Source organism: Pleurodeles waltl, chromosome 4_1 (assembly GCF_031143425.1).
Source record: "Pleurodeles waltl isolate 20211129_DDA chromosome 4_1, aPleWal1.hap1.20221129, whole genome shotgun sequence".
NCBI classification, from domain to species: domain Eukaryota; kingdom Metazoa; phylum Chordata; class Amphibia; order Caudata; family Salamandridae; genus Pleurodeles; species Pleurodeles waltl.
The window spans coordinates 876,375,759-876,447,847 of record NC_090442.1 but is presented as its reverse complement, the minus strand read 5'-3'; positions in this window follow the sequence as shown (position 1 = coordinate 876,447,847).

Sequence of the window (72,089 nt, the reverse complement as noted above, 5' to 3'; positions counted from 1 at the left end):
CACCCCCCCACCCCCTCCCCTAACGGACGATCAACTTACCTTGTGCGTTGGTCCTCCGGGAGGTGACGGGATCCATGGGGACATCACCGCCACCAGAACACCGCCACCAGAACACCGCCACACCGAATCATGGGATGTGATTCTGTGGGCGATGTTGTGTTGGCGTGGCGGTGGAGGTTGATAGCCTCCACTTTACCGCCGACCGCCAGTATGGCTGCTGGCAGATTTCCATATGGAAAACAGTGGAAGGCTGCCAGCGGTCATAATACGCGGTGCGGACGAACGTCTTCACCGCGGCGGTAACTTGACGGTCTTGCGAAAAGACCTCCAATGCTGTAATGACCCCCTATATGTTATTCCAACATTTAGCGTGCACGGCAATGTGGGCGAGGGTTGGTCACAAGGCTGGCCTGCAGCCAGGCCTTGCAGCCAAGCCCTTATAACCACGGGGCCTATCTCTGTCAGTGGATCTGTGAGTGGGTATGTGAGTATCTGATTGGGTCTGAAAGTGGGTTTGTGAGTCTATGAGTGGGTCTGAGTGGGTGCATGAGTGTCTGAATGGGTGTGTGAGTGGGCGCCTTAGTCTCTAATTGCATGTATGAGAGAATGAAATAGTGTGTGAATGTCTGCATTTTTTCATAATTTCTTTTTCATGTTTGCGAATATTTTGTAAATAACTCGCAAAAATTAGTAAATTATCATAAATATTGCACATAGTGATGAAACATTATTTTAAACCTATAATTTGTACCTAAATCTCACTCCTGGGATCAGGGTACCTTCGCTCTGGCCCCTTATACCACGTTCAATTTGGATTTTCACCCCCTGGGACCGTGTCCATGAAATAAAATGGTGGCTGCATTGTCTTCGTCAGGTTGCGGTGACCCAAATACAGCACTTCTTTTCACACCCGTTTTCTGGAAAAATTGCGAATTTCTCAAAATAGTCATGAAATAATCACAAAGTTGCAGCAGCCAGAGATATACAAATTTGGATTTCCATAAATTTCTCAAGAAATATTGAACAGATTTACACAAAGTAACCGAAAGCGTGGTCTGCATGCCAACAGCTAGATTTATTCGAAATTTGGTGTAATTCCGTCCAGTCGTTCAGATTGTAGCATTGTTCGAAGGTCCTAAGGGAATAATCATGGGTAACACAACTTTTTTCACCCCAAACCTTTACTTGTGCAACAAGAATCACCAGGACACTTTTGTTAGAAAATTTAGGGCCTTATTTATACTTTTTGGTGCAAAACTGCACTAATGCAGTTTTACACCAAAAAGTTTTGCACCGGCTTGCACCATTTTTTAGCACCAGCTGGGCACCATATTTATGGAATGGTGCAAGCCGGTGCAATGACGTTAATACGGCGAAAAAAAAAGAATAAATCAGGGCCTTGGTGCGAGACGGGTCTAGCACCAAAGTATAAATATGGAGTTAGTTTTGCACCGAATTAGGCCCATATTTATACTTTTTGACGCAAAACTGCGCCAGAGCAGTTTTGCGTCAAAAATCTTACCGCCGGCTAATGCCATTTCTGTGCGCCTTGCGGGCGTCAAATTTATGCTTTGATGCCCGCACGGCGCAAACCACACGTGTAAGGCATTTTTTTTTACACACACTGCAGCGTCAAGTCGAAAAGCAAAATTACGTTAACGCAGCGGAAATGACTGTGGGTCGATTTACGACACCGCACACCGGATATGCAGCATTTTTTTATGCAATAGCGTCAAACTTCCCCGCAAACACAGCCATTTCAGCAGAGGAGAGCCAAAATGGATCCCAGATGCCTGTACGGACCCCAGGAAGATGACAACAGACCAGGAACTAGCCAGGAGGAGCCACACAAGACCTGGGACAGTTTTAAGAAGAAAAGAAAGTGTCGCTTCAGTGCAGAGGAACAAGAAATTCTGGTTAAAGAGGTGACGGAACACCAGCACCAACTGTTTGTCACCTCAAAGTTGCCAATCAGTAGGAGAGAGGCAATAAGGCAACAAATTGTTGACAAGATTAACAGTGTCGCAGAAGTACGCAGAACAGTCATTGAGTGCAAGAAACGCTGGCATGACTGCAAGTGCAGGACCAAGGAAAAGATGGCCAGGAACAGGAAGGCAGCACTGCAGACTGGAGGTGGGAGTCCAGCACACCCGGAGGCCCTGGACCACATGGAGGAGATGGTCGCAGCCGTCATCCCTGAGGAGATCGTCACAGGGATTCAAGGACAGGACAGCGCAGACTACCAGGAGACAACGCACATGCAGGGTAAGTCGCATGGGGAATTAAAATGCACTAATGTCAAGTGTAAGCAGAGGGGGGATACTGACCACAAAATGCATGGAAGTCATCATATACATGGAGTAGCATGGGTAAAGGGGTTTGGCATGGAGACATGGCCTGCACAGGGAGAAGCTGGGGCACACCATTACAGTACACCAACAACAGTCCCATGGGGGCATGCGGCCATGCCAACGATGGAGCAAAGGTAAAGCCACGCCAGGAGGGAAGGGCACAACGTCAAACTGACATCCCGTCACACCAGCCACTATACCCCCTACATTAACTAGGGCCCAATTAACAACCTCTAGCCATACCGACAACTGGAATATAACAGTGACAACAGTTGCCACTACCACCGCCGGTGTGTGTGCTGGTCAAGTAGCCAATGGCAGTAACATTTCCATGGATCATACACACCTAACTTACTGGGTTGAGGATGACAACTTCAACAATCCCCTGAAACAAGTCAAAGGCTCCAGTCCTGTCAAATGTGAGTGCCCATAGTTGCAGCAAACATCAGCCAATGTCATCAACAGTAGAAGCTACACAGTACTAAGGACACACCCATGCTGCATATGCCAGGGTCCATCCTGTGCCTAGGTCACAGTGCAACATCCCAAATGTCATGCTGCTCAGACAACAGCATTGAGGGGGAGGACACATATAACTGGTCACTGACATGCACCTGCACAGTCAGAGGAGGAAATAGGACACTGCTACGACTATCAGGGCAATCCAATCACCACATATTCCCCAACATCAGCTGTACACATTACCAATGCTAACATCCATATTGTGCCATAACAATGCTATGCATAGGATACGCTACATGTCAACTACATAGAAGTGGATGTGAAAGATCAGAGACTGGGGCAGGTCCAGATTGTTAAGTGTGCTGCTAGTGCCATCAGAACACTCACAGCCAGTGAAAGGCCTCACCATGAGAATGGAGGTAGACGGAGTCTTGAGTAGGACAAGAAGGTGGCAATTCACTATTTGGCCTAAAACAACACTAGAGGAGATGATGCCGACAAGTCTAACAACTTAATACAATACATGTGACATGCAGGTGGGCCATAGGCCTGGGACAATGCCCATCTGAAAGACTGGAGCAATGAACAGGAAACAAGATCACAATGTGAATTCATCACAAGGCAGACATGTCACATCACCAATGCCACAACACAGACACACTAATTGTACCCTATTTCATTGCAGAGGATGATGGATCTCCTGCGGATATGCCTGTCCAGGAATACCCTGATGACATGGATGACGAGCTGACAAACATCACCCAGCAGACGATCCAAGATGTCCTTTGAACCCTCCAGACCCCACCTTCAGTCACAAGGAGGAGCTCAGAACAAGCAGCCATCACAGAGGACCCACCCACAACACCAATTGTAAGACCTGCCAGCTCCAATACAGCTGAGTACTCAGACGACACAGGCACCAGCTTTGAGAGAACTGTAGTCGTAGTACAGCGGGAGCTGGCCAAGGAGGTACGGGTGGGGATGCAAACTATGGCAGCCAGCCTAGAGGGGTGCTTTCGTGCATGATGTCAACTGAAGAACAGGCAGCAGCTATGCAAGGGCGAACAACTATCTTGCAGGAAGTAGAAAAAAGGCTGAAGGAAATCAGCACAGCTGTAATACAGTTGACCCAACACCTACTACAGCAATCCTGTCAACGTGTGCACGAATGCAACATTGAACCCCTCAGGGCCGACCTGGCTGTCTACCATCGTGATGTGGCTGCTATTCTTAAGAATCAGCAGATCCTCCTTGCAGCAGTACTGCCCTTAAGACCTTCACAGGTAGCAGCGACCAGGATGTCTGACTCCACGTCTTCTAACACTGAGGTGTGTGTTGCCCCTTCACAACCACCACCACAAAGAACAGAGGAGGCAACACACACATCAGAAGAAGAAGGCATGGAACAGATCACCTTCACACGGAAAAGTACCCGGAAGCACTAGTCCTTGCCACATGTCCAACTATTATCAAGGTCCAGCGCTTTGTAACATGCCAGTCTTACAACAACTGTACTTAATGACTGATCTGCAAACCACTGTCATCCTGCCCAGTGATTATCTCTCACTTACTCATTGGCAAATCCTGTCACTCTGCACTGTCTGACCCATCACCCCAGCATGTCAATTGCATTTTCCTTTAGCACTTGTGTAGGATCACAATGGAAGATGTCACTATAATGGACTCACAATCATGGACAATATACATATAGCACTACAGCACTTTTCAATAAATAGCACTTACACAACAAAATTGTCTCTGTGTAAAGTGACACATCAACTGTGCAGTAGATAACTGAAATGTGCCTCCTGTCAAATTACGTAGCTTGTCAATACATCTGTCCGGAAATTATGTAGTCAGATAACTTCGCACAGTGGCCTGGATTGCATCATACACTGCCCTTCCTGAGGGTAATATCTGATGAAAAGAGAAAACATACACCATCATGCTGTGTTGGACAGAATAATGCTTCCTCAAGGGATATCTAAGCCACCAAATAGTGGCAGCAAAATGTTGTCACCTTGCAATACTAACACATATTACAGTGCCCACAAATCTAAGCAAACACTCCAAAAAATGCATGAATGAAGGTGTCTGAGTTTCCATCCAAATAAGTAATCATGCTGAACAGTGTCACAAATGATGTCTGTGAATCATGAGGACGATACTACAAGAGTGCTTACGACCACTCACCTTATAAGGGTTTCTTTGAACATCACACTGCAGTCAGACCTAAAACAGTTCCCCCAATACCAAATCTGGAAGCACTGTTTGTGACTTTGAAAACATACTTATTGAAAAAAAACATGTTGGGATCCATATTAACTGTGATTGGTGGTTGCAATGAATTGTGGAATCTTTGCAAGGTAGCTCTGGGGTAGCTGCCAATCTTACAGCTCAGTTGGGATTTGTTCGTAGCATAGGACACAAATGTAATAGAACCAAATTCATGTACATGCATGCCAAGGCCCTGATCAACAAGCATTTAACACATACTGTAAAGGGTTCACTATATATATATCTTAAATGGTAATAAAAGAAGAGGAAACTCTGGGAAAAGTCTTACCTACCCTAATCTACCCTAACTACTCATTACCCACAACTGTCCCTAACTAACCTAAGCTAAACTCACTTATCACATGTAACGAAATGTTCTAAACATCAATCTCCCACCCCCCTTATGAGACGGGACACATGGAGGACAACAGATCCTAACCCAAGCACATACTATCCTATACTACACAAATATATATTTTTTTATATTTTTTTATATATATATATATTTATTTTTGTAAACACACAAGAACCCCAAAATAGCCCAGCACCCACCCACCCACACACTCAAAAAGAAAAATAGAAATAATCAGGATCTCCACCCCCACCCACTAACACTAACTAAACTAACAGCCTATACTAACTGAACACTAAGCCCCCTAAGCCCACTAAGTGTAAGAACAAGGAAAGAGGAGGGAGGGGAGAGAATCATGTCCATTTAAAAAGTCTAGAGGTTTGCCCCCCGGAGGGTCTGATTTATGAACCGCACACGCGTGTACAAATGGCGAACATCCCGGCTCAGGTGACTAATTTTACGTAGAAGGTGTCTGAGTTTCCATCCAAATAAGTAATCATGCTGAATAGTGTCACAAATGATGTCTGTGAATCATGAGGATGATACTACAAGAGTGCTTACGACCACTCACCTTATAACGTTTTCTTTGAACATCACACTGCAGTCAGACCTAAAACAGTTCCCCCAATACCAAATCTGGAAGCACTGTTTGTGACTTTGAAAACATACTTATTGAAAAAAACATGTTGGGATCCATATTAACTGTGATTGGTGGTTGCAATGAATGGTGGAATCTTTGCAAGGTAGCTCTGGGGTAGCTGCCAATCTTACAGCTCAGTTGGGATTTGTTCGTAGCATAGGACACAAATGTAATAGAACCAAATTCATGTACATGCATGCCAAGGCCCTGATCAACAAGCATTTAACACATACTGTAAAGGGTTCACTATATATATATCTTAAATGGTAATAAAAGAAGAGGAAACTCTGGGAAAAGTCTTACCTACCCTAATCTACCCTAACTACTCATTACCCACAACTGTCCCTAACTAAACTAAGCTAAACTTACTTATCACATGTAACGAAATGTTCTAAACATCAATCTCCCACCCCCCTTATGAGACGGGACACATGGAGGACAACAGATCCTAACCTAAGCACATACTATCCTATACTACACAAATATATATTTTTTTATATATATATATATTTATTTTTGTAAACACACAAGAACCCCAAAATAGCCCAGCACCCACCCACCCACACACTCAAAAAGAAAAATAGAAATAATCAGGATCCCCACCCCCACCCACTAACACTAACTAAACTAACAGCCTATACTAACTGAACACTAAGCCCCCTAAGCCCACTAAGTGTAAGAACAAGGAAAGAGGAGGGAGGGGAGAGAATCATGTCCATTTAAAAAGTCTAGAGGTTTGCCCCCCGGAGGGTCTGATTTATGAACCGCACACGCCTGTACAAATGGCGAACATCCCGGCTCAGGTGACTAATTTTACGTAGAACACGGTCCATTTTTCATTGCATTTCCTGAAAAGCTGCAGGGTCAACTGTAGCAGCTGGGGCGGTCTGGGTACCAGCTGAGGACGTGTGTGGGCGTGTAGAGTCTATGCCTGTGTGCTGCCCTGAAGGTGTTCCACTGCTACGGCCTGGAGCAACTGCAGACGTTGGGACAACAGTCCCAGCTGTGGGTGGTGCCACCTAGGTGGAATTGGTGGTTGTGCTGGTGGTGGCTGTGATGGGCAAAGTAGGGCCACCCTATGCGAAAGCCCTCCATGCTCCGGAGGCCCGTTCATTCCTGTATCTTCGGGCCATCCGTCTGAACCCCGACTATACCAGCAGGATATGCTGGTAACGCATTGCCCGCCTTTGGAACTCATGGACCTGGATGGGTGTCATGTTCGCAGCTGTGAAGACAAAGGCAAAAAAATTACATTAGGAACTGTATTGTGTGAAATGGCACAAGGAGAACATCGAACAGTACATCTACTGTACTTGTAACAGCTCATATCATCATACAGATCATTGAATGTCCCTGAGGAAGTACATGGTAGGCCAGCCTAGAAAGGGCGTATCACACATAGCACATCCAAACCCTACAAGATGGGTAACAACGGGCATTAATTTGGCATCAGAGTTCTGCCAGTTGTCAGCTAACAATCATGCAGCACATCCTGCGCCAATGCCAGGACTACAAATGTCAGTGTACGTGATGGAAATCTAGGGCCACATGATCTGCAAGTTGTAAATGGACTTGCTAGTATAGTACTCATGTGCAATACCTGAGGGTGTATACTAGGTTCCGACCAAACATTCACTGATTTACATGTCTGTGTAACATACTGGTATCATCAGTCCTAGGTACACTATTCACAAACCCATGCCTGTGTTTGAGGGTGGGGGGGTGGAGAAACAACTAACAATTTCAAACAACATGGACACCCAGGAAGCTGTAGAAAGCTGGACATGTGTTTGGCTCTACGCACACACCACAGGTAAGGTCTATCAACAAATAGGGGACAGCAAACCCTTGACCAATCCCAATCCCACACATGTCTGGAAATGCAGACCTTTGTCCACATCATATACTTCCAGTAAGGCATGACTTACAACAGACACAGAGTTGCAAGAACACCCATGGTCATGATTTGCATGTACATCTAGGCCATTGCACTAAAGTGCCACATACTTGTAGCGCTACATGTGGAGCTACATGCTGCTAGGAAGTTCAACCTACAGTTTAATAAGTACTTTGGTGAATAGGGAAGCAGAAGTCTGTGGGTAAGCATTTTGCAGCCCCATTCTTGGAGAATATGGGTCTGACAGGCAGACTAAATCTGAAATTAGTTCCAATGCGACTCTTGTTGATACAAGTGTTATCCACATGACTCACTCCAGTTCACATTGCGGGCCCTACAGGAATGACCTAGAATCCCTAGATAAGACAATAGGATAAGCATTGGCAAACTCCAAAATGCTTAGAAATTAAATCCCACTCATGGAACAAGACAAATGATGGGCCAGCGCATCATTCCTTGCTATGGGTACAACACACAGGAGTCCATCACACATCACCAGCCAACGCAACACATAACAGACATATCAACACTTACTGGAGTTGTCGGGCCCTCAAATGAAGCCACCTCGCCCACAGTGTAGGGTGCCAGTCCACCTGTAAGGCATGGAAGGAAGAAATGTGCTCAAAATCTGTGCACTGTCCAACAATTCCAAAGACATAAACCATGTGTAAGATGACATAAGTAATTAAAGCCACTCAGACATGATGATTCTACATTTGATATAGCACGGCTAACATGTACATAGCATGGGTCTCCTGTGACAATTACATATCTGCACACATGCAGTGGCCCTAACTATCATGTGGTGGCAAACATGCTCTGTCATATGTGAGCAGACATAATAATGGCGTGTATTCGTCTCATCATGTGCATCCAAGAGAGACATCCAAAGCCTGGTTACTTGAGCACTCCATTACCAGTCAAACAGCCTATGTGGCCCTAACACATTTATGACACATAGGTACAATCTGTAGAGGGGCAGGGACTTTTGTAAGCCCTCATGTTGTTACAGTTTCTTCATTTGAGGTGGCCCTGCTATGGTGATTTGCACCAACCATAGAGATATGAACCCATTTGCATACCTTTGGCCTGCCATCCCTAAACGAAAGGTGGAGCACCAAACACCAAATACCAGTGTAAGATGTTAGCTTAGGGCACCTTACACCTTTTCCTTATGTTTTCAAATCCAGATCTGACATGTATCCAAAATTATGAAAGACCACAATAATCCCTAACATTCATAGAACTTCCAAAAATGCTTTCCTTACACACTCACCAGACACACATGAGACATATGTCAGGGCCACATTACTATCATCAATTGACGTGAAGCCAGCACTCATTTTCTGCATCATGTAGTGTTTAGAAAGTCAGTCTAGCTATTGCGTCAACAAAGGTTGCCAATATTTTTTTTAATCTATACTTCACTGGCAAATGTGACCTATATAGACATGATTGGCTCCTAATTTGTGTTGCTGTCTGACACAAAGGTGGCACCAAATTACATTAAGCAAAAGTATTCTGTAAGTTTGCAGAGCACGTGCTTCCTGACAGCTAGCAATTGTGGTCTTTCACATAGTCCATCAATGACCCTGTATGTTTCCCAAGCATTCCGCACAGTCATCAACTTAGCCGGCAGATATTGTACAAATCATCTGATGTCACTACAGAGCTTTTAATTGTGCACATTTACATGATTTGTACTCACCAACAGGGCCACCAATCACTATTCCCAGGTGGTCCAGCAGATCTTGCTCCCTGGTGATGAGGTCAGCCCAGCGATGCTTCAGCTGGTGGTCATTCCTCTGGCTCCCATACACACGCTGCAAGTGATGCAGGACCTTTCCCCACCAGATTCGTTGTGCCTCGGTGTGATACCCCTGTATCACCCTGCCCCCTGCCTCGATCATATGTGGGAGGAAAAGGCACACCAGCCATATAAACTCCCTAAACTCCTCCTCACCCATCCTGCCAAGACGTGGCCTACCCAACATCTTAGCACCTAAAAGGGGAATAGGGGATAAAGAAGAACAAAGGAGAAAAGGGGGAAAGTAGAAGTACAAAAAAAGTAAACTTAACAACTAAAAGAGCCCCACTATCCCCAAACTAGCACTACCCACAACAGACTCCCACAAACAACAAATACAATACAATACTGGACAATTGTACACAAAACACACTCAGACAGTATACAACAACAATATTTATTTCACAAACTAACAAGTAATGGAGCACACAGGAGACAACAGCACAATTTCACTGGACAACACTCAGAACACAGCCACACAGTCTAGAAGAATCACAGACTGCAAAGTGAAAGTGAAAGTACACCAACTGTTCATAATCTGTAAACAGGATATCCTATTACATCACTTCCTGCATAAAATGGCAGCCGTTTTTATCATTATGCGTCATATTTTTTCACGCATACAGTATGTGCGTCATTTTTTTCAATGCACAGGAGTAAAAATTAGGCTGCATCCATATATTTGTAAATAGTCTTAACACTTAACCAATTTTCAGGGCATTATGCGTCATTTTTCGGGCATACGCTTCCTTTTTTTCACGCTTGTGCGTCATTTTTTGATGCATATGCGTCAAAATTTCAGGGCATGAACTGGTTTTGGGTATTTTTTCCATTTTAATGTAATGTTACATTTGTGACACAACTGAGATAGGCTGATTGTACCCACTTTGGTGTTGATGGTGTATGTTCACATGTGAGACATCATACTGCAGCAGACCAAGACCCGCTACTTCCTTAACAGGATTTTGACGCTTGGCTGACGCACTAGATGGCCATATGTGTGGCCTACATATATGTATTGCACAATTTGGGCATGTTTGGCATCAGGGGAGGATAGCAAGGTGACGCACATAAGTACAATACATTAATGCCTATGGCTCAATGTGTGTGCCTTGGCTACTGATGTAGTTGTCGACCCAGTGTGTGTGCATCACAAGATGCATTATTGCAAATATGCTTGTATGAATGTGAAGTCAATGTGTACAAACCTTAGATGCAAGTCATTGTGGAAATGAGAGAGGACATGTGCTAGTCATACATGTAGCAACATCTGTTGTGTGCACTTCCAAGATTTTTGGTAACGTAGACACCACAAATGACAAAGCATGCACCGGATAGATGGCAGACGCTTGTTCATGTCAATGGTCCACAAGTTGGCCATCCGATGTTCTAGAATTTTGGTAACTGCTTCCTAGGCACTTGTTGGTGAACCCACAGTGAGTCAGGCACATGCATAGACGAAGTGGTTACCATGTCATTGGCCCAGACAGTCAAAGGTGAACCACAAATGTAATATGACGCCACAGTTGTGGTCATATGACTGAGCCACAACTCTCCAGTGGCAGTGGTGGACTAGCAGACGAGGCAGCACGTGTCCACATATTTCCAGTCATCAATTGCACAGAGGTGTCTTGTTCATGTGTGCGGTCCAATGTTGATCCTGTATATTTTTAGGGGTGCATGTTGTCAAAGTTACGTCCAGGTCTCATCATGAGTCAGTGGCAGCTATTCCTGTATCTACTGAGTAACCTTCGGAGATCAATGTGAGTAAAGTGGATGAGAACATGTGAACCTACATGGGGATGGTCCCACCCTGTCACTGAAGACGTGTAATGAGACTGTCAACAGGGCAACCTTGGTGTGCTGAGTGAGATAATGTCTCAGGTGTCATTTTACGGCAGGTGTCATTACAAAATTTGTACACAGGTTGGCCTGTGAAGTTCCCACTGCATCTGGGAACATCATAGCCTCTGTGTTGATTAATGTAGCAGCTATTCAGCATGCACAGGCCATCAATATGTTGTGAGCAATGTGATTCAGCATGTAAACTGTCAGGACCCTAACATGTGTGGACTTTTCCTGGACATTATTAGAGGTAGCTGGTTCTGCTGGAGGCACCATACCCAATCCCTGCATACGGCCCTGGTACACTGTCACCCTTTGTCGTTATTGCATACATGAGACCCAGACAAGGGATGGGCCATGATTTTGGTATTAAAAGACAATTTTGCTAAAATGGTACAATTAAAAAGCAGATGATGCTATACAATGTATTTGGGTATGCATTGATGAAGCACATGACAAGATACCCTCTGAGGAATGAGAGGTTTGCTAACGCAAGTGTGGTACATATGTAGCCACAAGGAACCTTTAGGGTAACGCAGAGACAGGTGCCAGTCAGGCTGACAGGATGCAGGGTAAATCTGGATCCAGCAATTTCACAAGGTACATAATCAGTGGTCTAACTAAGACTGGTCGGAGGAAGAACAAGACTGTTGACATGGAAAACTTTGTATGTCCTGTGTTTTTGAAGGTGACACATAAACCCAAGGGCTGTGTTACAAGGCTTAATTAGTAGCAATGCATAACGATGTATTTGACAAAATGGAAACTTCTATGCTGTTCCAGGCATCAGCAGGGGCAGTACATGTTCAAATGGGTGGTGTGCATGGAGGTGCTCACAGGTGTGTGCTGCATCAGTTTCTCACAAGTCCTGTATGTGAGATTTGAATTTAAATGGCCAACAGTACCTTTCACACAGGAAGCAATCTACAGGTGTTAACAGGGCTTAGAAACTACAAGCCAGTGTATTAATTGACCTGACGTCCATGCAGTCAGATGTACTGTGACAATGGCATAACATAGGAAAGGGTGTTGCACACAGGATTAGTATTGTTTGTCTGTGTGTGTAGAGGAGGGAATATCAGGATACACTTATTACCATTCCAGGGACCTCTTCAGACAGGTGGGTTGTGACCAGGAGCATGGGTGTGTCAGGAGTTAGGAAATGGGCTGACAAGTACATGGAATGTCATGTGCGCAATGCTTGTCATAGGTGTGGCACTTGTGCTGTCTATGTTCTGCTTATATGGAAATCTAGTCACAGATAGTCCTTGCAAAGATTGGATGCAGTTGGACTTACTGCTGTCAAGGGTCTGGTCATACATTTCCTGTTACCAATGCAATAGCACATCAACTGCCTCATGTACGTGGCTTGTTTTCCCCTTATTGAGTGATGGTGTCTTAGTTGTGTGCCATGTGCTGTGATGAACCATGTTGCCAACATGTATGTGTGAAATAGGTGTGGTCCTCTGCTATTTGCCTTCAAAGGTGAAATGTACAGGATATATGTCATTTACAGTGTGTGTGTATGTGACTGTTGTATGATACGCATCACAATTGCTCTCGGATTTTCTGTGTCCTGATCGGTATATCAGCAATGTTCCATGAGGCTACACTCTTATTCTGATAGTTAGAGATAAAGGTTAGCAAAAATGATTAGCCAGACCATGATATGGTGATTATTGTCGGTGTTTATTTACATTAGTTAATACATTGGTGATGGTGATTAGTTTTAAAAGAAATTGTTCACAATATGTTGACGCCTTCGCAATCCAGCAGCCATGTTTTGTTGTTCCCCCTCATGTTGCAGGCCACCATCCTCCTCTTCCTCCTCTTCAGGCATGTGTGGCTCTGGTTCCAAGAGGGGAATGTTCCTTCGTATGCAAATGTTGTGCAGGATGGCACATGTTAGAATGATCTTACAGACCATTTCAGGGGAATATAGGAGGCTACCACCAGAGATGTCGAGGCACCAGAATCTCGACGTGAGGATGCCGAAGGTCCTCTCGACTATGCTGTGTGTCCTCCTATGTGCGTCATTGTAGACACGCTCTGCGGCAGTGCTTGGGTTGCCAAATGGTGTCATTATCCATGGCTGGATCCCATACCCCTGATCAGCTGAAAAAGAAAATGAATGGGATCATGTTTTTGTAGCTTGCCCCATTGAAATCACCTTGCATGGCAGTAGTTGTCTTGTGTTGTTTGTGACTCTTTTGTATTATAGTGTTCCTTCTTAGGCTTGTAGAATGTAACATCTGCATTGTGTTGTTTCCTTGGCTGAACAAGTGTTTGGCTGCTGACCGGTTATCAGCAGTATGTTTTGGGATTTGCAGTACAGTGTGCACTCCCTAGGATTGTGACTTGTGATACAGGTATCCCTGTGTCTTCACTGGGGGTGAGAAGATAGTTCCATACACAGATTAATTTTGCCATTGTTGTTAACACATTCACATCAATGTACCCTGGACATCCCATACCTTTAGACTTATGCAATGGATTAATTTAAACATCATTGAGACGCTTACATTTTGCAAGGTGACAACTAGGCAAACCACTCCAAACGTTGTGATCATTGACGTCTTAACATTAGAATGTACACTAATTTCAGATGTGTGACAGGTTAAATGCAGACCTATGAAACATGGCTAGTGATGTCATGACCTCAGTGTGTTCCTGTCGACATGTTGCTGTTGTGGTGTATGTGTTGTGTGTCCTAGAGGGTTGCTGTGCAGTGTGTATGTAAGTAGGTTTCTGTACTTACCAACAAGTAGTCCATTGCCATACCGTCCATTCTGGAAGTGCTGATTGATGGTGCTGTGACCGAAGATGAATGAGTCATGGACACTCCCAGGATATTTTGCCACGATATTGGTGATCAATCCTTGGTGATCAACAATGGCCTGCACATGATGGAATGTGTGTGCTTCCTGTTGCGGTAGAGGTGTTGAGTTGCAGCAGGTGGCACAAAGCATACATGTGTGCAGTCGATGGTACCAAGGATGTGTAGGAAGCCACTAATGAGGTAAAACCCCTGTTTTGTCTCCTGCTGCTTCTGCAGTGTGTTTGGGAAGCGGATTTGGCGGGGTGTGAGTCCAATGATGGCATCCAGTACTTTGGGCAAAAAGGCAGAAAATGATGGCTGTGATATTCCGGCAACCATGGCACCAGTTGTTTGAAAAGAGCCACTTGCCAGCAAGTGAAGTACAACTAGCAGCTTGGTTTCTGTTGGGATGGTGCTGGGTGTCAGCAAGGTGGGTGCCAACTGTGGCTCTATGTTTCGCAGCAGGTGCTGAATGGCCTGCAGTTCAAACTGTACCTCTGGATGATGTCATGTTCCCTGAGGCCATGAAGGGTTGTTCTGGTGGGGAATATTTTCTCCTGCCTCCTGTGCTGCCTTTGGGGTCCCTGCTGGTGTTGTGGTAGCTGCTGTTGTTGTTGCTGGGCTCTGTGTCTGCGTGCACGATGGATGAGAATCACCTCCATGTCTCCCTTTTGCTGCTCTGCTGTTGCTTCTGTGTGTTCTGATGAAATATAGGTGTGTTTGCCCCATTTTAATGCCTGCCCTGACCCAGGCGTTAATTTTTTATGCAAATCAGGCTGTGCATCATTTACCGGCTCCGTCTCCCGGCCGTGCAGCATTTTTGCCCGGAAGCATAACTACGACGCACAGATGTGTAAGTCATTTTTTGGACAGGAACACCTACCTTGCATATGATTAACGCAAGGTGGGTTGCCTCATCCAAAAAAGTATGCACACGGCGGGATTTTGACGTCCACGGGCATCAAAGTTTAAATATGTGGCAAGGTTTGCGCTGAATGTGCGTAAAAACTTTTGATGCACATTCGGCGCAGACAGAGTATAAATATGCCCCGTAGAGTAAAAAAAATGATGCTAATTCGGTGCAAACAGAGTATAAATATGCTGCAGAGTATAAATATGCCCCTAAATATGGCGCTAAGGCCATAGAGTCATTTTTTGCATTGGAACGCCTACCTTGCATTTCCTTAAGGCAAGATAGGTCTCCACTTCCAAAAAAATACTTTAACTCCTTAAATGTGGCGCTAGACGGGACTAGCACCAAAGTATAAATATGGAGTTAGTTTTGAACTGAATTAGAGTTAAAAAAAATGACGCTAATTAGGTGCAAACAGAGTATAAATATGCCCCTTAGTGAAGATTCGTCGAATGGTGCCAAAGATATAGGCAAGTCAAAACAAAAAATTCTATGGAAACATGGTCCTAACTATAACAATCTAGAGGTGCCCGCCAATAGAATATATATGCATATGCAAACTGCTGGTGGCCATCAGCATGTAGTTATACTTAGGACCTGTTTCCATAGAAAAAGCTTCTTCTTTTTTTTGTCAATAACTTTGGCGCCCTTTGCAGAATCTTCAGGAAATCGTGACTCCTAGTAAACCACTCTTTTCGGCTGCTGTCTTAAAAACTTTGGGGTGATTTGTCAGGCGGGGCCAAGAAAAAGGGGGGTGCCCAAAAGGCATTTTCCCCATGCAATTTCCCATAGGGTTTTAAGACATGGATACAGCCTGAACTACTGGATGGAATTACACCAAGTTTGGCAGAAAGCTAGCTGTTAGTCCAGAAAAAGTCATTTTTGCATTTTGGTTTAATTCTGTATGGTAGTTTTAGAGCTATTAAAGGGAAAAGAAATTTGTATATCTAGAAACTGGGATCCTTCATAGATCCAACAGTTTTCATGGTGAGATCTGATTGGGGTCAACCGAGAAGTGCTTGAAGCCATCTTGGGACTTGGACTCAGTTGATTATCATGTGAAAAGTAAAAAAAAAAACTCTGATCCCACATGCAGTAAAATCACAATAGATCAGTGAATCCACAGCAAATGTTTTTTAAAACAGGCCCATCTCTCCTAGTGCTGTTGCTTCTATCTTCTTCTTGCTTTTCCACTGTTTTCTTGAATGCCTTCTTCTTGCTTTTCCCTCATTCGGACTGCTTTCTCCTTTCTTTTTCCTCTGTTTTTTGTGCGCCCACTTTTTCCTTTTCTCTCATTTTCACCACTTTCACCTTGCTTTTTCCTCCTGTTTTTTTGTGTGCCCACTCCTTGCTTTTCCATCATTTTCACTGCTTTCTCTTTGTTTTTTCCACAGTACTTTTGTGCCTTATCCTTGCTGTGCCCTCATTTTCACTGCTTTCATCTTGGTTTTCACCCCTTTTTTGAGTGCCTTCACCTTGCTGTGCCCTCATTTTCCCTGCTTTCTCCTTGGTTTCCCCCCAGTTTCTTGAGAGCCTTCTCCTTCCTTTTCCTACATTTTCACTGTTTTCGCCTTCCTTTCCCCCCCTTATTTTGTGTCCCTTCCCCTTGATCTTCCCTTGCATTTATTGCTTTCACTTGCCTTGGTTTTCCCTTTCCATGTCCAGCAAGCGTCTCTCTGGTGCACTAAAAAAAAAACATAGAATTTCACTGAAAAAAACAAAGGTTACAGGGATGTTCTAGTTCAGAATTGACATGCATAAAACCATAGAAATTCAGCTGTTATAATTAAAGTTATTTCATGTAACTATCATTTGTGCCTTAAGGTGACTATAGCTCGCTCCCTTGCCATGCACTGCTAATTACCTCACATATTACATCAGTAATTACATCCTCTGAGACATCATTGATCATATCATTACAACATTTGCAGTAAAATTATTGATCTGAAATCGGTGCATGGCGGGGCCTAGAATTATAGTTACCTTAGGACACGAGATATAGTTACTTGAAATAACTCTAGCAATTGGAAGTGAATTTCTAAGGCTTTCCACGTGTGATTTCTGATCCTAACTATTACATCACTACTGTAACCTTTGTTTTTTTCAGTGAATCATATGTTAATATATTTAGGATGGTGGCTATTGTAGAGTAAAAGACTATTCCTATCTGTGGGTTTATGGTACACAGAGGAATGCAGGTACCTATCTCTAAAGATTCCTAAAGCATTGCCAGATAACCTTCTGTTCGGGCAGTTCCTCAGGATACGACGGAACTGTTCAGATACAAATGTATGGGCTAGGTGGTGCTGTGCGCGTGGGGGAGCGAGCTCTAGACCAAAAAAAGGTCAGAGGTCACTCCCTGCGACGCGCAGCAACCGCCATTAAGAAGGGGAGGTGGGAGGGAGGAGCAGCTGGAAGGCAGGAGGGGAAAGCGAATGGGGGCGCGAGGGGGGCGGGCCACAGGGATGCAGCAGCATGAAGCAGAACGGCTTGGGGGAGCCAAAAACACAGCACAAGGCACAAAAGCGGCACAACAAGGGAATTTAGGCACAATAAGAATAAACAGAGCATAATACAGAAAAATAAGGCACAACTGGAATGCTTACCACTAGACACCAGGGATGAGGTGGTGAAGGGCCTTGAACACGCGAGGCAGCATGGGCGGGGGTCAGGGACACGGGCACAGCTAGGTGGTGCTGTGTGCGTGGGGGAGCGAGCTCTAGGCCAAAAAAAGGTCAGCAGTCACTCCCTGCGACCCGCAGCAACCGCCATTAAGAAGGGGAGGTGGGAGGGAGGAGCAGCTGGAAGGCAGGAGGGGAAAGCGAATGGGGGCGCAAGGGAGGCGGGCCACAGGGATGCAGTGGCATGAAGCAGAACAGCTCGGGGGAGTCCAAAACACAGCGCATCGGGCAAAAGCGGCACAACAAGGGAATTTAGGCACAATAAGAATAAACAGAGCAAAATACAGAAAAACAAGGCACAACTGGAACGCTTAACACTAACCACCAGGGATGAGGTGGTAAAGGGCCTCGAACACGCGAAGCAGCGTGGGCGGGGGTCAGGGACATGGGCAAAGCTAGGTGGTGCTTGGTGTGTGGGGGAGCGAGCTCTAGACCAAAAACAGGTCAGTGGTCACTCCCTGCGACGCGCAGCGATCGCCATTAAGAAGGGGAGGTGGGAGGGAGGAGCAGCTGGGAGGGGGGAGGGGAAATCGAATGGGGGCGCGAGGGGGGCGGGCCACAGGGATGCAGCGGCACGAAGCAGAATGGCTTGGGGGAGCCAAAAACACCGCACAAGGGGCAAAAGCGGCACAACAAGGGAATTTAGGCACAATAAGAATAAACAGAGCAAAATACAGAAAAACAAGGCACAACTGGAATGCTTACCACTAGACACCAGGGATGAGGTGGTGAAGGGCCTCAAACACACGAAGCAGCGTGGGCGGGGGTCAGGGACACGGGCACAGCTAGGTGGTGCTGCGTGCTTGGAGGAGCGAGCTCTAGATCAAAAACAGGTTAGAAGTCAGCAATGTCTGTTGCTGATTGCAACACATATTTAAAGATGCATGAATAGGCTTACAACAATGTAAGTCATATGTAGCACTACTACAATGCCACCCCTGAGGCGGTGTAGCAACCTGATACATTCCGACATTAGCAAGTTTGGGAATGTGTCAGGTCCTTATGCCACCTGGCATGTGTTATAAGAGTGATGCAAGGAGGGAACTGTCCACATGCATCCTCCTTGTCACCTCTTGTTATGTGTGCTTTATCCTGACCCACCCATAGTAAGATGCAACCAACTCTTGTGTATGTGTTCATACAGGGAGGTGTCCCTTCATGCACAACAACACTCAGTCCTGCAACGTAGGCACCCTGCACCCCTGCTGCAAGGAGGCCTGTGGCGCAGGAAAGAGCACCTTCATGCACAAACACAAGGGGTTGCATCTTACTATGGCTGGTGGACAATACAGCACAAATAACAAAAGGTGACAAGGAGGAGGAGTGTGACAGGTACTTGACCATAAGGGATAAACATAGTCACACATGTAACTAACTACTGCTTGCAAAGGCATGTGCCTAACATGACCTGTGCACACATGTTACCACCTAGACAGTAAATCATGATGAAGGACATACAGTAAGAAAAAACGAAATTTAATGAAACTTCAAAGCTCAGCCCAAAAAGCCCTTAAAATAACGAACCCACCTATAAAAATCTAACCTACACCTACACCTAACCTACACTATCTTATCCTTTCCTATCTTAACTTAACCTTTCCTAACTTATTCCTACAACTAACATATCTTATCTTAACTTACTCTACACATCTAATGTAACATGATAAACATTGATCCCCCGTCCCAGTTAAAAGACATCCTTAGACAAGGACAACAGTAACTACAGTTAACATTGACTAACTAAACATATAGCCTAAACAATCCTATATTTTTCAGTATTTTTTCATTTTTTTCTTTTTTTTTTTTTTGCTGTACATATACCCAAAACATCACACCCAAAGACACCAAAGTAGAGTTACCCAAAAAGCCACCCCTTGGGAAAAAACTATGTCCTGCAATTAATCTATACTACACTAACGTATCTAACCCTAACTATCTAAATACCCCAACTATGTAGGAAAATATATAAAAGGTGAAGGGAAGTAGTATCCATCCGGACCATTGACCTCCTCAGTGCCTTGTCACTGCAGCTCTGATCTCTCTGAGCATCTGAATCATCTGATCAGTCCTGTGTTCAAGTCTGGCAATCCTGTATTTCTGATCTACAAGTTCTGTGCAAAATTCCTGCACATAGGGTTGCTCAACAAATGTAGGTACAGCCTGTGAACCAGTAGGGGCACTCGTTCTTGCAGCTGGTGTTGGTGGTTCTGCCCTTGTAGAGGCTGCCCTGTCTGTGTCTTGAGGGAATGCCTTCCATGAGCCTGATGCTCGCTCGCTCTCTCTCATAGAGCCACCCATCCTAGGGTAGCCCTTCAGAAGTATCAGAAGTATGCGGTGGTAGTGTTCTGCACGCTTCTCCAATTGAGGCTTCTGGGATAGGGTCATGTTTAAAGCTGCAACATAAATGGGACATGTCAATCAAATGTACATTAGGCAAATGAACAACAGGCATGCACTGAAAACAACATCTGCAGTTGTCACACATTGGCCAGCACAAATCACAATGCCATACTCAAGGGCAAGGGAAATATACATCTTCACACCAACCATCATCTGAAAATTGCTTATGTTCATGCTATCAAGGCTAGCTATTGTTGCACAATAACATTGAACCATCTTGGAAAATCTTCAAAGAACCATGTCACCACTGACTAAGATTATCATACACTTCAGCCATATGACCATGGTAGGTCACACTGATCATGTTGGATTGCTCTTCAATGTCCCTCATGCTTGCGCAAGTGACCTTAGATCCATTGGCATGTACCAAACTCATCTGAGCAAGGACTGCAATTTAAATGTGGTCACACAACAGTTTGTGCCTCATATGGAAAAAAGATGTCTAGACAGATTGGGCATGTAAAATGGATGTGACAGGTACCATATGTAAAAATGGAGGGTGAATGAGTCACCCATGTCACACAGAGGAATATGATACTACTCTAATAGCTACACAGGTCAATAGCAGGAGAGCTGTCTCATGACGTGATGCATAATCCCAGAGTTACTTCATGTGTCCCACCATGCTGCCCATTGTTTGTATATGTGTCCAAAACTCTGGTCAGCGTGTTGCACAACAGCACTCATCACCACCAACTCATTTGTGGGTGCATGCATGTCCTACACCGTATCTGCGCAGGGATCTTTGAACAACACTGGCTAATTGTTGCGGGTGTTAAGGGAAATGTAGCCACCAGTGAGTAGGCTCTGCCAGACCTAATCTCTCAGATAGATTTTTTCCCATCTTGGATTTTGGGAGAATGTTGCTCCCTGGGATTGATTTTGCCACACTTCCCAGGAAGTGGTCCCTCAAGACAGTGGTGGCCTGCACATGATTAGTCAAGAGGTCCCCCTTGCTTTTACCCTAGAAGCAAGGATAATATTGGCAGAGCTGCACCCCACCTCAGATCCCTACAAGGAACAAGACAAGTAGAAGAAGGACTGCCCTGCTAGAACCCTGACATGCACCTGGACACTGCATTCTGAAGGACTGCACCAGCTGCACACTTGGGTTTCACCACTAAAAGAACTTTGCCTGTCTTCAACTGATTCGAGAAGGTACTCTCTGCTTGATACAGGTAGAAAATAGCTGACCAGAGGTGCCTACAACAAGCCATGTATAAACTGACCAGCTGACCAGTGGTCATTTTTGGATTTGAGCCACGTGCATTCTGGGAGTTGGAGTCTGAACCCTCAAGGAGCAACTCAGAGCTTCTGGAACCTTGGGGTGAGTTGTCGACTCCAAAAGAACTTTCAAAGACCTTCTGGAAAAAGATCCAAACATTTGGAGAAGATTGGAGAACTTTTGGAAAAAGCTCCATAAGTGGACCGACCTGACGTTGTGAGTCAAGCTGGCTTACATCAACCGTGACCCAGCCTGACTTTCAGGTTCGTCCCGCTGAAAAAGCTCTGGAGCCCCAGACTTCCAGTAATCCACTGGGGGCTTGTGGAAAGGCAATGCGACGACATTGACTATAAATTTACTATAAATTGTGGAGCTTGTCTGACTCCCAAAAAGTGACAAAGTCTGAACGTAAAAAGTTGACTGAGGCTTCCTGTGCAGCATACTCATCCACAGTTCCACCAACCTTGATTCCCGGGTTGTCCAGAAGGTCCATTTCCCTGGTGATGATGTCTGCCCAGCGATGTTTTCATTGGCATGCAGTGTTCTCAACCTGGAAAACACAGGTCATGTGGAGCAGTACCTTCTCCCACCACAGGTTGCATGCCTCCATCCAGTATCCCTGTATTACTCTTCCCCCCTTGACCACCATATTTCAGAGGTAATTAGTTACTAGCCATGTGAAGCCTCCCAGTTCATCAGCACTGATGAAGCCCTTTCCTTCCCTGACATTTCCCTAAAGAAACCCACAGTACCTTTCACAAAGAAAATATAACCCCAAGCTACCCCCTACTAACCCAACGAAAAAACTACCCCAAAGATGAACACCCAACAATACAATCACAAAACAGTACAATACACAAATATGCAGGACAAAACAGAACCCATGGAAACTATGGAGATAGAAGCCAGCACAAAAGACACCTCTAACAACACTCAAACACAGCTCACAAAACACATTATTATTTTATGCTACGCACCAGTGCGTGATTATTCATGTTGCATGACAACGCAACATTAGGCCTTTCTGATGCGTCGCATGGAAGGCATCATTTTTGGCAGCCACAATAGCTTCAGAAAGCACTCATTTGGACAATGTGTTTATTTTTTAATGCAATGACTGTAATATGTTTAAAGACGTATGGTGTCATGTGGAAATCATTTTTACATTTTATCAATCAGGTGGATTGTTGTGTTGTTTGTGAATAGTTGAGATCCACATGTTCCTCTATTTCCATGAGTCCAAGGTACATCTTGTAAGTCTACAAAGGTGATGGTACATGCCTTACAAAGATCAGACAATGCATAGGCCACAGATTCCGATTTTGCCTCATGTGCCAACTATGTGTTGACACCTGAGTCCATTGCTTAGTTTATCCCCAGGGATGTCGTGGACCGGTCATAGATTGTGGCCCATACACCGACATGTAGGACTGCGCATCATGTGTTGTGTCCCAAAGAGTACAGACAGCAGTCTGTCATGCAAGAGGGGGTTTATAATGTGTGATGCAGGCAAGTGTTGTGATACTTAGGGGCATATTTACAAGGAACTGGTACATCGGCGCCAATGAGTCACTTTCCATGTGCTGCTCTGCTCCCCCCTAAATACACCACAATTGTGCTGTATTTACAATACAGCATACTATGGTGCTCACTGGCACAACTGCACCAAAGTTTGGGTACAGTTATGGTGCTTTGACACTAGAATGGCACAGTGAAATTGTGTAAATTTCACTGCCCCATTTTTTTAGCACAGGTATAAAGTGGTGCAAGGGTTTATTAAGTGGCAAAATGCTAGCATTGCACCACTTTGTAAATACAGCGCATGGGTGAGGGCCTGTTAGGGGCTGCTGTAGCATAAAAAAAATTACGCTGCAGCGGCACTAAGGGGTGCAAGGGGTGTGTAAATTTGCCCATTAGGGTCTTATTTATAAGCCGCTAGTGTCACAGGAGCTTCACTATTAACCACCTTCTTGTCTTCTCATGTGTACAATATGTTTACTGTGAGTGTACATATGCATTATTGGGATCACACTACACAGTTGGCACATTTCCACAGTTTGTGTAGCCAAACAGCTTAGGATAGCTGACCCATGTGCTCAACATGTTCATGCACATGATACCCTTTCTAAGTGTATTTCCGGGGGTGCAGTTGACTTTCCCTGGAAAGTGGCCAGCTAACCCACCCCTATGACAGTGCATATGTGTGCCAATATAATGTGTGTGCGAAGGGGCAGACATCACACTGTCACGAAACATGGGTAACTTACAGTTTGCTGTGCAGGGAAGTGTTGGGATGTGCTGGAAAATCATGTCCAATGGATGTGTTTGTCATGACATGCATATGGGTGGTTTGTGTTCATCATGTGTGATCTCTTCTGATTATCACTTCAAAAATCGTAATAATCATACATGGGTCATAGCGCTCCCAAAAGGCAATAAATTGCGGATATCAGTGAATAGCATGTTACCCTCTGTAAATATAGCTCCACTGTATGTAAGTGTTAAGAGGTGGTTTCCCCAAACACCAGGCCCTCTGATGCATCTTTGCATTTGTCAATGCTCAAAGTTACGGACCGCACAAAGCCTAGGGCACCTCCGGGGACATTAAGGTTGCATTTTGTGATAATGTTATTTGCACGTACACTTTGACTGTACATTTCCTCACCATGTAGTGTTGCACAGACTTCCGTCTTCCCTTGTAGCACACAGTCTGCGTGGCAGGGCTGCCGTCAGACTATACATCAGAGCACACTCAAGTGCAGGAATCCAACTGTATGAGTATACTCCACTGCCCTATTATCTACTAGGGACTTACAGGTAATTTTTGTTAGCCTTGCCCTATCCTCTACTAGAGACTTTCATGTGATTTATGTCAGCCTTGCCCTATTAACACTTAGGGACCTACAGGTCATTAATGTCAGCCTTGCTCTACTCTATTATCCATTAAGGACTCATAGGTGAATCATGTCAGCCATGGACTAATATCCACTAGGGATTTACAGGTGATTTATGTCAGCCTTGGCCTATTATCTACTGGGGACATACACATGATTTAAGACAGCCTTGCCCTATTATCTACTAGAGACTTACAGGTAATTTCTGTCAGCCTTGCCCTATTATCTACTAGGGACTTACATGAGTCTGTGAATTGGGATGGTATTTGTGCCTTTATTGCATTGGCACTTCAATGGTACATAGTGGGACAGGGACATGTCTGCAGACTCAGGGTATAGAGAGTGTCAATTCATACATGCATCACTCATACTTGTTTGTGCTGGGCAAGCCCACAGGTGGACTTGCTAAGCGTGTGACTGAGATGTTAAGTAGTCTATGCAATGTGTGCGATTATGTGTGTGGTCTTACATATCTACAATGTTGTTTTGGGGATTGATTTTTTAATATTGTGTAGTCATTCCCACATGTTGAATCCAGATTGTGTACTGTAGGCCTCAAGTGCCACATTGCTGGCACTGTTAGACAATTTGTACTTGCTCCTCATCTTCCTCATACTCACTGTCTAGTCCTTCATGCATGTCAGTATTTTGTCCATGTGATATTTGTCACATATCATTATTTGATTGTTCTGTGGGGCAAACAATATTTGCCGTAGCATATCCATTGTATGCAGGATGAATATCTGATACCCACACATCTCTGGACTACAGCTGCAGCACTTGTGTAGACTAAGTCACCTCCACTAAGCAGCTGTGTCAGTTACATACAGGAGTGTCTCAGCTGTCTTTCAATATGTGTGTGCTTTACATGTATACACACACAGCTGCAGCCAACATCCTTTGTCAGAAGCACAATGAGTGTGGGTGTATTGTATGAATGGTCCTGACAGCTATGAGCACAACATGCATGTGGAAATATGTCTGTGTCTTCATTGACACATGCAGTTTGCCAAGGGTATGAGACATGCTATGACATTGTTCGACTACATGCAAGATGATAACTGATTTGCGTAAGACATGCATAGACATACAGGTGCAGTGTCCTCTGTATGTCACACACTATTTGTCATACATGTGAGTGCCACTGAGGGGTATGTTATGAGTTGGCACCTGCAATTGTGACATGAAGAAATTGAGTTGTCACATAGCTGACACTGCTGTAGGTACTGACTACTCTTGTCCTACCAAGACCTGACATATGGACAACATTCATCACATGGAGTTCCAGTCTGGCTGCTGTCGTATTTCAAACAGACAGACTCATGTGATATGTGTGTTTCTATATAAAGTATATGTTCAACTGGCAATGCATACATTACACCGCACATTCCTTTATCAGTGTTCATGTGTGGTTTTGTGGTCTTCCTGAGTGAGTGCTCCTACTGGATTTCCCCCTGCTGTGGCCTAGTCTTACTTTCCTAGATGTGGATGAGCTGTTGTTGCATTTGTATGTGACAGATACTTCAAGACAAATGTGTGATTAATTGATTCATTTAGAAATTGGTGCAATGTGGAATTTTAGTTCATGCAAAGAAATTCTGCACAATATATGCATGTCTGTATGCCCCGGCAGCAATATTTTGTTTTCACCCATTCTGTAGTTGGGCATCATTGTCCTCATCCCCCTCCCTGGGGTCCTCCATTTGTTAATCCCAGGGGACATTAGTCTGCACACAAATGTTAGTGCATATGCACCCCCTAGGATAATTTTACAGACAAGTGGAGGTGAATATAGGAGTCTTCCCCCTGATAAATCAAAGTATCTGAAACAGGACTTCTAGATGCTGAGTGCCCTCTCAACAACATTCCGGGTCCAGATATGTGCCTGATTGTATGCCTTCTCTTTGTCACTTTGTGAGTTTCCATATGGTGTCATGATCCACGACTGGATGCCATATCTTTAGTCTGCTGCAATGGAGGAGAAGAGATAGTGTCAGACTTGCCCTTGTGTTTCTTTCCAACTGGCCTTGCACAGTATTTGTCTATGTAGTAGAGGTTTAGGTTTGCATCTGGCATTGTGTGGGTTCATGTTTGCATGAATGATTGTAGTTGTGTGTGGTGGTGCACCTTCCAGTCAACGGTACAGCCTCGGGGGCATGGTGATTGTGTGATTTGTATGTCATGACATTTCACCAATGCAGCATTTCTGTGATGTTGCAGATTATTGTACATTTGCCCAATAACATCTGACCTGCAGATGAGCCATGCTGTGTGAATTTTCACCTAGTTTGTGTGGTGTGTGCTATGAGACAGGTGTTGTCCTTGCGCGTTGCATGTGAACCCCTCCCCATGGATTTGGTATACACAGAGCTGTCATCCATATTTCCTGGCTGCCGTGCATGTGTATGTGTAGGCATCATGCAAAGCATAGCATAGTAGTTTAAGAAGTATTGCCATGCATTTGGCTAATGTAGCAGCCCCTGTGGCACAAGACAGGGCAGGAATTGTCTTGCTGTGCTGCCCTGTACCACTGGGAAAGGCCAGCAATGTGCCATATCTACTAGATACGGTACACTTCTGCCCTCTCCCCCTGCGCTGGCACCGAGTCAGCTGCAGAACTCCAATATAGGCATCCTTGCACCATGTTACACAGATACCTGTGTTGCAGGAGTGAATTATTATTTGCAGGAAGGTGTCCCTTCCTGCACATAACTAATCAATGATGGTAATTTACAGAATACAGCATACATAGGAAATGCTAAAACAATGAGAGATTCAATTATTTCTCCTTATTGCACCATAATAAGGGGTGGGGGTATTTTTTGGTGCTGCCTCAGGTTTACAGTTTTCCGTAAATGTGTGGCTATGCCAAAATGCTATGTGTGTTGCGGTGGCATGCCAACAACAACACCCATTGCACGCCCTTTCCACACTAAGTATGAAGGGGCTGCATTTACATGGCGGTGTTAAGACACAAAACGTATCTTAACACCACCTTCTAAATGTGTAGCGGGCATTGCTCCACCAGAGCATCAGTAAAAGTGATGCTCCAGTGGTTATGGGTATTGCACATAGGGACCTATGTGAGGGTGATGTGCATTAGATGTGTGGAGTGATACATGTTGCATATGTGTTGATAAGCTGTCACCCAGGAGTCACTATCCATATGTGCAGAGTGTGGTGTGTGTATTGTTTGCCCCATATGTTTTATTTGTTGTATTTATTATGTAGTTGCTGCTTGCTTACCTATGAGTAGGTCATTGCTATATTGTCCATCCTGGAAGCGTTGGTTGATAATGGAGTGCTGGAAGATATAAGCATCATGCACGCTGCCAGGATATTTTGCCAGCAAATTGATAAAGAGCCCCTGATGGTCCACAATGGGCTGCACATTAACGGAATGCATGTGCTTCCTGTTCCGATGAAGATATTCTGTTGCAGCAGGAGGGATGAGTTGCACATATGTGCAATCCATGGAACCCATCATGTGTGGAAAGCCAGCAATTGCATAAAATCCTCGTTTTTTCTCCTGCTGCAGTTGCTGGGTGTTGGGGAAGAGAATGTGGCAGGGAGTGAGGTGGATGATGGTGTCCAGTACACGTGGCAGGAAGGCAGAGAAGGATGGCTGTGATATTCCTCCCTCTCATGCTGCAGTCGTCTGAATGGAGCCTGATAGAAATAGGGCCTCTGGTTGGCAGTCAGTTTGCATTCTGTTCAAACAGGGACCCTCACTCAAGTCAGGGCAATGGAGAAACACACATAGATAACCCCTACTTACCCCCTTCGTAGCGTGGCACAAGCAGTCAGGCTTATCTCAGAAGCACTGTGTAAAGTATTTGCACCAACACACACAGTAATACAGTAAAAACACTAAGAAATGGACATCACACTAGTTTAGAAAAATAGGCAATATTTATCTAAATGTATCAAGACCAAAATGCTAAAAATCCAAAATACACAAGTCAAAATATGAATTTTCAAACAAATAAGAGTTTTACTGCATAGAAAACATTGGAAATGATGATTTTACACAAAGTACCTGGTTTGCGTCAAAAATAAAACTGCATGGGTGAGCGTACATTGGAGAAGGCGGCGATGCGTCGATTCCTTACTCGCAAATGAGACCATGTGTCATTTTATTCTCTGGTCGGGTCGCGGGTGTGTTCATTTCTGGACGTGGCACCTCTGCTCTACACAGATTCACAATGACTCTGATGCCCAGGGACGATGCGTGAGAAATCCGATTGTACGGTGTTAGAAAACCATGCTGCGTAGGGTTTGCGTAGTTATCAGCAGCCGCAAGCAGGTGTTGCATCATTTCTCCAGCCATAATGCATCGATCTCCCAGCCCTGATGCAGGTGGAGCATCAAATTTAGCTACAAAGCAGGTAGATCGTCAATTCTCTGCGACGTTGCAGATGTTGCATCGAACATTTTCCTGCACGGTGATCTGTGTTTAGATTTTTTCTCTTGTTCTGCCAACTTCACCCTTCAGGGGCCCAGGGACTGTATAGGGCACCACTTGGCAGGGCAGGAGTCTCAGCAGAGAGTCAAGGTGCTGGTAGAGGAAGTCTTTGATGGCCCTGAGACTTCAAAACAGGAGGCAAGCTCAGTTCAAGCCCTTGGAGATTCACAGGCAGGGGCAGCACTTCTCGTCAACTCTTCTGCTCTTCTCCTTGGCAGAGGTTCCGCTTGGTTCCAGAAGGGATCTTGAAGAAATATAAAGTCTGGGGTTTTGGGTCAACTACTTATACCCCTTTCTGCCTTTGAAGTAGACAAACTTCAAAGGAGAGTCTCTGTTGTTTACAGGATCCCGCCTTGCCCAGGCCAGGCCCCAGACACATACCAGGGGGTTGGAGACTGGATTGTGTGAGGGCAGGCACTGCCCATTCAGGTGTAAGTGACCGCTCCTCCCTTCACTCCAGCCCAGATGACTCATCAGGATATGCAGGCTTCACCTCAGCTCCCTGTGCCTCACTTTCTAGAGGAGATTCACAAACAGCCCAACTGTCAGTCTGACCCAGACAGGGAATCCACAAACAGGCACAGAATAGTTAAAGCAAGAAAATGCACACTTTCTAAAAGTGGCATTTTCAAACTAACAATCTAAAAACCAACTTCACTAGCAGCTGTATTTTTAAATTGTGAGGTCAGAGACCCCAAACTCCAAATTTCCATCTGCTCTCAAAGAGAAACTGCACTTTAAGGATATTTAAAGGCAGCCCCCATGATAAACTATGAGAGAGATAGGCCTGGCATCAGTGGAAACTGAATTTAGCAGTATTTCACTGTTAGGACATGAAAAACACATTGGTACAGGTCCCAACTTTAACATACACTGTGCCCGCCCTTCGGGCTACCTAGGGCCTACCGTCGGTGTGCCTTACATATTTAGAAAGGAAAGGTGTAGGCCTGGCAAGTGGGTATGCTTGCCAAGTCAAATTGGCAGTTTAAATTAAAACTGCACACACAGACAGTGTAGTGGCAGGTCTGGGCCATGGGTACAAGGCTACTAATGTGGGTGGCACAACCAGCGCTGCAGGCCCACAAGTAGCATTTGATTTAAAGGGCCAGGGTACCTTTAGTGCACTTTACTAGGGACTTACTAGTAAATCAAATGTGCCAGTCATGGAAAAGCCAATTACACATACACTTTATACAGGAGCACTTGCACTCTAGCACTGGTCAGCAGTGGTAAAGTGCCCAGAGTACCAAAAGCAACTAAAACAGCTTCCAACACACAGTCAAAACATGGGAAGCAGAGGCAAAAAAAGACAGGGGGCACCACACCAAGGAAACCAGGTGTAAAAGAGCCATAGGCTAGCATGCGCAGCACAGCCAGGGGCTTTGTCAGAGGTGGTATGTTTGTCACCCGGTTAACTCTGGCCGTGATTGTGGGTGCAACATCGTGGAGCAATTGGACAATGGTCTCCTGCTTCAGATGGCAATATTTGATGACCTCATCTTCTCTGAGGCCAACAATGGATGTCTGTTGGCGATGGATTCGATCTCCTCTCCTGTGCTGCCTTTGTGATTGCTGCTATGGTGATGGTGATTGATGCAGTGGTGCTGGCAGTGGTTGACATTATCCTTGTTGTCACCTCTCTGTGCGTAACTGGAGGAGTAGCAGTTCCATGTTGTCCTGTAGGTTGCCAGAGTGCCTTGTGTGTGTTTTCTTTATATACCTGTGCTTGTGCATCATTTTAATGCCTGGTCTGATCAGGCGTTAACATTTTGAGGCTAGTTAGAACTAGCACAATTTTTCCTTTGCGTAAGTCTTTTTTTGGGAGGCTTGTAAATTTGATGCTAGTAGGAGGGAACACCTGCCCTCCATATCTTTGTCAGTAGACAGCACAGGATAAAGAGGCGGTCTTGAAAAATTATGCATGCATAGGAAAAGTGGCACTAGACAGGTCTAGTGCCACTTTATGAATATGGTGCTGGGTTAGCGCAACCGTTGTGCCAAACAAATGGCACAATGGCGGCACTTTCTCCTTGCAAATATGCCCCTTAGTATTTAAGAAGCCTTGAGTTATTAGACAAAATTGTCTAAGGATGACAAATTCTATGAAACATGGAAGAAAGTGTGTACCAGGTATTAAGCTATGTATGTGTGCTTGTTTTGCTTCAAAAGATGGGCTCTCTGTAACATTTTCATCACACAAAGATGGCTGCAGGTAGTATATACCTTTAGTACCTGCAGATGTTGCTTTTTAACCTCTTAGCTGCTGGGCCGTTCCAGCCCCCCCCCCTCCCCCCCCAGTGCTGAGCCCTTTTTTGGCTATTTGGGGTAGTTTGTGCTTAGGCCTTCATAACTTTTTGTCCACATAAGCTATCCATGCCAAATTTGCGTCCTTTTTTTCCAACATCCTAGGGATTCTAAAGGTACCCAGAGTTTGTGGTTTCCCTTGGAGGAGACCAAGAAATTAGCCAAAATAGAGCAAACATTTCATTTTTTTTAAATAAATTGGGGTTTTTCCCCTGAAAATAGCATCAACAAAGGGTTTGCATTGGTAAAATCACCAGCTTCCCAGCTTTCAGGAAACGGCAGACTTGAATCATTTCAACACATTTTTGGCATTTTTCTGAGACATACACCATTTTTACTATTTTTTGTGCTTTCAGCCTCCTTCCAGTTAGTGACAGAAATGGGTGTGAAACCAATTCTGGATCCCGGAAATCTAAATATTTTTGAAAAATAAAAAAAAATCTGAATGCAGCAAAGGTTCATTTGTGTAGATCCTACAAGGTTTTCCTACAGAAAATAACAGCTGAAATAAAAAAAATATTGAAATTGAGCTGAAAACAACAGCCATTTTTCTTTCTGTTTTACTCTGTAACTTTTTTCCTGGGATGTCAGATTTTTTAAAGCAATATACCATTATGTCTGCTGGACTCTTCTGGTTGCGGGGATATATAGGTCTTGCAGGTTCATCCAGAACCCTAGGTACCCAGAGCCAATAAATGAGCTGCACTCTGCAGTGGGTTTTTATTCTATACAGGGTATGCAGCAATTCATTTGCTGAAATATAAAGAGTGAAAAATGGGTATCAAGAAAACCTTTGTATTTCAAAAATGGGCACAAGATAAAGTGTTGAGGAGCAGTGGTTATTTGCACATTTCTGAATTCCAGGGTGCCCATATTGGCATGTGAATTACAGGGCATTTCTCAAATAGACGTCTTTTTTACACACTCTCTTATATTTGGAAGGAAGAAATGTAAAGAAAGACAAGGGGCAATAACATTTCTTTTATTATTCTATGTTCCCGCAGGTCTCCCGAAAAAAATGGTACCTCACTTGTGTGGGTAGGCCTAGCGTCCGCGTCAGGAAATGCCCCAAAACACAACGTGGACACATCCCATTTTTTCACAGAAAACAGAGGTGTTTTTTGCAAAGTGACTACCTGTAGATTTTGGCCTCTAGCTCAGCCGGCACCTAGGGAAACCTACCAAACCTGTTCATTTTTGATAACTAGAGCCATAGGGGAATCCAAGATGGGGTGACTTGTGGGGCTCTGACAAGGTTCTGTTACCCAGAATCCTTTGCAAACCTCAAAATGTTGCTAAAAAAACAGGTTTTCCTCACATTTCGGTGACAGAAAGTTCTGGAATCTGAGAGGAGCCACAAATTTCCTTCCTCCCAGCATTCCCCCAAGTCTCCCGATAAAAATGATACCTCACTTGTGTGGGTAGGCCTAGTGCCCACGACAGGAAATGCCCCAAAACACAACGTGGACACATCCCATTTTTTTTACAGAAAACAGAGGTGTTTTTTGCAAAGTACCTACCTATAGATTTTGGCCTCTAGCTCAGCCAGCACCTGAGGAGACCTACCAAACCTGTGCATTTTTGAAAACTAGAGACCTAGGGGAATCCAAGATGGGGTGACATGTGGGGCTCTGACCAGGTTCTGTTACCCAGAATCCTTTGCAAACCTCAAAATGTGGCTAAAGAAAACAGGTTTTCCTCACATTTTGGTGACAGAAAGTTCTGGAATCTGAGAGGAGCCACAAATTTTCTTCCACCCAGTGTTCCTCCAAGTCTCCCGATAAAAATGATACCTCACTTGTGTGGGTAGGCCTAGTGCCCGCAGCAGGAAATGCCCCAAAACACAACGTGGACACATCCCATTTTTTCACAGAAAACAGAGGTGTTTTTTGCAAAGTGCCTACCTGTAGATTTTGGCCTCTAGCTCAGCCGGCACCTAGGGAAACCTACCAAACCTGTGCATTTCTGAAAACTAGCGACCTAGGGGAATCCAGGATGGGGTGACTTGTGGGGCTCTGACCAGGTTCTGTTACCCAGAATCCTTTGCAAACCTCAAAATGTGGCTAAAAAAACAGGTTTTCCTCACATTTCGGTGACAGAAAGTTCTGGAATCTGAGAGGAGCCACAAATTTCCTTCCACCCAGCATTCCCCCAAGTCTCCCGATAAAAATGATACCTCACTTGTGTGGGTAGGCCTAGTGCCCACGACAGGAAATGCCCCAAAACACAACGTGGACACATCCCATTTTTTGACAGAAAACAGAGGTGTTTTTTGCAAAGTGCCTACCTGTAGATTTTGGCCTCTAGCTCAGCCAGCACCTGAGGAGACCTACCAAACCTGTGCATTTTTGAAAACTAGAGACCTAGGGGAATCCAAGATGGGGTGACATGTGGGGCTCTGACCAGGTTCTGTTACCCAGAATCCTTTGCAAACCTCAAAATGTGGCTAAAGAAAACAGGTTTTCCTCACATTTTGGTGACAGAAAGTTCTGGAATCTGAGAGGAGCCACAAATTTTCTTCCACCCAGCGTTCCTCCAAGTCTCCCGATAAAAATACCTCACTTGTGTGGGTAGGCCTAGTGCCCGCAGCAGGAAATGCCCCAAAACACAACGTGGACAAATCCCATTTTTTGACAGAAAACAGAGGTGTTTTTTGCAAAGTGCCTACCTGTGGATTTTGGCCTCTTGCTCAGCCGGCACCTATAGAAACCTACCAAACCAGTGCATTTTTAAAAACTAGAGACCTACGGGAATCCAAGATGATGTGACTTGTGGGGCTCTCACCAGGTTCTGTTACCCACATTCCTTTGCAACCTCAAAATTCGGCTAAAAAAACACTTTTTCCTCACATTTCGGGGACATAAAGTTCTGGAATCTGAGAGGAGCCACAAATTTCCTTCCACCCAGCATTCCCCCAAGTCTCCCGATAAAAATGATACCTCACTTGTGTGGGTAGGCCTAGTGCCCACGACAGGAAATGCCCCAAAACACAACGTGGACACATCCCATTTTTTTACAGAAAACAGAGGTGTTTTTTGCAAAGTACCTACCTATAGATTTTGGCCTCTAGCTCAGCCAGCACCTGAGGAGACCTACCAAACCTGTGCATTTTTGAAAACTAGAGACCTAGGGGAATCCAAGATGGGGTGACATGTGGGGCTCTGACCAGGTTCTGTTAACCAGAATCCTTTGCAAACCTCAAAATGTGGCTAAAGAAAACAGGTTTTCCTCACATTTTGGTGACAGAAAGTTCTGGAATCTGAGAGGAGCCACAAATTTTCTTCCACCCAGTGTTCCTCCAAGTCTCCCGATAAAAATGATACCTCACTTGTGTGGGTAGGCCTAGTGCCCGCAGCAGGAAATGCCCCAAAACACAACGTGGACACATCCCATTTTTTCACAGAAAACAGAGGTGTTTTTTGCAAAGTGCCTACCTGTAGATTTTGGCCTCTAGCTCAGCCGGCACCTAGGGAAACCTACCAAACCTGTGCATTTCTGAAAACTAGCGACCTAGGGGAATCCAGGATGGGGTGACTTGTGGGGCTCTGACCAGGTTCTGTTACCCAGAATCCTTTGCAAACCTCAAAATGTGGCTAAAAAAACAGGTTTTCCTCACATTTCGGTGACAGAAAGTTCTGGAATCTGAGAGGAGCCACAAATTTCCTTCCACCCAGCATTCCCGCAAGTCTCCCGATAAAAATGATACCTCACTTGTGTGGGTAGGCCTAGTGCCCACGACAGGAAATGCCCCAAAACACAACGTGGACACATCCCATTTTTTGACAGAAAACAGAGGTGTTTTTTGCAAAGTGCCTACCTGTAGATTTTGGCCTCTAGCTCAGCCAGCACCTGAGGAGACCTACCAAACCTGTGCATTTTTGAAAACTAGAGACCTAGGGGAATCCAAGATGGGGTGACATGTGGGGCTCTGACCAGGTTCTGTTAACCAGAATCCTTTGCAAACCTCAAAATGTGGCTAAAGAAAACAGGTTTTCCTCACATTTTGGTGACAGAAAGTTCTGGAATCTGAGAGGAGCCACAAATTTTCTTCCACCCAGTGTTCCTCCAAGTCTCCCGATAAAAATGATACCTCACTTGTGTGGGTAGGCCTAGTGCCCGCAGCAGGAAATGCCCCAAAACACAACGTGGACACATCCCATTTTTTCACAGAAAACAGAGGTGTTTTTTGCAAAGTGCCTACCTGTAGATTTTGGCCTCTAGCTCAGCCGGCACCTAGGGAAACCTACCAAACCTGTGCATTTCTGAAAACTAGCGACCTAGGGGAATCCAGGATGGGGTGACTTGTGGGGCTCTGACCAGGTTCTGTTACCCAGAATCCTTTGCAAACCTCAAAATGTGGCTAAAAAAACAGGTTTTCCTCACATTTCGGTGACAGAAAGTTCTGGAATCTGAGAGGAGCCACAAATTTCCTTCCACCCAGCATTCCCGCAAGTCTCCCGATAAAAATGATTCCTCACTTGTGTGGGTAGGCCTAGTGCCCACGACAGGAAATGCCCCAAAACACAACGTGGACACATCCCATTTTTTGACAGAAAACAGAGGTGTTTTTTGCAAAGTGCCTACCTGTAGATTTTGGCCTCTAGCTCAGCCAGCACCTGAGGAGACCTACCAAACCTGTGCATTTTTGAAAACTAGAGACCTAGGGGAATCCAAGATGGGGTGACATGTGGGGCTCTGACCAGGTTCTGTTACCCAGAATCCTTTGCAAACCTCAAAATGTGGCTAAAGAAAACAGGTTTTCCTCACATTTTGGTGACAGAAAGTTCTGGAATCTGAGAGGAGCCACAAATTTTCTTCCACTCAGCGTTCCCCCAAGTCTCCCAATAAAAATGATACCTCACTTGTGTGGGTATGCCTAGCGCCCGAAGCAGGAAATGGCCCAAAACACAATGTGGACACATCACATTTTTTGACAGAAAACAGAGGTGTTTTTTGCAAAGTGCTTACCTGTAGATTTTGGCCTCTAGCTCAGCCGGCACCTAAGGAAACCAACCAAACCTGTGCATTTGTGAAAACTAGAGACCTAGGGGAATCCAGGATGGGGTGACATGTGGGGCTCTGACCAGGTTCTGTTACCCAGAATCCTTTGCAAACCTCAAAATGTGGCTAAAAAAACAGGTTTTCCTCACATTTCGGTGACAGAAAGTTCTGGAATCTGAGAGGAGCCACAAATTTCCTTCCACCCAGCATTCCCCCAAGTCTCCCGATAAAAATGATACCTCACTTGTGTGGGTAGGCCTAGTGCCCACGACAGGAAATGCCCCAAAACACAACGTGGACACATCCCATTTTTTTACAGAAAACAGAGGTGTTTTTTGCAAAGTACCTACCTATAGATTTTGGCCTCTAGCTCAGCCAGCACCTGAGGAGACCTACCAAACCTGTGCATTTTTGAAAACTTGAGACCTAGGGGAATCCAAGATGGGGTGACATGTGGGGCTCTGACCAGGTTCTGTTACCCGGAATCCTTTGCAAACCTCAAAATGTGGCTAAAGAAAACAGGTTTTCCTCACATTTTGGTGACAGAAAGTTCTGGAATCTGAGAGGAGCCACAAATTTTCTTCCACCCAGTGTTCCTCCAAGTCTCCCGATAAAAATGATACCTCACTTGTGTGGGTAGGCCTAGTGCCCGCAGCAGGAAATGCCCCAAAACACAACGTGGACACATCCCATTTTTTCACAGAAAACAGAGGTGTTTTTTGCAAAGTGCCTACCTGTAGATTTTGGCCTCTAGCTCAGCCGGCACCTAGGGAAACCTACCAAACCTGTGCATTTCTGAAAACTAGCGACCTAGGGGAATCCAGGATGGGGTGACTTGTGGGGCTCTGACCAGGTTCTGTTACCCAGAATCCTTTGCAAACCTCAAAATGTGGCTAAAAAAACAGGTTTTCCTCACATTTCGGTGACAGAAAGTTCTGGAATCTGAGAGGAGCCACAAATTTCCTTCCACCCAGCATTCCCCCAAGTCTCCCGATAAAAATGATACCTCACTTGTGTGGGTAGGCCTAGTGCCCACGACAGGAAATGCCCCAAAACACAACGTGGACACATCCCATTTTTTGACAGAAAACAGAGGTGTTTTTTGCAAAGTGCCTACCTGTAGATTTTGGCCTCTAGCTCAGCCAGCACCTGAGAAGACCTACCAAACCTGTGCATTTTTGAAAACTAGAGACCTAGGGGAATCCAAGATGGGGTGACATGTGGGGCTCTGACCAGGTTCTGTTACCCAGAATCCTTTGCAAACCTCAAAATGTGGCTAAAGAAAACAGGTTTTCCTCACATTTTGGTGACAGAAAGTTCTGGAATCTGAGAGGAGCCACAAATTTTCTTCCACTCAGCGTTCCCCCAAGTCTCCCAATAAAAATGATACCTCACTTGTGTGGGTATGCCTAGCGCCCGAAGCAGGAAATGGCCCAAAACACAATGTGGACACATCACATTTTTTGACAGAAAACAGAGGTGTTTTTTGCAAAGTGCTTACCTGTAGATTTTGGCCTCTAGCTCAGCCGGCACCTAAGGAAACTAACCAAACCTGTGCATTGGTGAAAACTAGAGACCTAGGGGAATCCAGGATGGGGTGACATGTGGGGCTCTGACCAGGTTCTGTTACCCAGAATCCTTTGCAAACCTCAAAATGTGGCTAAAAAAACAGGTTTTCCTCACATTTCGGTGACAGAAAGTTCTGGAATCTGAGAGGAGCCACAAATTTCCTTCCACCCAGCATTCCCCCAAGTCTCCCGATAAAAATGATACCTCACTTGTGTGGGTAGGCCTAGTGCCCACGACAGGAAATGCCCCAAAACACAACGTGGACACATCCCATTTTTTTACAGAAAACAGAGGTGTTTTTTGCAAAGTACCTACCTATAGATTTTGGCCTCTAGCTCAGCCAGCACCTGAGGAGACCTACCAAACCTGTGCATTTTTGAAAACTAGAGACCTAGGGGAATCCAAGATGGGGTGACATGTGGGGCTCTGACCAGGTTCTGTTACCCAGAATCCTTTGCAAACCTCAAAATGTGGCTAAAGAAAACAGGTTTTCCTCACATTTTGGTGACAGAAAGTTCTGGAATCTGAGAGGAGCCACAAATTTTCTTCCACCCAGTGTTCCTCCAAGTCTCCCGATAAAAATGATACCTCACTTGTGTGGGTAGGCCTAGTGCCCGCAGCAGGAAATGCCCCAAAACACAACGTGGACACATCCCATTTTTTCACAGAAAACAGAGGTGTTTTTTGCAAAGTGCCTACCTGTAGATTTTGGCCTCTAGCTCAGCCGGCACCTAGGGAAACCTACCAAACCTGTGCATTTTTTTAAACTAGCGACCTAGGGGAATCCAGGATGGGGTGACTTGTGGGGCTCTGACCAGGTTCTGTTACCCAGAATCCTTTGCAAACCTCAAAATGTGGCTAAAAAAACAGGATTTCCTCACATTTCGGTGACAGAAAGTTCTGGAATCTGAGAGGAGCCACAAATTTCCTTCCACCCAGCATTCCCCCAAGTCTCCCGATAAAAATGATACCTCACTTGTGTGGGTAGGCCTAGTGCCCACGACAGGAAATGCCCCAAAACACAACGTGGACACATCCCATTTTTTGACAGAAAACAGAGGTGTTTTTTGCAAAGTGCCTACCTGTAGATTTTGGCCTCTAGCTCAGCCAGCACCTGAGGAGACCTACCAAACCTGTGCATTTTTGAAAACTAGAGACCTAGGGGAATCCAAGATGGGGTGACATGTGGGGCTCTGACCAGGTTCTGTTACCCAGAATCCTTTGCAAACCTCAAAATGTGGCTAAAGAAAACAGGTTTTCCTCACATTTTGGTGACAGAAAGTTCTGGAATCTGAGAGGAGCCACAAATTTTCTTCCACCCAGCGTTCCTCCAAGTCTCCCGATAAAAATGATACCTCACTTGTGTGGGTAGGCCTAGTGCCCGCAGCAGGAAATGCCCCAAAACACAACGTGGACAAATCCCATTTTTTGACAGAAAACAGAGGTGTTTTTTGCAAAGTGCCTACCTGTGGATTTTGGCCTCTTGCTCAGCCGGCACCTATAGAAACCTACCAAACCAGTGCATTTTTAAAAACTAGAGACCTACGGGAATCCAAGATGATGTGACTTGTGGGGCTCTCACCAGGTTCTGTTACCCACAGTCCTTTGCAACCTCAAAATTCGGCTAAAAAAACACTTTTTCCTCACATTTCGGAGACATAAAGTTCTGGAATCTGAGAGGAGCCACAAATTTCCTTCCAACACGCGTTCCCTCAAGTCTCCCGATGAAAATGATACCTCACTTGTGTGGGTAGGCCTTGTGCCCGCGACAGGAAAATCCCCAAAACACAATGTGGACACATCACATTTTTCCACAGAAAACAGAGGTATTTTTTGCAAAGTGCTTACCTGTGGATTTTGGCCTCTAACTCAGCCGGCACCTAGGGAAACCTACCAAACCTGTGCATTTTTTTAAACTAGAGACCTAGGGGAATCCAAGATGGGGTGACTTGTGGGGCTCTCACCAAGTTCTGTTGCCCAGAATCCTATGCAAACCTCAAAATTTGGCTTAAAAAAATACTTTTTCCTCACATTTCGGTGACAGAGAGTTCTGGAATCTGAGAGGAGCCACAAATTTACTTCCACCCAGCGTTCCGCCAAGTGTCCCAATAAAAATAGTACCTCACTTGTGTGGGTAGGCCTACTGCCCGCGACAGGAAATGCCCCAAAACACAAAGTGGACATTTCACATTTTCTCAAAGAAAACAGAGGTGTTTTTTGCAAAGTGCCTACCTGTGAATTTTGGCCTCTTGCTCAGCCGGCACCTAGGGAAACCTACCAAACCTGTGCATTTTTGAAAATTCGAGACCTAGGGAAATCCAAGATGAGGTGACCTGTGGGGCTCTCACCAGGTTCTGTTACCCAGAATCCTTTGCAAACCTCAAAATCTGGCTAAAAATACACTTTTTCCTCACATTTCGGTGACAGAAAGTTCTGGAATGTGAGAGGAGCCACAAATGTCCTTCCACCCAGCATTTCCTCAAGTCTCCTGATAAAAATGATACCTCACTTGTGTGGGTAGGTCTTGTGCCCGCGACAGGAAATGCCCCAAAACACAACGTGGACACATCACATTTTTCCACAGAAAACAGAGGTGTTTTTTGCAAAGTGCCTATCTGTGGATTTTGGCCTCTAGCTCAGCCGGCACCTAGTGAAACCTACCAAACCTGTGCATTTTTGAAAACTAGAGACCTAGGGGAATCCAGGATGGGGTGACTTGTGGGGCTCTCACCAGGGTCTGTTACCCAGAATCCTTTGCAAACATCAACATTTGGCAAAAAAACACTTTTTCCTCACATTTCAGTGACAGAGAATTCTGGAATCTGAGAGGAACCACAAATTTCCTTCCACCCAGCGTTCCCCTTAGTGTTCCGATAAAAATGGTATCTCACTTGTGTGGGCAGGCCTAGTCCCCGCGACAGGAAATGCCCCAAAACACAAAGTGGACACATCACATTTTCTCAAAGAAAACAGAGGTGTTTTTTGCAAAGTGCCTACCTGTGGATTTTTGCCTCTTACTCAGCCGGCACCTATGGAAACCTACCAAACCAGTGCATTTTTAAAAACTAGAGACCTAGGGGAATCCAAGATGATGTGACTTGTGGGGCTCTCACCAGGTTCTGTTAACCGCAGTCCATTGCAAACCTCAAAATTTGACTAAAAAAACACTTTTTCCTCACATTTCAGTGACAGAAAGTTCTGGAATCTGAGAGGAGCCACAAATTTCCTTCCACCCAGCATTCCCTCAAGTCTCCCGATGAAAACGATACTGCACTTTTGTGGGTAGGCCTAGTGCCCGCGACAGGAAATGCCCCAAAACACAAAGTGGACATATCACATTTTCTCAAAGAAAACAGAGGTGTTTTTTTAAAGTGTCTACCTATGGATTTTGGCATCTAGCTCAGCAGGCACCTAGGGAAACCTACCAAACCTGTGCATTTTTAAAAACTACAGACTTAGGGGAATCCAAGATGGGGTGACTTGTGGGGCTCTCACCAGGTTCTGTTACCCAGAATTCTTTGCAAACCTCAAAATTTGGCTAAAAAAACTATTTTTCCTCACATTTCGGTGACAGAGAGTTCTGGAATCTGAGAGGAGCCACAAATGTATTTCCACCCATCGTTTCCTCAAGTCTCCCGATGAAAATTATACCTCACTTGTGTGGGTAGGCCTTGTGCCTGCGACAGGAAAATCACAAAACACAATGTGGACACATCACATTTCTCCACAGAAAACAGAGGTGTTTTTTGCAAAGGGCCTACCTGTGGATTTTGGCCTCTTTCTCAGCCGGCACCTATGGAAACCTACCACACCAGTGCATTTTTACAAACTAGAGACCTAGGGGAATCCAAGATGATGTGACTTGTGGGGCTCTCACCAGGTTCTGTTACCCACAGTCATTTGCAAACCTCAAAATTTGGGTAGAAAAACACTTTTTCCTCTCATTTCGGTGACAGAAAGTTCTGGAATCTGTGAGGAGCCACAAATTTCCTTCCACCCAGCATTCCCTCCAGTCTCCCGATGAAAATTATACCTCACTTGTGTGGGTAGGCCTTGTGCCCGTGACAGGAAAATCCCCAAAACACAATGTGGACACATCACATTTTTCTACAGAAAACTGAGGTGTTTTTTGCAAAGTGCCTACCTGTGGATTTTGGCTCTTGCTCAGCCGGCACATAGGTAAACCTACCAAATCTGTGAATTTTTTAAAACCAGAGACCTAGGGGAATCCAAGATGAGGTGACTTGTGGGGCTCTCACCAGGTTCTGTTACCCAGAATAATACGCAAACCTCAAAATTTGGCTTAAAAAAACAATTTTTCCTCACATTTCGGTGAAAGAGAGTTCTGGAATCTGAGAGGAGCCACAAATTTCCTTACACACAGCATTCCGCCAAGTGTCCCGATAAAAATGGTACCTCACTTGTATGGGTAGGCCTACTGCCCGTGACAGGAAATGCCCCAAAACACAAAGTGGACATATCACATTTTCTCAAAGAAAACACAGGTGTTTTTTTAAAGTGCCTACCTATGGATTTTGGCATCTAGCTCAGCAGGCACCTAGGGAAACCTACCAAACCTGTGCATTTTTAAAAACTACAGACCTAGGGGAATCCAAGATGGGGTGACTTGTGGGGCTCTCACCAGGTTCTGTTAACCAGAATTCTTTGCAAACCTCAAAATTTGGCTAAAAAAACAATTTTTCCTCACATTTCGGTGACAGAGAGTTCTGGAATCTGAGAGGAGCCACAAATGTATTTCCACCCAGCGTTTCCTCAAGTCTCCCAATGAAAATGATACCCCACTTGTGTGGGTAGGCCTTGTGCCCGCAACAGGAAAATCCACAAAACACAATGTGGACACATCACATTTTTCCACAGAAAACAGAGGTGTTTTTTGCAAAGTGCCTACCTGTGGATTTTGGCCTCTTTCTCAGCCGGCACCTATGGAAACCTACCAAATCAGTGCATTTTTACAAACTAGAGACCTAGGGGAATCCAAGATGATGTGACTTGTGGGGCTCTCACCAGGTTCTGTTACCCACAGTCATTTGCAAACCTCAAAATTTGGGTAGAAAAACACTTTTTCCTCTCATTTCGGTGACAGAAAGTTCTGGAATCTGAGAGGAGCCACAAATTTCCTTCCACCCAGCATTCCCCCCAGTCTCCCGATGAAATTGATACCTCACTTGTGTGGGTAGGCCTTGTGCCCGTGACAGGAAAATCCCCAAAACACAATGTGGACACATCACATTTTTCTACAGAAAACAGAGGTGTTTTTTGCAAAGTGCCTACCTGTGGATTTTGGCTCTAGCTCAGCCGGCACATAGGTAAACCTACCAAACCTGTGAATTTTTTAAAACCAGAGACCTAGGGGCATCCAAGATGAGGTGACTTGTGGGGCTCTCACCAGGTTCTGTTACCCAGAATAATACGCAAACCTCAAAATTTGGCTTAAAAAAACAATTTTCCTCACATTTCGGTGAAAGAGAGTTCTGGAATCTGAGAGGAGCCACAAATTTCCTTCCACCCAGCATTCCGCCAAGTGTCCCGATAAAAATGGTACCTCACTTGTATGGGTAGGCATAGTGCCCGTGACAGGAAATGCCCCAAAACACAAAGTGGACATATCACATTTTCTCAAAGAAAACACAGGTGTTTTTTTAAAGTGCCTACCTATGGATTTTGGCATCTAGCTCAGCAGGAACCTAGGGAAACCTACCAAACCTGTGCATTTTTAAAAACTACAGACCTAGGGGAATCCAAGATGGGGTGACTTGTGGGGCTCTCACCAGGTTCTGTTAACCAGAATTCTTTGCAAACCTCAAAATTTGGCTAAAAAAACAATTTTTCCTCACATTTTGGTGACAGAAAGTTCTGGAATCTGAGAGGAGCCACAAATTTTCTTCCACCCAGTGTTCCTCCAAGTCTCCCGATAAAAATGATACCTCACTTGTGTGGGTAGGCCTAGTGCCCGCAGCAGGAAATGCCCCAAAACACAACGTGGACACATCCCATTTTTTCACAGAAAACAGAGGTGTTTTTTGAAAAGTGCCTACCTGTAGATTTTGGCCTCTAGCTCAGCCGGCACCTAGGGAATCCTACCAAACCTGTGCATTTCTGAAAACTAGCGACCTAGGGGAATCCAGGATGGGGTGACTTGTGGGGCTCTCACCAGGTTCTGTTACCCAGAATAATATGCAAACCTCAAAATTTGGCTTAAAAAAACAATTTTCCTCACATTTCGGTGAAAGAGAGTTCTGGAATCTGAGAGGAGCCACAAATTTCCTTCCACCCAGCATTCCGCCAAGTGTCCCGATAAAAATGGTACCTCACTTGCATGGGTAGGCCTAGTGCCCGTGACAGGAAATGCCCCAAAACACAAAGTGGACATATCACATTTTCTCAAAGAAAACACAGGTGTTTTTTTAAAGTGCCTACCTATGGATTTTGGCATCTAGCTCAGCAGGCACCTAGGGAAACCTACCAAACCTGTGCATTTTTAAAAACTACAGACCTAGGGGAATCCAAGATGGGGTGACTTGTGGGGCTCTCACCAGGTTCTGTTAACCAGAATTCTTTGCAAACCTCAAAATTTGGCTAAAAAAACAATTTTTCCTCACATTTCGGTGACAGAGAGTTCTGGAATCTGAGAGGAGCCACAAATGTATTTCCACCCAGCGTTTCCTCAAGTCTCCCAATGAAAATGATACTCCACTTGTGTGGGTAGGCCTTGTGCCCGCAACAGGAAAATCCACAAAACACAATGTGGACACATCACATTTTTCCACAGAAAACAGAGGTGTTTTTTGCAAAGGGCCTACCTGTGGATTTTGGCCTCTTTCTCAGCCGGCACCTATGGAAACCTACCAAATCAGTGCATTGTTACAAACTAGAGACCTAGGGGAATCCAAGATGATGTGACTTGTGGGGCTCTCACCAGGTTCTGTTACCCACAGTCATTTGCAAACCTAAAAATTTGGGTAGAAAAACACTTTTTCCTCTCATTTCGGTGACAGAAAGTTCTGGAATCTGAGAGGAGCCACAAATTTCCTTCCACCCAGCATTCCCCCCAGTCTCCCGATGAAATTGATACCTCACTTGTGTGGGTAGGCCTTGTGCCCGTGACAGGAAAATCCCCAAAACACAATGTGGACACATCACATTTTGCTTCAGAAAACAGAGGTGTTTTTTGCAAAGTGCCTACCTGTGGATTTTGGCTCTAGCTCAGCCGGCACATAGGTAAACCTACCAAACCTGTGCATTTTTTAAAACCAGAGACCTAGGGGAATCCAAGATGAGGTGACTTGTGGGGCTCTCACCAGGTTCTGTTACCCAGAATAATACGCAAACCTCAAAATTTGACTTAAAAAAAAAAAATTCCTCACATTTCGGTGAAAGAGAGTTCTGGAATCTGAGAGGAGCCACAAATTTCCTTCCACCCAGCATTCGGCCAAGTGTCCCGATAAAAATGGTATCTCACTTGTGTGGGTAGGCCTAGTGCCCGTGACAGGAAATGCCCCAAAACACAAAGTGGACATATCACATTTTCTCAAAGAAAACACAGGTGTTTTTTTAAAGTGCCTACCTATGGATTTTGGCATCTAGCTCACCAGGCACCTAGGGAAACCTACCAAACCTGTGCATTTTTAAAAACTACAGACCTAGGGGAATCCAAGATGGGGTGACTTGTGGGGCTCTCACCAGGTTCTGTTAACCAGAATTCTTTGCAAACCTCAAAATTTGGCTAAAAAAACTATTTTTCCTCACATTTCGGTGACAGAGAGTTCTGGAATCTGAGAGGAGCCACAAATGTATTTCCACCCAGCGTTTCCTCAAGTCTCCCAATGAAAATGATACCCCACTTGTGTGGGTAGGCCTTGTGCCCGCAACAGGAAAATCCACAAAACACAATGTGGACACATCACATTTTTCCACAGAAAACAGAGGTGTTTTTTGCAAAGGGCCTACCTGTGGATTTTGGCATCTTTCTCAGCCGGCACCTATGGAAACCTACCAAATCAGTGCATTTTTACAAACTAGAGACCTAGGGGAATCCAAGATGATGTGACTTGTGGGGCTCTCACCAGGTTCTGTTACCCACAGTCATTTGCAAACCTCAAAATTTGGGTAGAAAAACACTTTTTCCTCTCATTTCGGTGACAGAAAGTTCTGGAATCTGAGAGGAGCCACAAATTTCCTTCCACCCAGCATTCCCCCCAGTCTCCCGATGAAATTGATACCTCACTTGTGTGGGTAGGCCTTGTGCCCGTGACAGGAAAATCCCCAAAACACAATGTGGACACATCACATTTTTCTACAGAAAACAGAGGTGTTTTTTGCAAAGTGCTTACCTGTGGATTTTGGCTCTAGCTCAGCCGGCACATAGGTAAACCTACCAAACCTGTGCATTTTTTAAAACCAGAGACCTAGGGGAATCCAAGATGAGGTGACTTGTGGGGCTCTCACCAGGTTCTGTTACCCAGAATAATACGCAAACCTCAAAATTTGACTTAAAAAAAAAAAAATTCCTCACATTTCGGTGAAAGAGAGTTCTGGAATCTGAGAGGAGCCACAAATTTCCTTCCACCCAGCATTCGGCCAAGTGTCCCGATAAAAATGGTATCTCACTTGTGTGGGTAGGCCTAGTGCCCGTGACAGGAAATGCCCCAAAACACAAAGTGGACATGTCACATTTTCTCAAAGAAAACAGAGGTGTTTTTTGCAAATTGACTACCTGTGGATTTTGGCCTCTAGCTCAGCAGGCACCTTGGGAAACCTACCAAACCTGTGCATTTTAAAAAACTAGATACCTAGGGGAATCTAAGATGGGGTGACTTGTGGGGCTCTCACCAGGTTCTGTACCCCGGAATTCTTTGCAAACCTCAAAATTTGGCTAAAAAAACACTTTTTCTTCAAATTTTGGTGACAGAGAGTTCTGGAATCTGAGAGGAGCCACAAATTTCCTTCCACCTAGCCTTCCCCCAAGTGTCCTGATAAAAATTGTACCTCACTTGTGTGGGTCGGCCTAGTGCCCGCGACAGGAAATTCCCCAAAACACAAAGTGGACATATCACATTTTCTCAAAGAAAACAGAGGTGTTTTTTGAAAGTGTCTACCTATGGATTTTGGCATCTAGCTCAGCAGGCACCTAGGGAAACCTACCAAACCTGTGCATTTTTAAAAACTACAGACCTAGGGGAATCCAAGATGGGGTGACTTGTGGGACTCTCACCAGGTTCTGTTGCCCAGAATTCTGTGCAAACCTCAAAATGTGGCTAAAAAAAAAAACAAATCCTCACATTTCGGTGACAGAGAGTTCTGGAATCTGAGAGGAGCCACAAATGTATTTCCACCCAGCGTTTCCTCAAGTCTCCTGATGAAAATTATACCTCACTTGTGTGGGTAGGCTTTGTGCCCGCAACAGGAAAATCCCCAAAACACAATGTGGACACATCACATTTTTCCACAGAAAACAGAGGTGTTTCTTGCAAAGGGCCTACCTGTGGATTTTGGCCTCTTTCTCAGCCGGCACCTATGGAAACCTACCAAACCAGTGCACTTTTACAAACTAGAGACCTAGGGGAATCCAAGATGATGTGACTTGTGAGGCTCTCACCAGGTTCTGTTACCCACAGTCATTTGCAAACCTCAAAATTTGGGTAGAAAAACACTTTTTCCTCTCATTTCGGTGACAGAAAGTTCTGGAATCTGAGAGGAGCCACAAATTTCCTTCCACCCAGCATTCCCTCCAGTCTCCCGATGAAAATGATACCTCACTTGTGTGGGTAGGCCTTGTGCCCTTGACAGGAAAATCCCCAAAACACAATGTGGACACATCACATTTTTCTACAGAAAATAGAGGTGTTTTTTGCAAAGTGCCTACCTGTGGATTTTGGCTCTAGCTCAGCCGGCACATAGGTAAACCTACCAAACCTGTGCATTTTTTAAAACCAGAGACCTAGGGGAATCCAAGATGAGGTGACTTGTGGGGCTCTCACCAGGTTCTGTTACCCAGAATAATACGCAAACCTCAAAATTTGGCTTAAAAAAAAAATTTCCTCACATTTCGGTGAAAGAGAGTTATGGAATCTGAGAGGAGCCACAAATTTCCTTCCACCCAGCATTCCGCCAAGTGTCCCGATAAAAATGGTACCTCACTTGTGTGGGTAGGCCTAGTGCCCGTGACAGGAAAAGCCCCAAAACACAAAGTGGACATATCACATTTTCTCAAAGAAAACACAGGTGTTTTTTGAAAGTGCCTATCTATGGATTTTGGCATCTAGCTCAGCAGGCACCTAGGGAAACCTACCAAACCTGTGCATTTTTAAAAGCTACAGACCTAGGGGAATCCAAGATGGGGTGACTTGTGGGGCTCTCACCAGGTTCTGTTACCCAGAATTCTTTGCAAACCTCAAAATTTGGCTAAAAAAAAATTTTTCCTCACATTTCGGTGACAGAGAGTTCTGGAATCTGAGAGGAGCCACAAATGTATTTCCACCCAGCGTTTCCTCAAGTCTCCCGATGAGAATGATACCCCACTTATGTGGGTAGGCCTTGTGCCCGCGACAGGAAAATCCACAAAACACAATGTGGACACATCACATTTTTCCACAGAAAACAGAGGTGAATTTTGCAAAGGGCCTACCTGTGGATTTTGGCCTCTTTCTCAGCCGGCACCTATGGAAACCTACCAGACCAGTGCATTTTTACAAACTAGAGACCTAGGGGAATCCAAGATGATGTGACTTGTGGGGCTCTCGCCAGGTTCTGTTACCCACAGTCATTTGCAAACCTCAAAATTTGGGTAGAAAAACACTTTTTCCTCTCATTTCGGTGACAGAAAGTTCTGGAATCAGAGAGGAGCCACAAATTTCCTTCCACCCAGCATTCCCTCCAGTCTCCCGATGAAAATGATACCTCACTTGAGTGGGTAGGCCTTGTGCCTGTGACAGGAAAATCCCCAAAACACAATGTGGACACATCACATTTTTTTACAGAAAACAGAGGTGTTTTTTGCAAAGTGCCTACCTGTGGATTTTGGCTCTAGCTCAGCCGGCACATAGGTAAACCTACCAAACCTGTGCATTTTTTAAAACCAGAGACCTAGGGGAATCCAAGATGAGGTGACTTGTGGGGCTCTCACCAGGTTCTGTTACCCAGAATAATACGCAAACCTCAAAATTTGGCTTAAAAAAACAATTTTTCCTCACATTTCGGTGAAAGAGAGTTCTGGAATCTGAGAGGAGCCACAAATTTCCTTCCACCCAGCATTCCACCAAGTGTCCCGATAAAAATGGTACCTCACTTGTGTGGGTAGGCCTAGTGCCCGTGACAGGAAATGCCCCAAAACACAAAGTGGACATATCACATTTTCTCAAAGAAAACAGAGGTGTTTTTTGAAAGTGCGTATCTATGAATTTTGGCATCTAGCTCAGCAGGCACCTAGGGAAACCTACCAAACCTGTGCATTTTTAAAAGCTACAGACCTAGGGGAATCCAAGATGGGGTGACTTGTGGGGCTCTCACCAGGTTCTGTTACCCAGAATTCTTTGCAAACCTCAAAATTTGGCTAAAAAATCAATTTTTCCTCACATTTCGGTGACAGAGAGTTCTGGAATCTGAGAGGAGCCACAAATGTATTTCCACCCAGCGTTTCCTCAAGTCTCCTGATGAAAATGATACCCCACTTGTGTGGGTAGGCCTTGTGCCCGCGACAGGAAAATCCACAAAACACAATGTGGACACATCACATTTTTCCACAGAAAACAGAGGTGTTTTTTGCAAAGGGCCTACCTGTGGATTTTGGCCTCTTTCTCAGCCGGCACCTATGGAAACCTACCAAACCAGTGCATTTTTACAAACTAGAGACCTAGGGGAATCCAAGATGATGTGACTTGTGGGGCTCTCACCAGGTTCTGTTACCCACAGTCATTTGCAAACCTCAAAATTAGGGTAGAAAAACACTTTTTCCTCTCATTTCGGTGACAGAAAGTTCTGGAATTAGAGAGGAGCCACAAATTTCCTTCCACCCAGCATTCCCTCCAGTCTCCCGATGAAAATGATACCTCACTTGTGTGGGTAGGCCTTGTGCCCGTGACAGGAAAATCCCCAAAACACAATGGGCCTGATTCTAAGCTTGGCGGGCGGCAGGAGCCGCCCGCCAAGCGGGAACCGCCAGAAGACCGTACCGCGGTCAAAAGACCGCGGCGGTCATTCTGGGTTTCCCACTGGGCTGGCGGGCAACCGCCAAAAGTTCGCCCGCCAGCCCAGTGGGAAACACCCTTCCCACGAGGAAGCCGGCTCCGAATGGAGCCGGCGGAGTGGGAAGGTGCGACGGGTGCAGTTGCACCCGTCGCAAATTTCAGTGTCTGCAAAGCAGACACTGAAATTCTTTGTGGGGCCCTCTTACGGGGGGCCCCTGCAGTGCCCATGCCATTGGCATGGGCACTGCAGGGGCCCCCAGGGGCACCACAACACCCCATACCGCCATCCTGTTCCTGGCGGGCGACCTGCCAGGAACAGGATGGCGGTATGGGGTGTCAGAATCCCCATGGCGGCGCAGCCGGGCGGTACACCGCCGGCTTTCCGCTTCTGGCCGCAGCTGTACCGCCGCAGTCAGAATGCCCGGCGGAGCACCGCCAGCCTGTTGGCGGTGCTACCGCCGACCCCGGCCCTGGCGGTATTTACCGCCAGGGTCAGAATGACCCCCAATGTGGACACATCACATTTTTCTACAGAAAACAGAGGTGTTTTTTGCAAAGTGCCTACCTGTGGATTTTGGCTCTAGCTCAGCCGGCACATAGGTAAACCTACCAAACCTGTGCATTTTTTAAAACCAGAGACCTAGGGGAATCCAAGATGAGGTGACTTGTGGGGCTCTCACCAGGTTCTGTTACCCAGAATAATACGCAAACCTCAAAATTTGACTTAAAAAAAAAAAAAATCCTCACATTTCGGTGAAAGAGAGTTCTGGAATCTGAGAGGAGCCACAAATTTCCTTCCACCCAGCATTCGGCCAACTGTCCCGATAAAAATGGTATCTCACTTGTGTGGGTAGGCCTAGTGCCCGTGACAGGAAATGCCCCAAAACACAAAGTGGACATATCACATTTTCTCAAAGAAAACAGAGGTGTTTTTTGCAAAGTGACTACCTGTGGATTTTGGCCTCTAGCTCAGCAGGCACCTTGGGAAACCTACCAAACCTGTGCATTTTAAAAAACTAGAGACCTAGGGGAATCTAAGATGTGGTGACTTGTGGGGCTCTCACCAGGTTCTGTACCCCGGAATTCTTTGCAAACCTCAAAATTTGGCAAAAAAAACACTTTTTCTTCAAATTTTGGTGACAGAGAGTTCTGGAATCTGAGAGGAGCCACAAATTTCCTTCCACCTAGCCTTCCCCCAAGTGTCCTGATAAAAATTGTACCTCACTTGTGTGGGTAGGCCTAGTGCCCGCGACAGGAAATTCCCCAAAACACAAAGTGGACACATCACATTTTCTCAAAGAAAACAGAGGTGTTTTTTGAAAGTGTCTACCTATGGATTTTGGCATCTAGCTCAGCAGGCACCCAGGGAAACCTACCAAACCTGTGCATTTTTTAAAACTACAGACCTAGGGGAATCCAAGATGGGGTGACTTGTGGGACTCTCACCAGGTTCTGTTGCCCAGAATTCTTTGCAAACCTCAAAATGTGGCTAAAAAAAAAAAAATCCTCACATTTCGGTGACAGAGAGTTCTGGAATCTGAGAGGAGCCACAAATTTATTTCCACCCAGCGTTTCCTCAAGTCTCCTGATGAAAATGATACCTCACTTGTGTGGGTAGGCTTTGTGCCCGCAACAGGAAAATCCCCAAAACACAATGTGGACACATCACATTTTTCCACAGAAAACAGAGGTGTTTCTTGCAAAGGGCCTACCTGTGGATTTTGGCCTCTTTCTCAGCCGGCACCTATGGAAACCTACCAAACCAGTGCATTTTTTAAAACTAGAGACCTAGGGGAATCCAAGATGATGTGACTTGTGGGGCTCTCACCACGTTCTGTTACCCACAGTCCTTTGCAACCTCAAAATTTGGCTAGAAAAAACACTTTTTCCTCACATTTAGGTGACAGAAAGTTCTGGAATCTAATCTGAGAGGAGCCACAAATTTCCTTATACCCAGCGTTCCCTCAAGTCTCCCGATGAAAATGATACCTCACTTGTGTGGGTAGGGCTTGTGCCCGCGACAGGAAAATCCCCAAAACACAATGTGGACACATCACATTTTTCCACAGAAAACAGGTGTTTTTTTCAAAGTGCCTACCTGTGGATTTTGGCCTCTAGCTCAGCCGGCACCTAGGTAAACCTACCAAACCTGTGCATTTTTTTAAACCAGAGACCTTGGGGAATCCAAGATGGGGTGACCTGTGGGGCTCTCACCAGGTTCTGTTACCCAGAATAATATGCAATACTCAAAATTTGGCTTAAAAAAACAATTTTTCCTCACATTTCGGTGAAAGAGAGTTCTGGAATCTGAGAAGAGCCACAAATTTCCTTCCACCCAGCATTCCGCCAAGTGTCCCGATAAAAATGGTACCTCACTTGTGTGGGTAGGCCTAGTGCCCGCAACAGGAAATGCACCAAATCACAAAGTGGACATATCACATTTTCTCAAAATAAACAGAGGTGTTTTTTGCAAAGTGCCTACCTGTGGATTTTGGCCTCTTGCTCAGCCGGCACCTAGGGAAACCTACCAAACCTGTGCATTTTTGAAAACTAGAGACCGAGGGAAATCCAAGATGAGGTGACTTGTGGGGCTCTCACAAGGTTCTGTTACCCAGAATCCTTTGCAAACCTCAAAATTTGGCTAAAAAAAACACTTTTTTCTCACATTTCGGTGACAGAAAGTTCTGGAATGTGAGAAGAGCAACAAATTTCCTTCCACCCAGCATTCCCTCAAGTCTCCTGATAAAAATGATACCTCACTTGTGTGGGTAGGCCTTGTGCCCGGGACAGGAAAAGCCGCAAAACACAACATGGACACATCACATTTTTCCACAGAAAACAGAGGTGTTTTTTGCAAAGTGCCTATCTGTGGATTTTGGCCTCTAGCTCAGCCGGCACCCAGGGAAACGTACCAAACCTGTGCATTTTTGAAAACTAGAGACCTAGGGGACTCCAAGATGGCGTGACTTGTGGGGCTCTCACCAGGGTCTGTTACCCAGAATCCTTTGCAAACATAAAGATTTGGCTAAAAAAACACTTTTTCCTCACATTTCGGTGACAGAGAATTCTGGAATCTGAGAGGAACCACAAATTTCCTTCCACCCACCTTTCCCCAAGTGTTCCGATAAAAATTGTATCTCACTTGTGTGGGCAGGCCTAGTGCCCGCGACAGGAAATGCCCCAAAACACAAAGTGGACACATCACATTTTCTCAAAGAAAAAAGAGGTGTTTTTGCAAAGTGCCTACCTGTGGATTGTGGCCTCTAGCTCAGCCGGCACCTAGGGAAACCTACCAAACCTGTATATTTTTGAAAACTAGAGACCTAGGGGAATCCAAGATGGGGTGACTTGTGGGGCTCTCACCAGGTTCTGGTACCCAAAATCCTTTGCAAACCTCAAAATGTGGCTAAGAAAACACTTTTTCCTCACATTTCGGTGACAAAGAGTTCTGGAATCTGAGAGGAGCCACACATTTCCTTCCACCCAGTGTTCTCCCTAGTGTCCCGATAAAAATGATACCCCACTTGTGTGGGTAGGCCTTGTGCCCGCAACAGGAAAATCCACAAAACATTTTTCCACAGAAAACAGAGGTGTTTTTTGCAAAGGGCCTACCTGTGGATTTTGGCCTCTTTCTCAGCCGGCACCAATGGAAACATACCAAATCAGTGCATTTTTACAAACTAGAGACCTAGGGGAATCCAAGATGATGTGACTTGTGGGGCTCTCACCAGGTTCTGTTACCCACAGTCATTTGCAAACCTCAAAATTTGGGTAGAAAAACACTTTTTCCTCTCATTTCGGTGACAGAAAGTTCTGGAATCTGAGAGGAGCCACAAATTTCCTTCCACCCAGCATTCCCCCCAGTCTCCCGATGAAATTGATACCTCACTTGTGTGGGTAGGCCTTGTGCCCGTGACAGGAAAATCCCCAAAACACAATGTGGACACATCACATTTTTCTACAGAAAACAGAGGTGTTTTTTGCAAAGTGCCTACCTGTGGATTTTGGCTCTAGCTCAGCCGGCACATAGGTAAACCTACCAAACCTGTGAATTTTTTAAAACCAGAGACCTAGGGGAATCCAAGATGAGGTGACTTGTGGGGCTCTCACCAGGTTCTGTTACCCAGAATAATACGCAAACCTCAAAATTTGGCTTAAAAAAACAATTTTCCTCACATTTCGGTGAAAGAGAGTTCTGGAATCTGAGAGGAGCCACAAATTTCCTTCCACCCAGCATTCCGCCAAGTGTCCCGATAAAAATGGTACCTCACTTGTATGGGTAGGCCTAGTGCCCGTGACAGGAAATGCCCCAAAACACAAAGTGGACATATCACATTTTCTCAAAGAAAACACAGGTGTTTTTTTAAAGTGCCTACCTATGGATTTTGGCATCTAGCTCAGCAGGCACCTAGGGAAACCTACCAAACCTGTGCATTTTTAAAAACTACAGACCTAGGGGAATCCAAGATGGGGTGACTTGTGGGGCTCTCACCAGGTTCTGTTAACCAGAATTCTTTGCAAACCTCAAAATTTGGCTAAAAAAACAATTTTTCCTCACATTTCGGTGACAGAGAGTTCTGGAATCTGAGAGGAGCCACAAATGTATTTCCACCCAGCGTTTCCTCAAGTCTCCCAATGAAAATGATACCCCACTTGTGTGGGTAGGCCTTATGCCCGCAACAGGAAAATCCACAAAACACAATGTGGACACATCACATTTTTCCACAGAAAACAGAGGTGTTTTTTGCAAAGGGCCTACCTGTGGATTTTGGCCTCTTTCTCAGCCGGCACCTATGGAAACCTACCAAATCAGTGCATTTTTACAAACTAGAGACCTAGGGGAATCCAAGATGATGTGACTTGTGGGGCTCTCACCAAGTTCTGTTACCCACAGTCATTTGCAAACCTCAAAATTTGGCTAAAAAAACACTTTTTCCTCACATTTTGGTGACAGAGAGTTCTGGAATCTGAGAGGAGCCACAAATTTCCTTCCACCCAACGTTCCCTCAAGTCTCCCGATGAAAATGATACCTCACTTGTGTGGGTAGGGCTTGTGCCCGTGACAGGAAAATCCCCAAAACACAATGTGGACACATCAAATTTTTCCACAGAAAACAGAGGTGTTTTTTGCAAAGTGCCTACCTGTGGATTTTGGCCTCTAGCTCAGCCGGCACCTAGGTAAACCTACCAAACCTGTGCATTTTTTAAAACCAGAGACCTAGGGGAATCCAAGATGCTGTGACCTGTGGGGCTCTAACCAGGTTCTGTTACCCAGAATAATATGCAATACTCAAAATTTGGCTTAAAAAAACTATTTTTCCTCACATTTCGGTGAAAGAGAGTTCTGGAATCTGATAGGGCCACAAATTTCCTTCCACCCAGCATTCCGCCAAGTGTCCCGATAAAAATGGTACCTCACTTGTGTGGGTAGGGCTAGTGCCCGCAACAGGAAATGCACCAAAACACAAAGTGGACATATCACATTTTCTCAAAATAAACAGAGGTGTTTTTTGCAAAGTGCCTACCTGTGGATTTTGGCCTCTTGCTCAGCCGGCACCTAGGGAAACCTACCAAACCAGTGCATTTTTTAAAACTAGAGACCTAGGGGAATCCAAGATGATGTGACTTGTGGGGCTCTCACCACGTTCTGTTACCCACAGTCCTTTGCAACCTCAAAATTTGGCTAGAAAAAACACTTTTTCCTCACATTTCGGTGACAGAAAGTTCTGGAATCTAATCTGAGAGGAGCCACAAATTTCCTTATACCCAGCGTTCCCTCAAGTCTCCCGATGAAAATGATACCTCACTTGTGTGGGTAGGGCTTGTGCCCGCGACAGGAAAATCCCCAAAACACAATGTGGACACATCACATTTTTCCACAGAAAACAGGTGTTTTTTTCAAAGTGCCTACCTGTGGATTTTGGCCTCTAGCTCAGCCGGCACCTAGGTAAACCTACCAAACCTGTGCATTTTTTAAAACCAGAGACCTAGGGGAATCCAAGATGGGGTGACCTGTGGGGCTCTCACCAGGTTCTGTTACCCAGAATAATATGCAATACTCAAAATTTGGCTTAAAAAAACAATTTTTCCTCACATTTCGGTGAAAGAGAGTTCTGGAATCTGAGAGGAGCCACAAATTTCCTTCCACCCAGCATTCCGCCAAGTGTCCCGATAAAAATGGTACCTCACTTGTGTGGGTAGGCCTAGTGCCCGCAACAGGAAATGCACCAAATCACAAAGTGGACATATCACATTTTCTCAAAATAAACAGAGGTGTTTTTTGCAAAGTGCCTACCTGTGGATTTTGGCCTCTTGCTCAGCCGGCACCTAGGGAAACCTACCAAACCTGTGCATTTTTTAAAACTAGAGACCGAGGGAAATCCAAGATGAGGTGACTTGTGGGGCTCTCACAAGGTTCTGTTACCCAGAATCCTTTGCAAACCTCAAAATTTGGCTAAAAAAAACACTTTTTTCTCACATTTCGGTGACAGAAAGTTCTGGAATGTGAGAAGAGCAACAAATTTCCTTCCACCCAGCATTCCCTCAAGTCTCCTGATAAAAATGATACCTCACTTGTGTGGGAAGGCCTTGTGCCCGCGACAGGAAAAGCCGCAAAACACAACATGGACACATCACATTTTTCCACAGAAAACAGAGGTGTTTTTTGCAAAGTGCCTATCTGTGGATTTTGGCCTCTAGCTCAGCCGGCACCTAGGGAAACGTACCAAACCTGTGCATTTTTGAAAACTAGAGACCTAGGGGAATCCAAGATGGCGTGACTTGTGGGGCTCTCACCAGGGTCTGTTACCCAGAATCCTTTGCAAACATAAAGATTTGGCTAAAAAAACACTTTTTCCTCACATTTCGGTGACAGAGAATTCTGGAATCTGAGAGGAACCACAAATTTCCTTCCACCCACCTTTCCCCAAGTGTTCCGATAAAAATGGTATCTCACTTGTGTGGGCAGGCCTAGTGCCCGCGACAGGAAATGCCCCAAAACACAAAGTGGACACATCACATTTTCTCAATGAAAAAAGAGGTGTTTTTGCAAAGTGCCTACCTGTGGATTGTGGCCTCTAGCTCAGCCGGCACCTAGGGAAACCTACCAAACCTGTATATTTTTGAAAACTAGAGACCTAGGGGAATCCAAGATGGGGTGACTTGTGGGGCTCACACCAGGTTCTGGTACCCAAAATCCTTTGCAAACCTCAAAATGTGGCTAAGGAAACACTTTTTCCTCACATTTCGGTGACAAAGAGTTCTGGAATCTAAGAGGAGCCACAAATTTCCTTCCACCCAGTGTTCTCCCTAGTGTCCCGATAAAAATGGTACCTCACTTGTATGGGTAGACCTAGTGTCTGCGACATGAATGGATCACACAAGGGTCAATGGTAGTCCTTGCATGAGGGCTACTGTTAACCCTGGAGTGATCCATTCTTGAAGCAGGCACTAGGCGCAGGCACACAAGCAGGGTTGTGTTTTTATAAGGACAAGTGGGGAAACACTGGGTGGTAGGAATTTTGAGGATCCCTGCACATTCCTGTAGTTTCTGTGATAAAAAAGAAAGGAAAAATAATGGTTTTAATCAAAGTTTCACTTTTGCAGGGTATTCTGGGTAAGAAAACTTTGTTAAATCCAAACATGCCACATTTACATGAGCTGCCTTGGGTGTCTAGTTTTCAGAAATGTCGGCATTTGGTAGGTTTCCCTATATGGCTGCCGAGCCCAGGACCAAATACTTAGGTGACTGTCTTAAAAAACGAGGCTGTTTTGTGGTAGGTATTTTTAATGTCTCCACAGTCCGTTTTGGGTACTTCCCTGTTGTGGTCACTTGCCCACTCACTAAAGTGAGGCAGTTTTTTGCTAGAGACACTTTGGAACTTGTGGCTCCCTGCAGATCCCTGGACTTCTGCTCATTGGAATGCAAGGCAAATGTGTTTTTTAAGCACATTTTGTGATTTCAATGGGATTCTGGGTGAAGGAAAACTGGTGAGAACCACGCAAGTCCTGCACCCTTAGACTCCCATGGTACTAGTTTGTTAAAGTTAACCCACCACTCACACTGGTTGGTTTTAGCACCTCCGGAAATTATGGTTTCAAAGCATGAATACTTATCAAAGTGTCTGAATATTGAAACAAAACCTTCTGAAGGTGGGCCATAAAGCTGCGTCCAGGGAGCAACCTCTTTATGGTCCATTCAGACGCCATTCACGCATAACAAACAACCCTTTCATACCGCCGACCACGGGCCCAATCCAACCAATCACTGCACTCACATTAACTTACAGCTGCCAGACAAGAGCCCATCACATTCACACGCCACAGAACGGAATAGGTTTGACTACATTTTACCACCTGTCAAGTAACTGCCTCCTTCTTCCTTAACATTACCAAATGCATGTGTGACAAATCTTTACTAATGACTCCTGTAACAGCCACATGAGGCTCAGGAAGACATGTTTTTCATGCGCCTTTAACACACTCTCTGTTCCAAATGCAACTCCTTCCAGTTTGTGGATGCAAGTTGGGGGTGTCCGTGTATACCGTACAAAGCGATTCCTCGAACTGGGTGAGCATATCTACCTTTGAAACTAAGGGAGACATGCTGGGGATTTCTTATGATGTTCCCTAAAGAGAAGGTTATAGGCTATGAAAAAGGGTAGTGTTTGGCACACAGGGGAGTCCATGAGAACGTAGCATATGTCCCAGCCAAAATTATGTGCAGTGATGTGACTGTAATGCACTTATACAGCAAACTGAACATCTACTAAGTTCTGATGGAGGATGAACATGAAAAGCAGGTCAAACACTGACCTATACAAGTCATTCTCCTTCAGTCCTGGGATGGCACCAATGGGTTTGAATCCATAGGTGTTGATGATGTACATCTGTACTACCTTTACTATCTGCCTTCTACCTGTGCAATATCCATGTGAAGGCACACCTACCTTAAGCTTTCCTTACCCATTCATGTTTCTATTCTCATCAGAGTCCTGACTAATCCTGTTTAATTGCCAAGTGAACCTATACTAGTTTGTGGATGCAAGTTGGGGGTTTCCAAATATGTCGTACAAAGTGATTCCTCAAACTGAGAGAGCATATCTGCAGTTGAAAGTAAGGTAGACATGCAGGTGAAGAAAGGGTACTCCGTGACAATGTGGCATATGTTCTGTCCACTAGCATATGCAGTAGGGGGAATATAATGCATGTTAATTGAACAGGACACCGACCACGTTCTGACGGTGGATTTAGCTCTGAAGCAGTCCAAAAGGAAGTCCATGATGAAGTAGATGAAGTAAAATTCTGTGGCTCCTTGCCTAACGAAGCAGTGGCCCATGGACGTTCGGTATCCATGCACTGTCACTGAAAGGATTACCCAACGGCAGCTCAACCTCAGTCGATTTCCCAGAACTTAGCTTTAGTATGATACAACGTAAAGCAAGTAGGGATACAGAGGCCTGGTTGTGATGGATACCGGAGACAGTAATACTGACTCTCTTGCTGCTTTCCATGCTTCGAGCACACTTTACAGCGACGACATGGACGATCCTTTTTGGGTGTTTTAGGAATTAGATCAGCAAAGTGTCGTTCCTGCAGCCTTGCCACATCCTCCGCAATGCAGTACTCTCTGATTTCTGGAGCTTCTTGCAAACAAGCTCCTGCGGGAATCCTTTACGGTTACAACAAACTGTTCCACAGGCCACAGTGCAAGCTTTGTAGAGCTCACTGAACAGCTCTACTCCTGTATAGAAATTGTCCACATAAGGATTATAACCTTTGTAAAGAAGTGGCTGGATACGTTCCCATACAATCTTACCTGTGACCCCTAACGCGGGAGGGCAACCTACAGGGTTTAGGGTAGAATCCTTCCCTGTATACACTCTCAAGCTGTACACATAGCCAGAAGAGCTCTCACACAGCATGTACAGCTTTATGCCATAGCGAGCTCTTTTGCTCGCAATGTACTGTCTGAAAAGCAGCCGGCCTTTGTACAGGATCAAGGACTCATCGACTGCTATATTCTTTCCAGGAGTATAGATCTCTGGAAACCTGGCAGGCAAATGTTCCACGACAGGCCGAATTTTGAACAACCTGTCATGGTCTGGATGGTCCCGGGGCAATGCAGCAGAATTGTCATTGAAATGCAGCATGCGCTGCAGTAGCAAAAAACGATCTCTGCTCATGTATGCTGTGAAGATGGGTGTTACCCAAACCGTGCGAGTCGTCTAGTAGGACTGCAAGGTTGGTTTCTGCGTAACGCCCAAAAATATCTTCAACTCCGCCAGCGAAGTTGGAGTCCACTGGTGTGCCCTAGAACGGGGCCCTAGAGTGCCTCCACGCTCCCTCAGAAATTGGTCTGCACGCAAATTTGTTTGCTGCACAATTTTCTGAAGGAAGTCAACATCTAAAAATAAATGGATGTAGTCGACTGGCAAAAAGTTAGCTGTATCGACTTTACATCCAGCGTCACCAGTAAAAGGTGGAATTTTGGGCTGAACTAAACAGGGGGGCTGCCAAGAGAGCACTCTCTCTGTGCTTGCGGCCGCAAGCACCTGCTCTCTGGGTTCGGCTAACCCAATGTTGTCCCGCTGCACAGAATGTGCTTGCGAAGGGACAGTACGGCTGTCGTCATTGTCTTCTTCAGACTCACTGGGAGAGGTGTCATCGGATGGGACTCCGCCGACTGAAAAATCACTCCCAGATTCTGCCCCATTGTCCTCTCCCTCAGATGCTGTCTCAGTATCTGCTGTCTCAGTCTCTGAGCCTACATCAGAACTGTCCTCCATAACCCGAGTTAGGGCTTGATCAGCAGTCATCCAACGAGACTCCATCTCTGCTACTGGCTAAACTGTCCTTCTAAATTACTAGCCCACATAGAAGGCAGATAGTCACAAAATTGCTCGTGGGTATGTTTGATGTGTACAATAGGAAATGTCGTCACCTTACCTTTGCTTCTTCTCCAATTAGGCAGATTCTCTGAAAACACTGAAAAAAAACAAAAATAATGTATTACTTCACCTTACCACATACCCATCATCACAGCCTTCAGCGTTGGTGACACCAATTACGACAGTCATTTTTGGTGCTCTACCTCCCATTACCTCCTTCCCTCAGTACCACCCAGCGAAAGTACCGCTCATATCTCCATAGTCCCCCTCGCATAACATTTTTTTTAAAGCGCAGGTAACGCTTGCCTTTACTAATCCACTCAGCTAAATACATATAAATGTATATCCTTTGCAGCAGGACAATAAACCATCTGCGCTACTTTATGGCAACTGCCACTAGAGAAAAGACATACATGCATGCATATATATATATTTTGTGAACAAGAATCTTACCACACTCCACGAGGTTCAAATTGACATGTTTTATTGCAAGCAACAGCCACCTAGGCGTTTCGACTCTCAAGGAGTCTTGATCACGGTAAATGAGTCCCTCTTTTCTTTCATTTTTTTATACTTGCAATAAAACATGGCAATTTGAACCTCGTGGAGTGCGGTGAGATTCTTGTTCACAAAACATTTCTGAGGTTGGTCTCCTCTGTCACCGAGCACCGGCAGTGGAGTGCGCAGTGCAACAATCTTTTGACCAATTTGTGTTGCACACATATATATATATATATATAGATATATATATATATCTATATATATATATATATAGATATATATAGATATGACTTTTATATCTATGTGTGGTTTCCCTGGGGGGGGGCAATTGTGGCTCCCGGAAAACACCACACAAAAAAAAAAAAAAAAAAATATATATATATATATATATATATATATATATATATATATATGCATACATATATATATATATATATATATATATATATATATATATATATATAGAGAGAGAGAGAGAGAGAGAGAGCAAGACACTAAGGGCCAGATGTAGGTAGGTTTCATTTTGCGAGTTGCAAATTGCGAGTACTAGCGACTCACAATTTGCAACTCGCAAAATGAAATGCAGAAAGGTATCTCAGACACCTTCTGCAACTCGCTATGCGGTTGCAAAGACCCACCTCATGAATATTAATGAGGTGGGTCGCAGTTCGCGACCCCATAGCGAGTCTAGGCACTCACAGGGATGGTGGCCTGCTGGAGACAGCAGACCACCATGTCTGTGACTGCTTTTAAATAAAGCAGTTTCTTTTTTTTCTTTTTGCTGCCCGTTTTCCTTAAAAATGAAAACGAGCTGCAAAAAGAAAAAATACCGAAACCATTTAGTTTCGTTTTTTTCAGAGTAGGCAGTGGTCCATAGGACCACTGCCTGCTCTGAAAAATACTTTTTTGTGGCATTCACAAAGGGGAAGGGGTCCCATGGGGACCCCTTCCCTTTTGCGAATGAGTTACCATCCACTTTAAGTGGATGGTAACTGCGAGTTGGTTTGCGACCGCTTTCGCGGTCACAAAGCAACTCAACATCGCGATGCGGTCGCAAATCGGAAGGGAACGCCCCTTCCTATTTGCGAGTCGGAATCACATTTTGCGAGTCGGTACCGACTCGCAAAATGTGACTCTGCATCACGTAAGGCCTTTTGCGCCTCGCAAACTGCGTTTTTCACCGTTTGCGAGGCGCAAAAGGCTTCCTACATCTGGCCCTAACTCTCTACATAACTTTTTTTTCATCCATGTGTGCTTTCCCTTGGCAAAGCACTCATGTATAAAAAAAATGGCTCCATAGAGGGTCACCCTAAGGGCTGACCCCCAACATTTTCTATTTTTTTTTTAATAGAATGTAGTTTTCCCTGGGGGAGCGATTGGGCCCCCCCAGGGAAAACTAGATTCTTTTTTTATCCCCCAGGGGTCGTCCCGTGTTCGGAGGGCTGACCCCGCCATTTTGTTTTTCATTTTTTTTCTCCATTTTTTAAAATATTGTTTTTTTTATCTGGGGGGCACAATAGCCCCCCAAAACAACCTAAAACAGTTATTTTTTTTAATAGTGCTCCCACGGGATGGGAAGCCCATTTACAAGGGGGCCGACCACCCCAAAGAAGATCCCTGGTGTCTAGGGGCGTTTCATGGCCATGGATCGCAGCCGCACTGCGATCCATGTCCAGGAAACGGTGGCAGGGGGGCATCGATGAAAAGGGGAGAGTCTCCCCTTTCCATCGATGCCTCCCTGGCATCTGGGGAGGTCGTTTTGGCCTTTTTTTCCCCACCGGAGTAATAGAGGATGCTTACCTGCTCCTCTGCTTCTCCGGTGGGGAAAAATGTGACGTCAGGGAGCCTGTCGGCACACTGACGTCACAAAGGGGCGGGAGGGGGGTGGGGGAGACGCGGAAGTTGTTCCGCGTCTCCAACGGCAAAACATAATAATATATACAAATAATAATGCATTGCACCAGAGGATTTTTAACCCCCTCCCTGGTGTCGGCCACTGGTCATGACCGGCACCAGGGAGGTAGTGCGGGCGTCGGCCAGTGGCCGATGTCCACACTTATGGGGTTAAGGAAATAGTGTATTTTTTTCAAGTGTTGCACTGAGTGTGTACAATTCTTGGTAGATACTTTTTAATAGTGTATTTCCTCCAAGAGTTTCACTGTCTTCAAACAGTGTGGTATAAGGTAAACTCTCTACATCGTATAAATACTGTTTACAATACCCATTTCTCTACTCATATCAACTTCATTTCTCAATGTAGCTCCGGTGACTGTTAGGAGTTTGATACAGAAAAAAAGCTGTCTGTAGTAGGGCAATTGTTTTGGAAGAAATGTTCAGTGTTTTTAGGAATTTAGCTTTCTCTGAAAAGTCATATACAGATTGAACACCTTATGCAATGAGTGTTTCCCCTATATCTGTGGTTGATTGTTAATGTAATCTATGCTACTCATGAAGTGTATAGTATGGGGTCACTGTGGCACATAACCAATGCTTTCCATACCTAGGGAAGTTGTTTCTATGATTTAATGATGCCTCATATTCTTCTGAGCCGTTTTGTACTTACTTTCAGAGCTCAAATTCAATACTTGTTTATAGAGCAATGTGTACAAAAGAGGTTTGGATGATGTCATCAATGATGTCATTTGAGATGTTGTCAGTGATATCATAAATGATGTCATAGAACATGTTATGAGTGATGTCATAAGCAGTGCATGGAGGGTTCACAAGTTATTGTTAGCTCTCCTAGCTGCAACTGGTGAATTTCTGTATATATGTTTATCAAAACATTAATGTTATTGCTGCCAAATTCACCCAATTATAATGTTACTTTAACCTTCATTTTTTTCATGTACTTTCTAAGTTTTTTTTTCTAAAACAAATACACCTATTTTATATCACACTTAACTATAACATTACTTTACCTTTCTAGGTTTATTTAACCGTAAAGGAATATTTTGTCACCATAAGTACAGCTAACCCCCCACCTGTGTATGGTAGGGGTTGGCAACAGAGTCATATGTTTTTTGAAGGAAAGGGGGGGTCAAGCTGCCCCCCCAAACCTTGTTAGGCCTTGGGACCCTATCCCTCAAGGCCTTTTTAATGAAGGGGGAGAAGAGCAGTGTGGCCCCCTCCCTAAGCCTTATTAGACTCAGAGATCCTATCCCCCCAAGGCCATTTTTTTAAATTAAAGGGAAAAGGGACTGTGTGGATCCCCTTCCTGGGCTTTGTTAAGCCCTGGGGTCCCCATTACCCAGGTCTGTTTTTTTTTTTTATTACAGGGGAGGGGTGCCCCATCACCAACCTCCCTGAGCCTTATAGGCCCTTAGGACCACATCCCTGAGGGCTCTTTATTTTAATTAAGGGGTAAGAGGGCCACATGACCCCAGAGCTTTGTAACGCCCTCGGGAACCCACTGCCCAGTGTCATTACAAAAAAAAAAACAGGGAGGGGCAGAGTCCCCCCCCTCTCTCCAAGCCTATTTAGGCCCAGATAAACTCCATTCTCAGGACCATTTACATAAGTTAAGAGATGAAGAGGGTTGAGAGGCTCCCCTCCTTGAGCCTCTGTAGGCCCTGGGCACCCCATCTCAGAGGGCCATACATATATGCTAAAAAGGAAGAGTACCACGTGTTTCCCCCTTCCCTGAGCCATTATCAGTCCTGGGGACCCTATCCCCAAGGGACCTCAACACTTAAAAGGGGATGCCCACCCTGGTCACCCACCATATAGTCACTAAGGGCTGCAGGGAAGCCCCAAGGTGTCCTAGGCCTCAGCCAGCTCTCTGCATGCATCAGGAGCTGGCATTTCTCCCGCTTTGAGGGAGCAGCTCCTAATGCTGCTACCTCTTGGCTGAAGCAATATTTTGATCTGTTTTCCTGCCCGCCTCAGTGTGTGCAGGGAGACAGATCTAAAGTCCACTCCCAGCAGGTGGGAGTATTTTCAAAGCTCCCACCCACTAGATGCAGACTTGGTGTATGATCCTACTTGGTGGTAAAGTCAAAAAAATTCCCACCAAATGGGAGCAAACACAGGTTTTCCTGCCCACGCTAGTGTGGGCAGTGAAATGACTATTTATTGAGTGTGGGACCCCTGGGGGATAATAAGTTAGCCAGACCGGGGGATAGTGTCCCTAGGGCCATTAATGGCTCAGGGAGGGGTGCCATGCAGCCCTCTCTCCTTTATTAAAGAAATAAACCTCGGGTGATGGGGTCACAGGGACCTCAAGAGGCTCAAAGAGGGGACCACATGGCTTCTTCAAATTATATTATGAATTTGGCCCCTTACTTGGTAACTAATGAAAGTAGCCAGGCCACCATTTTCATTTTTCAGTCCTGTGGGAGCCCCCCAGGATTGCAGAATCTTTTGCTGATTTTTTTCTTATTGGCCCTGGAGTGCGTGGTTCCCTCTGAGTCCCACCCATAGGGACTAAGGGGTATTCCTGCCCTGCTCTCTTATATTATTTTTATTTTTTTATATTCCTGACAGGAGTCCCCGAATCCTGTAATGGCTGCCAGCAAAATTTTTCTCATGATGCTGGAAGTTAATCATAGTGGGCGGTAATCTGACTTGAATGGGAACAAGATGGCTGTAATGCTATGGGCATTTGAGCACTGACTCCATCTTGACTATTGACTCCATTTTGTGATTAGCTTCAGGTGCTGAGATGCTGTCACAGCGGCAGAGGGTTTTTCCACACAAAGCTTGTTTTTCACACTGAAAGTGTTTTTACTTTTCTCACCAGAACAGGGTCATACCATGCTACAACATAATATGAGGGGTTGCAGATGCAATGAGAGTATACCAGCCGGAGAATGTTTTCATCAGGGAAAGATAGAGCTTTGTCTCAGGAATACGCACTGGGCCCTGCACAGTTCTTTTGCGTGTTTTTATCATAGACCATGTACAATTTACATTCCATAACAGAAGGGAGGGATTTATAGAATCTCCCTCTCAAGTTAGTTTATGGTATAAAATACAAGGAAACTTGGTGCAGAGGTAGGAACCCACCTGCAGAGTGGATGCGCTGCCCAGGAAAATCCCATTTGGGAGATGGTCTCCTGCCTCAGCTGGTTAGGGTTCCCCGGCTTGGTGCTGGCAAGGATGATGGATTTAACCATCATGATGATGCATTTTAATTCTTAAATATTTAGCTTATACCTATATTCAATGCTGATTACTTAAATGTTGTGATTATTACTGTTTCTCACAATATTTTCCTATATTTTTGTGCTTTTATTTGACCTCCGGGGAAGTGCCTTAATAAATTCATTTCTCAGACTAACAGTGCTGCATTCTTTGGCATTGTTCCTCTTAGTTTAAACAAGAGCAACACAACTTGGCATCACTTGCAGGATTCGAATTAAAAGATTAAAAAGTGAAAATGTTTGGCAAAAAAATCAAAGGCAATTTCCCACATGCCAAATGAAATTGCTAGGTGGGAAAAAGAACCTTATGATTCACTTGCAAATGAGTGGACTTACAGTGCTGGGTTGAGTGAGAATTGGGATGCATATATTATAGATGCTCAACCAGCAAAGGTATTGAATTGTTTGCAAAAAAGTGCCAGTGGAGAAGGGACGGGATTTATCTATCCTGGGTAGATGGGTCTGGATCCTTTTAGCTTCTTATCGAAAAATGCATGAGAAATGTGTTCAGTTAGAGCAAGAATGTGAACAATAAGAGGGGCAGCTAGTTGAAGCAAAAAATACCTCAACAATGTTTTCATGTAAAAATAAATGACTACAAGATAAAGTTGATACTTACCAGACTGTGGCTGAATGTACCATAGTGTGCATGGTGCCGTATAAATACAAGAAGCGCAGGGGAAGAGTTAATATAAAAATATTTTATTTAGCCATTGCTAAAGCAGGGCTAGACTGGAATCTGTATAATATGGATGCTAATATTTGGGATTCCTTTGATTTTTCTGACTCTGGCGAAGAGTCTTTTCAAAACAGTGGTGATCAGGGTGAGGCAGACTAGCAGAAAGTGATTCATACTCAGCCCATACACAGACGAAAGCTACAACATGGACCGCAGAAACCTCGGGGGCAGACTTGGAATCTCTAGAGGAATATACTCAACAGGAAATCAATGATATTATAGACAGATTTTGCCAGAGATCTGGGGAAGCATTGCTCACATCGATGGTGCAATTATTTGACACACTGAGCATCTGGAGTGATGCTGGCTGTAGGAGACACCCAAAGTTTTGTATACTTAGCACTGATCCCACTGTGCAGAAAGAGTTTAGGGGATATCAGGATAACCAACAGATCACCCTGCTGTAGTTAGTAGTGATAGGGTGTAATCATATGTATCCTACAGAGTCAGACTGGCCACAAAATGATAGGCCCTAGTATACATTAATAGATGAAATGCAGAGAATTAAGGAAGAGGGCATGAAAACTGCCATTTTTCTGAGGGATGCTTACCTTCTGTTGGATGGACCTCTAACTGTGTCAGCGTGAAACCAAATAATTTGCTTTGCTCGCCCAACCTACAAACATGTGATAGTGATCCTATTAATCAATGAGACAGGCAATCCTTTAAAGGATGAACTGGAGGCTGTCTGTGAGTTTGGAGAGCTGGGAGAATGGATGAAACCTGAGAGAGCCTCGAGGTCTGAGGGCCATACAGATAATAACAGAGTATTTGGGAGAAATATGTTTATTAAATTACTGAAGGATGGTGTCAACAAAGAACAGGTAGATGGGTTAGGTACCAGGAGTATGTGGGAGAAGTATTGCAATCAAGGACTTGACAGAAAGAATAAGCAGGATAACAAACACGTGAATCAGGGCAAGTCACAGATGCAGGAAGAGGGAAAAGAGAAGGAGAAAAATATTTCTCCAAAGGGGAAGGAGGAGGAAGATTTGAATATTGACTGGTTGACTAAGGAAAACAGGGAAGGAGAGGAATCTCCTTTCAGATATGAGAACATATATCCAGACTTGACTTGGGCAATACTCAAAAGATTTAAATCGGATTAGGAAACAGGCCAAACTCCGGTACAGGGATTGGCTCGCAAAGATAATGGACACCATGCTGATTTAGAAATCTACTCGAAAAATAAAAATGTTCAAAAGGTTCAGACCTTGATGGACACTGGAGCGGAGGCCTCTTTACAGGTCAGCACTACACCACTATAGGGTTGGGTGGAAGCAAACCCTCGCTGTGTAAACTAATGTTCAAAGGAAAATAGTGAGAATGCCAAAAAGAGAATACGCTGTTTTCATTGTGCCCCTTTTAGAGTATATTCTTAAAATTGACATTCTGAAGGGAATGACTTTATATTTGGATGATGGGTGCTATCAACTTAGATCAAATAGAGATACATTTCAGAGGCAGCAGTGAGGGTGGGTCATCTGAAGGTACCTCCAGTGAAGGTGTCCCCAGCCGCCAAGGTGGTTCATTTGAAACAATACTGAAATGCGGGAAGGCTTGAGGAGATAAGTAAGACCATACAGGATTTTGATAGAGGCAGGTGCTGTGGCCCCAGTCACCACTGTGTGGAACAATCCTTTGTGGCCAATGTGCAAACTGTATAGGAGCTATAGAATGACAATCGACTATCGAGAACTAAACAAATATGCACCCTCTTTGACTGCCACAGTCCCCAACACCATCACTTTGATTGATAGGATGCAAAAATATAAAGAGGCGTGTTATGCAACCATTGATATCGCTAATGCTTTCTGAAAGCTAGGAGAAATTTGCTTTTTCACACCTTGGAAGAAAATTAAAAATGTTAAGATTAGCTATGGGGTATGTACACAGCCCCACCATTTGTCACCGGCGGGTGGCAGAACACCTGGATGAAGTACCTGTCATTCTAGGGGTGCAGTTGTCTCATATTGATGATGTGATGATTCCGGGGAGCTTGGACGACGGAGTAGACCAGACTGACCCTGGTGCTCTTTATTTAAATTGTCTCAATAGAAGAGCGGCCAGCATCCATGCGATCCCCAAGAGGCCGATGTACCTGATCTAGAACGGTCTCCACATTCAGAAGTTTATGATTCCAATCCAAGATTTCAATTATTTCTTACATAGGCAATAGGAGTAGAGTCTTTTTACTCTCTTAGTGAGAGGTAGGCAAAACAACAGGTCTTGAAGAATTGCCACCTGATCTACGTGACTGTATTAGGTGAGAAACATGTTGTCCATGACTAGCAGTTCTGTAGTGTAGGGAATACTCACACCCAGTTCCATAATTACAAAATATCTAATTAGAGTGGTAGACATACATTTAGTTGTTGATAGGGAATCAGATGATTGTTTTCTGTACTCCCCCCTTTTTTTGTTTTTAACCTTGTCAGGGGTGCCATGTTCTATTATGCGTAGTATTCATGGGCACCTTTAGCCAATTTTAGCAGTTTTCCCAGCCTCTCTCATATCCACTCATTATCAGCATTCTTTCTTAAAAAGAACTCAGGCAAAGAGCCCTCTAGTAGTGCCTGTGAGGCATTCCAGTGCCGGCCTGATCGGAAGCATGGAAGCTTGTCACCCAAAGGTGAGTGAGGGCTTCTGTTCCTGTAAGACTAATACATGTGGTGACTAAAAAAAAGTCCTACCCTAATAGATGGAATGGAGTACTTATTTTGGAACAGTGCTTCTTCTTACAGTTTTGATTCAGGGAGAAACACAAGAATGGGTGCAGACTCAGTTGGACAGGGTTGTAGAACTTTTGCAAAGCAAACAGTGGATGATCAATTCAGATAAGATGCAAGGACCCTCTAAAAATGTGAAGTTTCTAGGTATTCAGTGGAATTAAGGACATAGGGAGGAGTTGACACAGGTATGACAAAAGATATTAGAATTGTCCACAACCCATAATAAGCAGGAAACTCATTTCATTGGATTATTTGACTTTTGGATACAGCACAGTGAGGTTTTGGCCCCTTTGTGCAAGGTGACTCAAAAGAAACATGAGTGTGAATGGGGAGAGCAGCAGCAGTGTACATTTGAATTGCCAAAGGAGGCAATTCAACAGGCTTTAGACGTATGGCCAGTACAGGAAGGAGAAATTAAGTTACATGTAACTGTTCAGGGGCAATATGCAAATTGGAGTATATGGCACAAACAGGGAAGAAAGAGGGTGCCCCTAAGTTTCTGGACCAAAAAGTTACCAGATTTTGAAGAATGACATACTTCCTTTGAGAAGCAGTTACTAGTCTGTTACTGGGCTCTAGTAGATACTGAGCAGATGAGCATGGGGCATAATGTGCTTCTGAGACCTGAGATCCCGATAAAGCAGTGGATGATGAAATCACCCAAAACCCACCGAATAAGACTTACACAGGAAGCAAGTGTCATTCAGTGGAAATGGTACACACAGGACAGGGCCCAAGGGGGACCAGGAGGAACAGCGCTCCTGGATGAAAAGGTGGCACAGGCCCCCGTACCAGATGCAGAGGTGTTACAATAGGTGCCAGAGGTCAAAGAGTCACCCATGAGGTGGGGTGCACCATTTGAATCCTTGTCCCCTGAGAATAGGAAGCATGTATATTTCACTGATGGTTCAGCCAAATATGTGAAAGCCAAGAGACATTGGAAGGCAGTGTTGTATAATCCTGCAACCAAGAAGCAGCTTTCTACTGCAGGAGAAGGGAAGAGTAGTCAATACGCAGAATTGTATCCTGTATATCAAGATCTGAAGCAAGAATTTCCTGGGAAATGTCACATTTATACTGACTCTTGGTCTACTGCCAATGGGCTAGCTACCTGGGTTCCCTCGTGGCATGCACACAACTGGCAAAAAGATTCCAAGGAGGTCTGGGGAAAAGACTTGTTGCAGGACATCTGGGAAATGCTAGAGTAAAGTACAGTTACTGCATATCATGTAGATGTCACTGTCTCCCTGACTCACTAGAATGATGGCTTAGTTCCCTGCAGACGAAAAAGCCAAATTCTCAGAGGCAGAAGAAGCAACACAGGATTCTGACTTGGTGGGGAAGGTTAAATGGGTGCACCAAAAATGTGGGCACCTGGGAGAGAAGGCCACTAACAGGTGGGCAGAGATTAGAGGGATGCACATTCCACTAGATGTGATTAAAACATTTATCATTCAGTGTCCTATTTGTCAACACATGCAACAGAGATCTGTACCGCAGACTGATTGATTACATAGGGCCACTACCAAAAAGTCGGTGGATACTTATTCTGGATATCTGATTGTGTTCTCATGCAAATGTGCTACTCAGTTTAACACCATACAAATGCTAGACTTGGTAATGTTGTATTATGGAATCCCATTGGAGATCCAGAGTGACAATGGGTCTCATTTTGAAGGTAAATTGATGCAAGACTATTGTTTACAACACAATATGGAATGGATTGATCAAATTCCATATTACCACACAAGCTGCAGGATTGAGAGAATGAACAGCTTTCTAAAAGCCCAGTTTCAAAAGCTTGACAATGGAACTTTGATAAATTGGAGAGATCATTAAAATGAGGCCCTCAAAATTTTAAATACTGGACTTTTGACAAATCTGAGACTCCGTTCATGCAAATGTTGACCACCGCTTTACAGATACAACCTCATACAGCAACTGACACCATTATGTACTGGGAGACAAAGACCGGAGCTT